The sequence below is a fragment of the Coloeus monedula genome, assembly GCF_965178545.1.
Source record: "Coloeus monedula genome assembly, chromosome: 23".
NCBI classification, from domain to species: domain Eukaryota; kingdom Metazoa; phylum Chordata; class Aves; order Passeriformes; family Corvidae; genus Coloeus; species Coloeus monedula.
This window is the reverse complement of record NC_138803.1, coordinates 1110921-1167306: the sequence shown is the minus strand read 5'-3', so window position 1 is coordinate 1167306 and position 56386 is coordinate 1110921. Positions and strand designations below refer to the sequence as shown.

General features: G+C 52.1%; 1 protein-coding gene across 1 annotated transcript; it reads right to left on the bottom strand.

Moving 5' to 3' along the window:
- Nucleotides 1-13703: 13703 nt before the first annotated feature.
- Nucleotides 13704-54434, bottom strand: IGFN1 (immunoglobulin like and fibronectin type III domain containing 1). Its single transcript, XM_082296084.1, has 25 exons — nt 54302-54434; nt 48200-48337; nt 43437-43505; nt 42862-42984; nt 40522-40661; nt 39873-39972; nt 39028-39075; nt 38448-38493; nt 37579-37753; nt 36912-37025; nt 35541-35712; nt 34663-34935; nt 26742-32942; nt 25414-25538; nt 24820-24961; nt 24073-24369; nt 23153-23452; nt 22104-22277; nt 21588-21716; nt 20509-20811; nt 19071-19159; nt 17800-17995; nt 16309-16608; nt 15524-15850; nt 13704-14778 (listed from the first exon to the last, which is right to left on the bottom strand). Exons 3-25 carry the CDS (start codon nt 43453-43455, stop codon nt 14765-14767), a joined length of 9807 nt encoding a protein of 3268 aa, XP_082152210.1. The 5' UTR covers nt 43456-43505; nt 48200-48337; nt 54302-54434; the 3' UTR covers nt 13704-14764.
- Between the last annotated feature and the right edge of the window lie 1952 nt (nt 54435-56386).

The window sequence follows — 56386 nt, the reverse complement described above, 5'->3', positions numbered from 1 at the left end:
GCAGGATAGGGTGGCTCTGGGTTGGAGAGCATCCTTAGAGCTCAGTGGTGAAAGGGCCTGACAGCAGCTCCAGACTCAGCACTGTCACAGCTGAGGACACAGATTGTCCCCTCTGCCCCTCCCTATGCCTGGACATCCCCTGACAAACAGGTCCCACCTCTGATGAGCAACAACATCACAACTCTGAACTGCTGAAAGCGCCAAGGGCTGTGCAGGCCTGACAGCAAGGAAAAAGGGATGTGGTCAGCAGGGAATAAAAAAGGATGTGGTCAGCAGGGAAAAAGGAACATGGTCAGCAGGTCACTCTGGAAACAGGCACCAGGAGTGGCCATGCAGCTGCCAGGGAAGGGCAGGCCCCAGGGAGGTGCCCTGGGAGGTGGGGATGGTGATGGAGCAGGAAGGATCTCTGCTTCCCCTCCAGGACAAGGCCAACCCACCCAGTTTTCATCTCCTTGTGTCCCCATCTCACTTGAGGAGCCTCTCCAGAACAGGCCAAGGAGCTGCTGCTCTCTCCCATCTCTTCCCAGTCCTCTCTGCCTGGGCTGTGCACAGGTCAGGGGCAGCTGCCCCTGCTCTGTCTCCTGTCCCAGCTCTGGGAAGGAGCTGCCCTGGGGGGAGATGCTGCACACCTAGACTGGCCTGGGGACCCTGCTGGCAAAGCCCCTCCTTGCTACAGACCTGGCCCAGCAGCCCAAGGGCAAAGCCTGAAGTGGAATTTGAGTCTGGGAACAAAGACCCAGATTGAGCCCCAGGACACTGCACAGAGAGCCCAGCCCAGGATCCCTGGAGCTGGCCTGTCCCAGGGACTTCCTTGGTGCCTGTGACACCTCCGTGGCAGGGTGTGACATCCTCAGAGAGGACATGTGGGAGGGCATGGGTGCAAGGAGGAACTCGGTGTGCTCGTGGCACAGCCGGGGGTGCAGCCTGTGCTTGGGGCTGGGATTGCTGCAAGAGCCTTCCCTTGACAGTGGGCCCTGCTGGGAGGCTGCTCTGAGCACCTGGCTCAGACACATGCCCTGTGCTGGCCCCCCTCAGGGCTGGGGTCTCGTGGCTGCCCCTGGGGACATGCCAGCCCCTCAGCAGGGTTGTGTCCCCACAACAGGCTGCCAAGTGACACTGCCATGTTTGTCCTGTCACGGGGAGGAGCAGAGCACTGGGATCACAGCTTTGCAGCGATGCCATCTCCAGGCCTGGTCTCCTGCCCTCCTGAATCCAGGAGGATTTTTCTGCCACTGCTGACACAGGTGAGTCCTTTCCAGATGAAAATGTTGGGCTGACCCCATGCCCACCGTGTCCTGGCATCAGCACTGCCCGGCACTGCTGCCCACTGGGACGTGCCATGGGAGACGAGTCACACTGAATCCATGGTCATCCCCTCCTCTGGAAAAGCAGCTGCTCCAGGATTTTGCCTCTCCATCCTCCTTGCTGTCTGCTCTGGGAATGCTCCGATTCCTGCACAGCACCTGTCCCTCCCTGGGGTGGGATGCACCAGGCTACGCTGATGGGGACCTTCCTCCCCCTGCGTGCATCCCACTGCAATCCTGTGGCATCCCACTGCAATCCCTGAGAGCCTCTGCTGCCATGAGGAGCCCTGGGAAAAGGAGCAGGAGAGAAGATGGTTGAGAAGAGAGCACAGATAGATTCCCAAGGTACTCCCAGGACCAACTGAGCAGCACCAGACTTCCACCAGGGAAGGCTCTGGATGCCAAGGGCTGTGGCAGCACCACTCTGGGGACACTCAGCGGGTGGGACACACAGAGCAGGGCTGACCCATGGGGCTCATTCTCCACCCCACTCCACTCCAGAGGCCCAGGGGTCCTGTGGTGCCAGGAGCAAACCCAAGGAGGGGGGGATGAAGACAGCACTGGATGCCAAGTGTGGGACAGAGCTGCTTCTCCCTGGTTGTATTTACTCCCTTGGCACTCACTGAGGGCTGCAGGGAAGGACTTTGGTGATAACAATCCCAGCAGGAAAGGATGAACAGGAAAACCTGAAAGCTCATTCTGTTTTCTAAATAACCATTGAAACCCTGTTAAATAAAAACTACTCTGAACCACTCCATAGGTTTATGCAAGTCATGCTACTGACACGATTTCTGAAGGGTATCTTTTATTTTAACACTGAAACCCAACACCAGGGATTAGAGATCACATTTGAGGCCAATCAGCATGGCCTGCAGAGGTTCTCTGTTTCCTTCCTGCTTTCCAGGAACAGTCCATCCTGGATTGGCTTTGCAAGGTGGACAAGTATCCACATGTTCACCTTCAGACTGAACAGGGAAACACAGATTTTCCAAGAGAATTTATGACCTGGCACCTAAACCATCATCAGGGAACAGTGCTAGAGATGAGCAAGGAGCTTGCCTGACATCCAAGGGGATCTTCAAGCATCCACGTCATTCCTGCACAGTTGGTGCTGATTGTCCAAGTCCCTTTTGCCAGGTCTGTCCTTGCAAAATCCCCTCTGGACTGGAAATGTGCTGAAGCACCAGGCTGAGCTCCTGCAGTCCTGTCTCTGGGTGTGAGGGGAGGTGGGGGTGCTGTGGGAAGTTGAGCATTGCCAGGGCAGCCCCTCTCCCTCTGGCTGCACATGCCAGGGAGTGAGCACGGACACCCCAGGCTGGGACAGCCTGACCAGGCTCCGACCCGCGGCCGGAGGGGCTCGGGGCAGGGCAGGTGTGACCTCCCCTTGGCCTCGCTTTAGGGATCAATTCCACCTCCCAGGTGCTTGGCTGAGCTCCTGCTCCACATCCCAGCAGCCCCAAGCACTGCAAAGGGAGCTGGTGGCACTCGCTGGCAAATCCAAAGTGGAGTCAGAAGCAGAAAAGGCATTTGCTCCTCAGGCAGGGTCTGATGTTTGACCATGGCACAAAACCAAGGAGAACAAGAGGAGGCTCACGCTCCAGGAGCACATCCCTGCCCTCCTGCCACAAATCTCTTGGAATGGAGAAGCCATTCCAAGTCATCTGTGCAGGAATGTCCCACCCAGCCTTGTCCTGGGGCAGGGAAAGCAGCTTCCAGGCAGCCAAAGCCAAGGAAGAATTGTCACTGCCAGGGGACATCTCCCTCTCTTGTGTCTCCTGCAGGATGCAAGAAGCTCCACATGTGGGAACTGCCAGTGCCCTTCAGGTCAGGGAAATCAGGAAAGGTCCTGGTCAGAAGGGCTCCAGGAGGTCCTGAGCCCCAGGCTGTGTTCAAAGCAGGGCTCAGTGCAAGGCCAGCTCAAGTCACTCCAGTCCTTGCCCCGGTGAGTTCTGAGAAGATCCCATCCCAAGGCTGCACAGCTCCCATGGGAAAGGCTTTTTCCTTATGGACAGATGGAATTGTCCCTCTTGCAGAGTCACTTGTCCTTTTCCAGAGCACCCTGAAAGGCTCTGGGCCTTCCATAGAGGGACGAGGAAACCTCTGGGGAGTCTCTGGGGAACTTTTGGGGAACCTCTGCATCTCCAGGCTGGCGTCACCTCCTCCCTCAGCCCTGGGTTTGGTTTCTCCTGGCACCAAAGGTCTCTCCTGAGAAGGGAAAAATGGAGGTTTAAGCAAATTAACCAACAACTCCATGGACTTAGAGAGAGTTTCTGTGCACAGACCAGGAGTGAACATTGTACAACCAAAATTGGCCAAGTAGAGCCATTTTAAACTCCAAACTCACAACATCCAGAGGACTGCAAACCTCCCTGTGAGAGGGGGGCATTGAGGGATCTGACAGCAAAACACAGCTGGTTCGGGGCTTATTGTGGTTTTTTTGCCATTTCTGAAAACTTGAGGCTCCTGCTGGGCAGTGGAAGCTGCCAAGGCTGCAGAGGAGCTTCACCCCCTCTGTGGCACCGAGGAGCAATTTCTCTGTGCTTTACAGACACTGCAGCTGCTGAGGGTGGAATACACAGGTAATTCCATTGAAATCACCTCCTTAGGGACTGCTCTGCTGCTTAGGGATGGCTGAAAAGGAAATCTTGCATTGCTTCTGTAGATCAAAGTGCCTCATGCTCCTCCTGTAGCCACACCAGGCTGACATTTGTCCAATGTTTGCTCTGGAGAACCAGGGAGGTTTCAGGAGTGACTGAGTAGCAGCTATTCTGAATGATTTAAGTTGATTTGACAAAATACAATAAAATTTAGAGTCTTTTGGGCAGAAAAGGGGTTTAACACAAGTTTTCCAGACACTTCTACTCCATATTCCACTTGAGGCCTCATGTCCTGGGAATTTCCTGCCCTTGTGGGGAACTGAACAGGAGAGGAAAGCAGCAGCTTTGGGAGGAGGGAACCTCCTTGGGAAGAGAAACTTCTTGTTCTTGGCACAGCACACGGCATCCAAAGCATTTGCCCCAGCTGTGGGAAGGCAAAGAGGACAAATTTTCAACTGGGACACTTTTTCAACATTGGCCAGGATGAGAAGTCCTGTCCCAGCGGCTGGGACAAGGAAACGCTGGCCGAAGGGACCTCCACCCACCCATGGGTGTGCTGAGGGTCTGCCCTGCTCAGCAACATTGGAAGAGCCATCTCATCAAGAGGCACAGAGACTGCTCTGGGGTCCTTGGGACATCCACCATCCATCCATGGATGGGCTCCCAGCCCCCCTGCTTTGGGCCATCCCTCCTCAGAGCAGGTTGTGTCCGTGCATCCTGCTCTCAGACCCTCGTGGTGGCCTGTGACATGATTATTGTTCTCAGAGGGGTTTTTCCTGTGTCAGAAATAACTGCAGGGAAGGTGAGGTGGGTTTTCACAGCACAAACCCCAGGCTTTGTCCTGGAGAGAGCTGGGTGGAACAGCTCAGAAAAAGCTGCAGAGGGAGCTGATGGTGGAGGAGCCTGGGCTGGGCTGGAGCTGCTCCCTGAACCCTCCCTGCAGCACAGGGACACCAGGACAGGGACGTCACACGCTCGAGGCACCTGCAGAGGATCCAGCGTGGGGCACTTTTCTCCAAGGCCCCCAGAAAGCCCGAAAGCCCAAGGCAGCTGCTGGAACGGCCTGGGCAGCACCACAGCACCTTCCCTCAGAGCCTGGCCCCACAGCACTGTCCCTCAGAGCCTGGCCCCACAGCACCTTCCCTCAGAGCCTGGCCCCACAGCACCTTCCCTCAGAGCCTGGCCCCACAGCACCATCCCTCAGTGCCTGGCCCCACAGCACTGTCCCTCAGAGCCTGGCCCCACAGCACCTTCCCTCAGTGCCTGGCCCCACAGCACTGTCCCTCAGAGCCTGGCCCCACAGCACTGTCCCTCAGTGCCTGGCCCCACAGCACCATCCCTCAGAGCCTGGCCCCACAGCACTGTCCCTCAGTGCCTGGCCCCACAGCACTGTCCCTCAGAGCCTGGCCCCACAGCACCTTCCCTCAGAGCCTGGCCCCACAGCACTGTCCCTCAGTGCCTGGCCCCACAGCACCATCCCTCAGAGCCTGGCCCCACAGCACTGTCCCTCAGTGCCTGGCCCCACAGCACTGTCCCTCAGAGCCTGGCCCCACAGCACCGTCCCTCAGAGCCTGGCCATTCCCACAGGGAACAGCGGTGTCCCACAGGCTCCCGGGGTTTCACAGCCTGTGTTGCCCTGTGGGCAGGAGGCTGCACCTGAACTCCCACCTGTCCTGGCTGCTGGGGGTGGTTCCTGGGGAGGACAATTCCTGGACTCTTCCTATCCCTGAAAAGGGGGGTCTGAAGGAGAAAAAAGGAGCCATTGATGATTTGAGGCAAGTGCCCCATGGAACTGCTGCACTGGAGCCTTCAAGGAGAAGACAGACCCCCCCCCCCTTTTGAGGGGTCACAGTATCCTGCACTGGGGCAGGGGAAGGACCCAGAGACCTTTTGTGCTTCCCTCCCACCCTGGACCATTCAAATCGTGCACTTCCTCAAGCACCAAGAGATTCCCTGCAGCACAGAGGGCCTGCAGCCAGGAGAGTGGCACCTCACAGCAGAGACAGGGGGCGACAGGGAAGCTCTGGGCGCTGCCCTGTGACCAGTTTGGATGTGGCCAGCTGTGCCCTGTGGTCTGTGGTCCCTGCTGGCTCCTCACACGTGTCCAGGGCTCTGGGCTCAGCTCTCAGGGCAGGGAGGAACAGTCAGGTCAGGCACTGCCAGGCACTGCCAGGCACTGCCCAGGCTGCCCAGGCAGCAGCAGGTCAGTGCTGGCCACAATTCCTGCTGCCCACAGGTCCCAGGGCCATCGGCGTGGGACTGACTCTCATTTGGGATTGTGCTAAAGGCAATGAGCTGCTCTCTGGGCACTTTTCCAGAAGGTGGCACAGGGAGGTGGTGCAGCCCTGCTGAGCCAGGTGCCCTCTCCTCAGCCTGGCTCCCTCTGGACAAGGCTCCAGCAGCTGGACTCCAGAGTTCCTGGCTGGACAAGTTCTAAAATCCAGCTCTCAGCTCCTTCTCCCAAACACGTGTCCCTGTAATAGAGGAGTTTATCCTCTGTTGGAATGAAGCAACTCAGCCCTCCCCTTGCATTGCTGAGCCTTTCAAGCATCCTTTGATAAGCAGTGGCAATCCCTGGGCATTGCCACATCTCCTGGCGTGCTCTGCCCTGCCAAAGCTGAGTTCCAAGCTGGTTATAAATTAGGCACCACGCTCGGCTTTCATCTGCTCCCCGAGCAGCGGGTGGGGGCAGAGGCCACGCCAGGGCAGAGGAGCAGGGTGTGGGCAGGGGAGAGGCAGGACCAGCCTGGGGGAGCAGAACCCCCTCAGCCCCTGCAGCAGACGGGGGGAAGTGGCTGCTGCAGCCAGCGAAGGGGCTGAGCTCTGGGGGACAACGACAGCAGAGAAATCTGGGGTTCCCTGAGCAGTGACAGCAGCAGGGGCAGCACCAGGCAAAGGGAGAGGAGAAGATGGGGAAGGGTCTGGAGGGGAAATCATGTGAGGAGTGACTGAGGGCACTTGGTTTGTTCAGCTGGAGAAAAAGAGCTGAGGTCAAACCTCAGCAGGGGCTGCAGCTCTGATCTCTGCTCTCTGTGAGCAGGGACAGGAGCCAGGGAAGGGCTGGAGCTGTGTCAGGGGAGGGTCAGGCTGGAGAGCAGGGAAAGGTTCTTCCCCCCGAGGGTGCTGGGCTCTGCCCAGGCTCCCCAGGGAATGAATGGGCACAGCCCCGAGGCTGCCAGAGCTCCAGGAGCGTTTGGCCAAGGCTCTCCAGGTGCACAGGGTGGGATTGTTGGGGTGTCAGTGCAGGGCCAGGGGTTGGACTGGATGATCCTTGTGGGCCCCTTCCAGGTCAGGAGATTCCAAGATTCTCTGAGGCACCATCCCATCACAAGGACCACACAGAGGGCAGGTGGCTGTACACAGACAAAGAGGGGAGAAAGGCAGAGCTGTGGGCATAGAAAACAAAAAGCTGCACAAGCCACCACATCTGGAACCTCCAGCTACTCCAAGGCCTTCCTGGAGGGAATGGAATTGCCCAGACTGGAGCTTTGGGCCAGGTCAGAGCGAGGCTTCCCTGCACAGGGGTGAGGAAATGAGAGGAAATGTCATGTGCAGGGTAACAGAATTCCCAGGTCAGAGCCTCTGGGTCTGTGATGCAAATCTGCATCTGCTGCAGAGGCTGAGCCTGCCCAGGGCGAGGAGGAGCCCGAGTCACTGGAAGGCTGAGGGAAACCAGTGTGAGCCACTGCAAGCAATGGCACTTTGCTGCTCACAGTGGTTTTGTTCAGGTTTCATTTCATAGAACCCCAGACTGGTTTGGGTGGGAAGGGACCTCAAAGCTCATCCCATTCTACCCTCTGCCATCTTTCATTAGCCCAGGGTGCTCCAGGCCCCATCCAACCTGGCCTTGGACATTTCCAGGGATCCAGGGGCAGCCCCAGCTTCTCTGGGCACCCTGTGCCAGGGCCTCCCCACCCTCACAGGGAACAATTCCTTCCCAAAATCCCATCTAACCCTGCCCTCTGGCAATGGGAACCCATTCCCTGTGTCCTGCCCCTCCATCCCTTGTTCCAAGGTCCTCTCCAGATCTCCTGGAGCCCCTTTAGGCACTGGCGGAGGCTCTGAGGTTCTCCCCGGAGCCTTCCCTTCTCCAGGCTGGACAGCTCCAATTTCAGCATGTTCCTTTCTCTGAGTTTTTGGATTCCTCTGCCCCCTCTGGGCAGACCCCCAGTCCTCCACCAGTGCCAGGGTTGGGCACAGACCAAGGAGAAACCTCAGAAGTCCATTTCTACAGCAAAAACGGCAGCTGAGCTGCCCAGATGTGGAGATGGTTTCCTTATCAAACAGCTCCTTGTGGTGTCACAGGACCTTTTCCATGGATCCCAAGGCTGCTGTCAGAGCAGCACACACAGCATCACCTTTCACTGAACTTGTGCTGCCCTGCTGCATCCTGGCTTCAAAGAGAACTCTCTGGACACCAGGGAGCTCCATCAGGCACAGCAGGGTTTGGTTTAATCCCACACTGTGGCCCCCAGGCCGTGTCCCGTGAGGATCCACGCATGGGGATCCAACCCCCTCTGCATTCCCCAGATGTGCCCTCAGCAGGGCAGGGTAGGGCTGGGCTGGGCTGGGCTGACACCATCCTGCTGCATGGCATTGGTTCACCTTGCACATCACCAGCCCCAGAATCAGGACTAGGCAGGAAATGGTGATCTGGTGGACACCTCCATCCAGCTCTGCTCGTGGCTGACACACAGGGCTGGAGAAGCTCCTGCATCCGGACACGCTCCCTGCAGGAAAAGTGCCTTGGGTGGGAAGTGCCCTGGGAGCTGCAGCTCTGCACCCACTGCCCAGATCTTGAGAGGTTCAGCTGAGCTGGGCCCTGCTGGGCTCCCATCACAGCTGAGCCACTGCTGGGACACTGCAGAGGGTTTGGGAACACCCCACACTTGTCCAGGTCTCCTTCCCTGCAGTGCCAATGGCAGCACTTCCAGCTGGGGCCTTTGGGGGACTCAGCCAGGGTATGTGAGCTGTCAGTGTCCCCCTCCAGCCTCCACGGAACCCCTGTCCTGTGCAGGAAAGAGATCCCAGCTCTGAGGGTTCACACCAGGACCCCCAGCCAGGGGGCACAGGGAACACCCCCATGGCATCCAAACCCACGGGAACAGAGGACAAGGTCTTGGAATCTGGTAACAGTAGAGCTTCTCCCCTTGGCAGCATCATCCCTGCACATGGAGGGCTCCAAGGAGGGACTGGCAGCCAGTGCAGACAGGGCCAAGGGGCAGAAACAGGCTCCATCGTGTCCCCATCTTGTCCCCTGCCCATCCTGTCCAGGTGTGCTGGAGAAGGAGACCCAGTTCCTGTCACTTCCCACGAACAAACCAAGCAGAGCTGACGCTGCGGAGGGGGTGCTCCAAGCCCTGCCTCCAGCAATCCATGCAGCAACCCAGGGCCCCACTGGGCTCCCATTCTTCCTCCCCAGGAGGGCCACATCCCAAAGCAGCCTCGTTCAGCACAGAGTGTCCCTCTCTGGCTGGACATTCCCAGCGTGGGTGTTGCAGGACACGGGGGCTGGGCTTGTCTCCCTCAGGAACAGAACGTGCTGTACAACCAGTGCCAGATTAGTGTCTCTCGTGCGGCCTGAGCAGCGGCCCCCGGACTGCTCAGGGTCCCTGCTGGCACCAAGGGTATTTAATGTCTTCACCAATGCCACAGGAAGGGATCCCTCAGCACGTTTGCAGCTGCCAGGGCACCCTCAAGTTTGCAGCTGCTCCTGTCCGAATCTCCTCAGCCAGGAAAGAAGAGCTCCAGGTGAGCGATGCCAATGGCAGCTCTTAAACGAGGCTCCCGGGGGCTCGAGTGTCTCCAGGCTCTGAAGGAGCTGGAATTGAGGAGCCTCCCGCACGAAAATCCCCCTCAGGGAGAGCCAGGGAGCTCCGTGGTCCTCCAGCACCACTCCCTGGAGAGGAAGGGATGGGACGGGCTGTGCAGCAGGAGCTGCTCCAAAGGCTGAGCTCCCTGCCGAGCTCCGCGAGCGCCAGAGGCCCCCGGTCCCTTCCCGCAGCCCCTGATCCAGGAGATGGGCACAAAACTCGGCTGCCACTGCTCCAAACGCTGCCCAGGCTCAATCCAGACCCATCTCACCCTGCAAGGAGCTTGGGCTGTGGACTCCTGCAGCCACAGAGGAGTTACCCTTCCCAAAGGGAAAGGGACCCAAATTCACCCTTAGGGGCTGCTCGGGGGCTGACACCAACACAGCCAGGCCCTACCAGGGAAGGACTCCACACTGCTGAATGCACCAAAGCTCTCCGGGACAAAAGGCTCCCCGAGGAGTCGAGCACAGCTCCCATCCCCACTCCTGCTGCCGGCAGAACCAGACCATCCGAACCCCTCCTGGATGCAGCAGCAGTTCCTTCCAGAGGGGCTCCACCAGGAGCTGAGCCCCACGGCCCTGAGCAGCTCTGTCCTGGAGGGAAGGGACTGGGACACACAACTGAGCAGGGCAAACACATGGACACGGACACTGCCAGCACTCAGGGACCAGGAACCTGCAGAGGAAGAGGAGGCAGGAGCCTTCTGCTTCTTAGAGCCTTGGTCACTGGGCTGAGTGGAGAAAAGCCTTTCCTAAGCAGGGCCTAAGAAGGGAAAATTGACAAGGAAAGAAGGTCCAGTGAGTTCCTGAGTGAGATACCAGCCTGGAAACCCTGCTGATTCATGGGCAGATGACCTTGCTCTCCAAGTCACCAAAGATCAGATGGAGTCCAAACAAAAGAATTCGGGGGGTGGAGGGAGGAGGACAGGGTGGGGGAGGAGGGTTGGTGCAAATCAGCCAAATACCCCCAGCAGCCTCCTGTGTGAGGAGCTGCTTCCTGCCCCAGCAGGATCCACCCTCACTACTCAGGGGCTGAGGGGGATTTTGCTGTAACGCTGCTGGAACCTGTTCCCCACCTTGTTCATCCCAGGCTGGCACAGCCACGGACCTCAGCAGTGACACCAAACTCAGCCCAGGAACACGGGGAAATATCCCAGCGGCGGCAGAGGCACAGCTCAGCACATCACAGCACACCCTGTGCTGGGTGGGAGTTCCCAGCACAGCTCATCCTCCCCTCCCAGCTCGGGAGCATTTCTCTCCTCGGTGTTCACAAACTCCACTAATGGGGCACTGCTGCTCTCACGGGATGGGAATTTTGGGGAGTGGCTCCGAGGGACTCCCGAGTGCCAGCAGAGGCTGCAGCAATGCCACACCCCAGCAGCACCACTGGGACCTTGGTGGCAGGGAGCCACACGTCAGGGTCCCTCTGGGACATCCTCTGGCCATTACAAATAGCTCCTGGAAGGAGGAGCAGCACCCCAGAGTCACTGAATCTTAAAAAGATTTGGACTGGAAATGATCTTAAAGACCAACCACTTCCACCCCCCTGCCATGAAGAGATAACTTCCACTAGACCAGGTGGGAAAGGATGAAAGAAACATTCCAATTACAAATGAAATGAATTTTTATTTATGTGTTGTTATTAATAAACGCTAAACTGAACTAAGAGTTGCTGAACTGGACCCAACACTGGGAAGGTTTTTCGGTTGTTTTGACAGCAAATAAAACAGGTGGACAAAGAGCAGCTGAGGAGATGCTGGCACTCAGGGAGAGAAACCAGAACCTAGCAGGCAGTGGGAGAAGGGTCCTGTCTACCCTGTCCCACCCTCAGCAGTGCCCAGGCCATGCTGGGTGGGCTCCGAGCTGTGCCCACGCCTCCCAATCCCTTCTCTGGGAAAGCAGGATGGCAGGACAGGTGCCACCTTCTGCAGCCAAGATGAAGGCCCTCAGCAGCTGCCAGGGCAGGATGTTCCTGTGCTCAGCCCAAACCCATCATCCCACCCCTGCCATGAAGCTGGGCACCACTGCTCGGGATGTGCTGCTAGAAGAGGAGCTGGTCCCAGCCGTGCCCCAGCTCTGCTCAAAGCAGGGGACACACAGACTGTTCCTGCCCGGCCATGGCAGTGCTGCAAGCGGCTCCTCTCTCACGGGACGCACAGCCCTGTTCCAGTGGGATGCACGTGGATGCTCCCAGGCCCTCACCCCATCACCCTGGGATGTGTGAACTGCCCTGCTGTGACCCCGCTGCCTCCTCCCCACACCTGACTCTGGTTTACAAACTCCAGGCTGGAAAATGAAGCTGCGGGTGTTGGAGGAGGACAGTGGAACCCTGGGAAAGGCGTGTGACTTCTCTGAGTGAGGAATGAACCCACCCGCGGGTGGGGAAAATCCTGCCTCTGTTCCCCTCTGCACCGGCCAAAAACTTCATCCCTTTCCCCCAGCAAAGGGGGAATTTCCGCTGTCCCCCAGGCTGGGCCCAATGCCTGGGACCGGGAGCATCCCCAAGATTTATCCACAAACGGGGTCCTGGACCATGGTGCTGGAACCGAAGCCAAGGAGCTGCGCCGCTGCCCCAGCCCGGGGGATGCTGTCGCCCGCCCTGTCCCAGTGTAGCACCCGCGGAACGGCCCCCGCTGCTCTCCCCCGGCAGGAATCCAGGAGATCTCGAGGCAGCGGAGCTCTGGGGCAGCTCGGACCGCTGCCGGAGCTGGGAGAGGCCGCGGCAGCCCCAGGAGAGCGCCCCGAGGAGCGGCCCCAGCCCCGGGGCACTGGGGGCGGCGGGGGAATGGCGAGGGCGGTACCCCCGCCCGGGGATCCCCGCTGCCCCGTGCCGGGCCCAGCCGTGCTCGGGCACTCCCGGGCCGCTCCCCCCGCGGTCACGGAGCTCCTCTCGCTGCCGCCCCACGCCCGGACCGCCACCTCTGTCCGTTTCTCCTTCTCTTTGCTGTTACTTTCCCGCCCTCTCACCCCGCCCCCGCGGCGCTCGGGCTCCCCCGGGCCGTCTCGTCCGGCGCTGCCGCCGCTCCCTCAGAGACCGGCCGGTGTGAGCAGCCTCGGGCAGAGCCGGGGGCGATCCGGAGGCACAAACGCGGCGCTCGGGGCCCGCCGCTCCCCGGCTCCGCGGGAGAGGAGCCCAGGAACCCCCCGCACCCGGCCCTGGGAGCCGCCATCTTGGCTGCGGGCGGGGCGGCGCCGCCATTGGCTGGCTCGGGGAGGGCGCTGCAGATCGACCAATCGCCGACGGCACTGGCGTGATGGACGTCCGGGGGCGGGACCTGCTGCGCTCGGGGGCGGGAGAAACCATCTGCGGGCGGTGCCGGGGGCGCTGGGGGGAAAAGCCCGCCCCGGGCCCGGGAGAGACCATTGCGCTGCGCGCGGGGGGGGGGGTGCGGGGCCGGTCCCGGTCCCGAGCGGAGGCTCCGGGCTTGGGCCTCCCTCGCAGCCTCAGAGGCACGGCCCGCACTGGGGGAAAGGACCCAAAATCCCATCTCGGGGCACCCCCTGCCATGGGCAGAGACACCGCCCGTACACCAGGGTGCTCCCAGCCCGGCCCAGCCCGGCCTGGGACACTCCCAGCAATGGGGAGTCACAGCACTGCCCTTCACTTCCCGGGAGGGGATCCGCCCTTGGCTGCGATCGAAGCTCACAGGGTGAAGCAGCAGCAGAGGATTTCCTGGAATTGGTGCTGACATCTCAGCAGGACCTGCAGGAGTCTCCTGCTCCTGCTGTGCCGGGCCTTCCCGAGGTCCCTCAGCTCCAATTGCAATTTCCATCAATCTTGGCTCTTGTGTTTATCAGCCAAGAAGCGAATCTGGCCTGCAGGGGAGATGCCCCTGCCTCCGGCCCGGCAGGAGGAGGAGGAGCTGCTGGAGCAATTGCATGAGGGATGACCGTGTGCAGCAATCAGAAGTGAAACTGCAGCAGACAGGGCTCCCAGGAACTGACTGGGATTCCTTCTCCAGAATAAACATGGACTCGGGATAGATTTTACTGAATTGTGATTTAATTTCATAATCTACTACTGCTGCTACATCTGTACAACATTGTACAAAATGTAATCAGAGGAACATTCCAGCCCCACAGCTGAGTTTGGCTCTGCTCTCTCCTGTCACAAAGTACCTTGGCTGTGACACCTTCGTACAGCCACCAGAACATTTTGCTGTCGAGGTGCAGTGAGGGGAACCCCTGGCCACGGCAGGAGGTCCCTCAGGGTACCTCGCATTTCTGGTCAGACAGGAAGGATTTTTCACCTCTTTCTGCAGGAGGCAAAAGCCTCCCAGCAGTGCCATGACCACGGGCAGTTGGGATGCACAGGTGATGCTGGGGGTGGTTCAGGACTGGCACAGCCTTTGTGCTGAGGGTTTTGAGAGTTGCTCTGCTCACACACTGGTTGTAGACTTCCAGTCCTTCCCACCAGTGCATTTGCACTGGGAGTTTCACCTACCCCATGCCAGGCTGGTCTGAGATTTCATCTCCTGCCCAGATAAAATGAGCAGGCAGATGCTCTTTTTAACTTAGAGATTAGGGAAGATAATCTACTTAGCTGCTACTGGTAGTAGAACAGATCCAGAACTGCTTCTGCCAGATTTGGGAAACCTGCTGAGAATCACATGGAATCCAAAGTGATTGTTTTGGCTTAAAAAAGCATGTGTGAAAGGACCAGAGATCCCTGGTGTCCAGAAATGTCCCTGTTGCAGGTGAGTGGTGTGGCAGGAGGGTCTCTCCCACCTGTGTTCTCCACGGAAAGTTTCATTTTGGCCAATTATTTTTCCTCTCATCTTCTGCATTCCTGAAGTTTCTAAGCTGTGTTTTAAAGGTCTCATGGGAAGCCTGATCATTAAAAAAAAAATACAGTGCTCTTAAAGCTTTTTTCCCCCAGTTTTGATGACAACGCAGCATCATGTTCAAAGTGCAATTACTGAATCTGAAAAATAACCCCCTCTGACTGCAATGAACATGTGACAATGAATGCACAGCCCTCATTTGGACCAGTCCTCACCACAACCTTCTCATCCTCGGAGCCGCACAGGGATGTTCTCAGCAGGGCCACGCTACAGGGAGGAGTCTGAAAGTGAGAGCAAGAGAGAAGCAGCTCAGGGTTGTAGTGAGGGAGATGAGAAATAGTCTGAAAGGCTCCCTGGGCAGGGAAGCTGAAATGTTACAGGGCCTAAAAGTCTGCAAGAGGGTTACAGGGGTTTAACTGACCCATTTTGCCACTCCTGTAATCCCAGCGAGGTATTTTGCATTTAAACAAAAATATTTGACCCCAGGTAAAGGATATTTCACTGGGTACAGTCACCAGCAATATTTATCCATAAGTATACCCATGAGTCTATCCCCAGCCAATCCCACTGCGCTTCCATCCACATCAGGACCCCAATGCCTCTGACCACGTCCCTCTCTTTCCTCCCTTTGTGTTGGCTTTGGCCACTGAACACCAGCTGTTCTCTCACTGCTCCCCTCACCTGGCACACTTGCCAGGGTCTTTATTCTGCACCTCCTGCACTGGAGAGAAATCTAAGCTTGGTATTATCCTACCTAATGAAGATGGGATTGTTCTTTCTAAAAAATTTGCTCAAGGTCAGCCAAAACCTTTGGCTCGTGTAGAAATCAAGTGGTTTTTTCCCATCTGCCTTTTTATTTCTGGTTCTGTTTGGTACTTGATCATGAGTACCATAATTAGGAATTTGGTAAAGCAGCCCAGCCGTGCCATTGCTTTGCCAGCAGGTAGAGCTGGCTGAGGCATTTGTGAGGCACTGGGCAGCAGTGACACCCCGGGGTCCGCCAGGGAAGCAGCACTGCAGAGGTACCTTTGATGGCGAGGAAGGCTTTGCTGAAGGCATGGCCCGCTTCATTGCTGGCTTCCACCATGTACTCGCCCTCATCCTGCTTGGTGACCCCCAGCAGCACCAGGGAGCACACTCCGAAGTCGTTCGTGCAGAAGTAGTTGGGATCTCCGGAGAGGTCTCTGCTGTCCTTGTACCATGTGATTTTGGGCGGGGGGTGGCCTCCAACGGCGCAGCTCATGTGGCATTCGCTGCCCGTCACCACCACGTGCGGCTTCAGCGGCACCAGGAACCTCGGGGGCTGGTTCTGGTTAACTCTCCTGTATTTCGGTGCTTTCACTCGAAATTCAGCTGTGAAAAATAAACAGCACCAAGCACACACTCGGATACTGCTCCCAGCACTGCAGGGTTTGCAGGGGTTTGCTTGTGCAGTGTCTGGAACTCTGCAAATTGCCCGAGATCCCATGCACCCACGGATTGTAACCTCTGCTGCTCCGCAGAATTACCCAGCATTTAACTTTGACATCAGAAACTTTGGTTTCTACATTACTTAAGCTTTAGATTTTGCTGGGAATTCATTTTGGGGCAAATAGCATGTCCTAATGGCTGGGAATGAAGGGTCTGTCTGCACAATGTCCCTGCAGTAAGGACAAACCTTCCCTGCCCAGCTGGAATTCCTCAGGGCATCTCTGTGCATTCCTGTTCTGGGCAACTGAATGTTCCCAGGAGGAGAGACCCATTTGGGGATGGCATGTTAGAAGCAATGAAAGAAACAGAACACAACACAGAAATATTTGAAAATGTTTTACCCTTTGTTTTCCAGATCCTCCAGGGCTTCAGAGTCTCTGATGGATCACTGGCTCCCAGGTCGTTTTTTGCCACGACCCTGAAGTAATAATCCCTGCCTGGGACCACTGTGGTGAAGGTGAACTTGTTGTTGTAGATCAGGTCCCCCAGCACATGCCACAGACCCTTCTGGGATTCCCGTTTCAGGACAGTGTAATACAGGTTCTTCTCCCACTTCTCAGATGCTGAGGGGTCCCAGGTCACTGTCACTGTATTGGGCACATTCTCCTCCAGCCGGATGGCTCCAGGGGGCTGAGGGATGTCTGCCAGGGGAGGGCACACAATGTCACAGCTGTAGGGACAGTGGCACAGAACCCTAAAAACCTGGAGTTTGTTGCATGTCTGGGGCTCAGTGACCATCCTGGTCATTGCAAGGGACACAATTCCATTCCTTCTCCAGGCACACAGATGCGTTTGCTAAGAACTGAGCTGCTGCTGCACAACATCTGCACTGCTGAGCGGGGAGAGCAGGGTGGTACAGCTGAGCTGCTTCCCCTCCTGGGGTCACAGCTGGGAGAGCTGTGCTCCGTGTCCCACAGCCTGTGCTGACCTCCCCCAGTCACTCTGAAGGACAGTTTTAGTCAGAGGATTGCTCTGTCCTGCAGACAAGTGAGATCACAACATGCCCAGACAATCTCATAGAAAATTGTACTCTGGTTCTCCCTGTGCCTGCACGGCCAAACTGCATCAGAGCTCACCCTGCCAAACTCAGTTTGTGGCCTTCTGCCTATTCACAGTAAATAATGGAATCCCAGACTTTAGGTGGGAAAGGACGTTAAAACCCATCCAGTCCCACCTCCTGCCACGGCAGGGACACCTTCCACTGTCCCCGGCTGCTCCAAGCCCCGTCCAACCTGGCCTCGGACACTTCCAGGGATCCAGGGGCAGCCACAGCTTCTCTGGGCACCCTGTGCCACAGCCTCACCACCCTCAGCCAAAAATTCCTTCCCAAAATCCCATCTATCCCTGCCCTCCAGCAGTGGGAAGCCATTCCCCCTTGTCCTGTCACTCCAGGCCATTGTCCCCAGTCCCTCTCCAGCTCTCCTGGAGCCCCTTTAGGCCCTGGAAGGGGCTCTGAGGTTCTCCCTCTGGTCTCATCTTCTCCAGGTGAACACCCCCAGCTCTCCCAGCCTGGCTCCAGAGCAGAGGGGGTCCCGCCCTCGGAGCAGCTCCGTGGCCTCCCCTGGACTCGCTGCAGCAGCTCCAGGTCCTTCCCGTGCTGGAACCCAGGGCTGGAGGCAGCTCTGCAGGTGGGGGCTCAGCTGAGGGGGCACAGGGGCAGAATCCCCCCCTGCCCTGCTGCCCACGCTGCCCACACTCAGCCCAGGGCATGTCCAGCACTCACCCACCAGCACCCCCAGGTCCTTCTCCCAGGGCTGCTCTCAGTCCGTTCATGCCCCAGCCTGGACTGAGTGGGAGTTGCTGGTACATTTGTATGGATGGCAGTGAGTTACCTGTAATTTGAACCTGGAAGCTGAAGGTTTCCCTTTTTCCCAGCCCATTCCCAAGCTCCACAGTGTAGGTGCCACTATCACTGAGCTCAGCTGCCCTGAGCAGCAGCTGGGTGCTTCCATCCTCCGTGTTCACAGCAGCCCGGCTGGGAAGGGGGAGTCCATCCTTTAACCAGGTCACCACTGGCTCTGGAGATCCCTGGAAACAACAAGTCACAGCCACTTGTTTCACCTCCAGACTGTGTCTTATATCTTTAGTTTCATTATCTTACCCCAAATATGCACCTCCATGACATGGTAATGTTTAGAAATATGGATCCATGATGGATCAGAGAGCCCTGATCTGCTCTACAGTTTCTTTACAACTTTTTCCTTTTTGTCCATTAAGGATGTTATTGCAGTAAAGTGTTCAGAACTGTGTCAACCAAGCTATGCCAGATCAAGGACAGATAACTTCAGGAGTTAGTATTTTCTGCTTCTAAAAAAACATCCTCTAAGTCTTTATTTCCATTGTGCCATCTTTGGTCTCTTCTCCCAGAGATTAGAAGAAAGGCCAGCAAATAAACACACTTCATCACCCTCCTCTAGTATCCCAGACTTCACAGGATCATGGAATCATGAAGGCTGGAAAAGACCTCCAAGGCCATCGAGTCCAACCTGTGCCCAATCCCCACTTTAAAAGCACTGAGTGCCACGTACAGGCTTTCCTTGGACACCTCCAAGGATGGGGACTCCAAACCTCCCTGGGCAGCCCCTTCCAAAGCCTGACCACCCTTTCCATGGGGAAAAGCCTGTGTTGTTCCAAGCTTACACCAAAGCACTGCAATTTCTGTCAGTGCCTGTCAAGTTCTCAACTCACAGAGCTCAAGTGCTGCTGCTTGGTGAGACAAGCACAGTGAAGGTGTGCTGGAAATGGTGCCCCAAGGCCTTCTGAGGGAGTCACAGGAAATCACTGATTTGGAAAGTCTGACAGAGCAATGTTACCAGGATGATGATAACATTGATAAGGCTAGGTGGACAGCACTGAGCCTTGTTTGTAGAAGTTAACGAATGACCACCACGTCATAAAACACCAATGCCAAGACTGACAGCTCAGTTCTGGCTTGTGTTTTCCTCACTCACAAAGTCTACACAGCACAAGCAGGCCAAATTATATGCCCAGTGACTTGTAGACAAAACTCCATGACATAAAAATAGTAGCTTGGTTTTTCTGTCTGCTATTGAGAGCATCACAAAACCAGGCAGGGAATTCCTCCAAAGCCTTGAACACCCACCTCAAAGGGAATCTTCACCTGGATGGGATTCCCTGCTTTTATAACCAGGAACCTTTTCACTGTGTCATCTATCAATAACCTGGGAGAGACTGGAAAAGACAAGGATTACTCCCAAAAGGTGGATGTTAGTGCAGTCACTGATAACAATCACATGTGTTCCACCCCCTGGTGCCTCTCCCAGCTGGGTGAGGCTGGTGAGGAATTCACTGTGGGAAAAATCTCCCTGATTCAGTCCCAGACTTTACACCTTTCAAATTTCATTACTATTTATTTATCACTATGACTGAACAAGGGAAAATGATGTAAAAACACATTCACAACAATCTCTGTATTCATGTGATGTCTCAGTCACAGAGAAATTGGCTCTTTGCCACACTTATCCCATCACAGGGATCATCTTTTGTGTTTAAATGGTGTCTGGAAAAAGGAAATTCCAATGGACACTTATAAAATATACATGCAGTACAGAGCACAGAACATCCACAGGAAAGCTCCCAGAGTTTATCTAAAATAGTATTTTTTAGTATTTAAAATATTCTCTTTTCTCTTTTCATCAGTATACTATAGCATTTAGTATTTCTCTAAGAATACCGAATACAGTAGTGCTAAATTGTATTTAGTGTTGCCAGTATAGAACTTAAAACCCACTTTCCAGATGGATTTATTTTATCTATCTATTGATAAACGGGGTCTCCAGGCATAGGCCAAAGCAGACATTTTCACTTAGGACCCCAGTTAAGGAAGATGAACCCCTCACAGAATTATTATGTAATTCTGCAATGTTCCTAAAGAGCAGTAAAAAAACAGAGCTGCAGATTGTAAATAAAGATGGAAAAGTGAAAATGGTGAAAACTTTCAAACTAAACAATTAAAAAGTAAAATAAAGTATCAAAAACAGCATAAAGATTTGTGATTTAAGAGAATGAAGTAAAATGTTTTGTTCCAGAAGATTGTCTAGAAATTGACTGAAAACTCTGTATTTCCTGTGGAAGAGCACAGGCAGGGGTAAGGTACATGCAGGTTCTGTCTGGTGACTGTGGTGTGGCTCTGCACAGAGGGCAAAATGTAAGTCTGAGGAGAAAATGGAGTTCTCAGGGTTGTTTTATCAAAATGAGTCTCTAAATGAGCTGAGCACTGTGCACTGCATATCTAATATCAGTTAATACTGAGCCTGTCCTGCTGAAGTGAGCAGATAACCCCGGCGTGAGGAGGAGCAGTGCTGTCCCTGAGTTAGTCTGGGCCTGGGAGCAGCTCATCCCAGTATCCTACAGCCCTGGCTGCTCCTGCCCCCTGAGGTGCCCCATTCCCCGGGACACAGCCCCTGGCTCACCCTCTGCCCCCTGAGGTGCCCCATTCCCTGGGACACAGCCCCCGGCTCACCCTCTGCCCCCTGAGGTGCCCCATTCCCCGGGACACAGCCCCAGAGCCCCCGACTCACCCGCAGGAGCAGCAGCTCCAGCACAAGCCTCGAGCTCGGAGGCCTCCCCGGGGCCGCTGTCGCTGAGGGCCCTCACGCGCAGGAACAGCTTCTCCCCGGCCCGCAGCCCCTGAACCCTGCACGAGGTGCTCTCTGCAGGGAGGGTGAAGCATTTGGTCCAGCTGAGGCTGTTACAGGGCCTCTTCTCCACCTCGTAGCCTTTCACATCACTCCCATCTTGTACTTCAGGTTTGTTCCATGTCAAGGTGACACTGGTGCTGTCACTGCTGCTCACTTTAAGGTCCCGTACTTGGCCTGGAGATTCTGGAGGGAGAAATTTTATATAAACTATTTTTCTAGGATTTCTCTTCCCTCTATTCAGTCACCGCCTGAGATTTCCCAATGTTCTTGCAGTGCACTGGATTTCCACCCTGCTCTCTTGCCCCACCTTGTCCCAGTTCTTCAGAGCTGGATCCGGGTCCTTGCTCCTACCAGCCCTGCAGTAAATCCACAACACTCCAAAACACTCTGCAGCCCATCCCGAGTGTTTCTCCACACTGTGCATTCCCCCACACCAGGGTCTGCCAGATCTTGACTTGGATGTTGTCGCTGTTGTACCAAGAACAACGCAGTCCAGGATCAGGTTCAAAGGCCAGAAGTGGCTATATTTAATGATATAAATCAGCTTATAAAGCTTTGTTCACAAGAGTGGCATAACACCATTGGGGGCTTGACCATCTGCCTCCCAGAGCGATTGGCTGAATGGCAGAACACCCATTTCCAAAATATTTTTCCCAGTGTGGAAAACAAAACACAAACAGCTTGTGCACCTGTGAGATAGTTTACAAACCTTCCCAGCTAGTTTGCCTGAGAAAGGAGACTTTCACAAGCAGCTGTAAAAAATAGGAAAATCTCTCTGCCAGCTCTTTTAGCATCTACAGGACACCCTACAGGAAATCCTTGCATTTCTTCCTCCAGCTGATTCTCAGCCATGAAACATTCCCCAGTTACTGATCCTTGTCTCCACACTCTTTTACAGAGGATTTAAGAACATCTCCCCACGAACACCCCCAAAGCAGAGCACAGGGCAGGGCACTTACTGGTGGGGTCCTGGGCAAAGGAGGGCTCGGAGGGGTCACTGGGCTGTCCTGTGCCAGCAGCATTGACAGCTGCCACCCGGAACTCGTACTGCACACCCTCCTTGAGGCCAGTCACCTTCAGCTTCTTGTCTGCAGAGAGGAGTGCATTGGCTCAGGGGAGCTGTTCCCCATCAGGAAAGGTGACATAACAATGCTGTGCCTTACTCCAGGCAGAATTATGGACTGAAAAATTCTCAGAAGCCATAAATCTGTCACTGATTCCCCTGCCATTCCCTAGATAAGTGCATGTAAACTTCTGGGATGTGTTCATTGTATTCCTTTCAAAATCAAACAGCCCTTGAATCACAGAATCCCAGAATCATTTAGTTGGAAAAGACCTCCAAGGTCGTCCAGTCCAACCTGTGACCCATCACCACCTTGATGTGAAAGGTGTAAGATCCCAAGCAGCTCCTAAACCCAGCTGAGGTTTTTGCCTTTTCAAATCCACCAGGCTGTGCCAGGAGTCAGAATACCCACCTTTGACAGGCACGCTGGTAACTGGCAGCCAGGTCACAGTGCCCTTCTTGCGTTTCTGAACAATGTATCCCATAATTTGGGAAGTGCCAGTTTTGCGAGGAGCTTTCCAGGATATAGTGATGGTGTCTCTGCTGGCACTGATGATCTTGGGGGGATCTGGGGCACCAGGGGAAGCTACAAAGAGATGAGGTCTTCATTATTAGCAGGTATGCTTTTATTGCAAGATAAAATGGTGGTGTGTGTAATTTCATCTTCCAGATTCCCCAAGGTATTCCTATGGATGTGCTTTGAAAACCTGGCTGAGACCTGAAGCTGTGGATCCTGTTCTCCACAAGAACTGGATCCAGCATGGACTCTGTTCCTGAGTCTGGATTTCACAAAAGACCTGCTGTCATCAGGACTGACAATTCCTCTGTCAGTGGGGTGTGTCATTCCTACATGATATGAACAGTCAGCATCATTCTTGCTTTCAGCAACAGGAACTGGTAACAAAATGGATTTTCTTTGCCCTCTGCTAAAGTGTTCAAGATACAGAATCATGGGAATGAAAATGGAGAAAGAAGAGAATTAGAATTGAACATTGGTCTCTTTAGTACTGCATTTGTGCTCATGGCAAACCTGATCGAGTATTTAAACTCCTTGAAGGACAAAGACAATATTCAGTTGTCTGGAGATCAGGGGAATGGAGTGGTCATGCTGAGAACTGCTGCACATACAGAGACACTCCTTTGCCTGTGGAGTTAAGAAAAGGCCTCACATGTTCCCTTTGCAGCCACAGTGGGAAAAATTTCCTTTGATCTTGATGCATTTTGCATTTCCCCCATGAAACTTCCTTTCCAATTCAGAATGAAGGAAGGAATAATTAAATCTCACTCAGTAGCCAGAGCCTACAGCAAACAGCTGCTCTTGCTGGGCAACCTCCACAGCTTTGTGTGAAGACTGAAGTTGAGATCTGTAGCAACATCCACAATGCAGTGAGTTTCCTTTGCTGTCAGCTTTGATAATGAATATCCCAATTTGAATTATGAATTATGAGAAGCTCTCCTCACCTTTACCAGCAGCCTTCACTTCCCCCGACTCCAGCGCGTCGCTCACTCCCTCGGCATTCATGGCCCTCACCCTGAAGTAGTAGCTCATCTCTTCCTCCACTTTGCTTGTGGTGAAGCTGGTGCAGCTCCTGGGGGTTTCTCCCAAAGTCTCCCAGTTGTTCCTGCCCACCTGCTGCCTCTCCACGAGGTACCTTTGCACTGGTTTGCCCCCATCATCCTTTGGGGGCTTCCACTGGATCGTGATGTTGCTGGCAGAGCTTTCTACAATTTTGATGGGTCCTCCTGGGGGCTGTGGCTTGTCTGAGAAGATGAACAGAGACACAGCTGGCTCCAGACCCAGACCTGCTCCTGGGTTTGGAGCAGACACTGTCCCTTGCTCACCAACTGGGAGACTGTTCCTGATGAAATGCAGGGACAGTTGTAGGATGAGGGCTGGGCACATGAATTGCCTCTTCCAAACTTGCACTCTTCTAACTTTTGGTGGGGAAGATGGAAAGCCAGGCCCTTGCTCTCCCTGGGTCAACTGTTCTCATAAGCACTGCACCAGTTCAGCTTACTAATACAGGCAGAACATCCTTTCTGGTCTCTCAAAGGAGCCCAGGCATTTATGGGATGGCTGAATTGGACCTTGATATCCTATTGCAGATTTGCATGTTGTGTACAGTCACATCTCCTACAGTGTCTGATTCAAAACTCAGCTGCTGAGGCCATGAAAAACCAAATTAGGTTTGTGTTCCCTTGTACTAAAGGGCAAGAAGCATGTTCAGCAATCTTCCCTTGTATCCTGATTTTGGGGCAATATACAGAGTCTTGTTCCTCTCAGAATATCCAGTCACTCCAAATAAGGTTCTCACTAATGTCAATGGATTCCCTGCCTAAGCTTTACAGTGAAAGCCACAGTGGATGTTACAGGATCTTACCTATCACCACGAGCTTTAGGTTGATCTCCAGGACGCCACTGTCGTTCTTGAGTCTGACTTTGTAATCCCCACAGTCCCTCCTGTCACAGCTGGAGATGGACAGTGTGGTGCAGGTGTCTGTCTTGTCCACACGGATCCTGGTGTCATCCCCCAGCTCCATCCTGTCCTTCAGCCATGTGGCCCTGATGGGCCCCCGGCCCTCAAATGGGATCCGCAGCTTCAGCCCCTCCCCGGCCTTGGCTACCATGGGGACACTGGTCAAGTTCTTGAGGAGAACTTTGTCCACCTGGGGAGGATCTAAGCAGGTGATACAAGGTCATTAAAAACCACAATTCAAGGAAGATAAGGCTCATCCTGGAGGGATACTGCCAGCAATGCTCAGAACTCACAACACTCGGACCTTCACCTTTAGTTGTACTTTGCTGCAGGATAATTCTCACAAGGTTTTGTAGTATCACACTGTCCTTTCACTAGAGAAAATTTCTCCTAGGCAACACACTAAACACAAGAATGAAGAATCTGCTCTGATAAAGTGTTTTGTGCACCCAGAAATCTTTGAGTTGCTAACAGAAGGCTCTCTAGTTAAACTTGCAAATGAAAAATGAACCAACCTGTACAAAAACATTTCCCATTTATCTTGTAATTCTTTATAATAAAGTTATCTCAATAGCCAATGACACGTCTCTGAGTAAATATATTACGTTTAAAGCCCATCTCATGTAGCGTTGGTGGTTTGAGTAGACTCACCTTCAACAAAAATTGAAGCTTCAGTTTTTACATCTCCACCTTCAAACCTGTACTTCCCAGCATGAATATCTTCAGCTTTGTTAATTATTAGTTTGTGGACAAGACCTTTCTTTTCAAAGATGACTCCATCCATGCTTGTTAACTACAAAGTAAAGGACAGAGACACATCCTTTCAAAAGGGATAAAATGCAATCTAAACTGAAACTGGACAGACTACAATTTGAAATGCAGTTGAAAATACTTAGGAACATCTGCATGTTTAATGACAATATTCTGGTATTCTGTTGTCCAGAGAAGCTGTGGCTGCCCCATCCCTGGAAGTGTCCAAGGCCGGGTTGGATGGGGTCAGGTTGGATGGGGCTTGGGTCCAGTGGAAGTTGTCCCTGCCCAGGGCAGGGGGTGGGACTGGATGGTCTTTAAGGTCCCTTCCAACCCAAACCACTCTGGAATTCTGGGATTCTCTGAACCCTTCCCGGGCCCCACTCGGCTGCAGGTGACTGTCAGGGGAAGGACACCTTGACCCCACCCTTAGGAAGTAGAGCCAGAGAGCAGAGCATTGCTACTCCAAGCCAACAGCAAGCTCAAGGAACCCACCTTTAGGCCATCCTTAAACCAGGTTCCTGTCACATTGTCCCTGCTGACAGTGCAGGACAGCTCAGCCGGGTCCCCCTTCAGCACTCGCATGGTTGCCAGCTGCTTGTTGAGGTAACAGCGTGGGACTGAACAAGCACAAAGGAAGGGAAAGAAGCTAAGTCTGTGTTACAGAGAGACATCCAGAGCTGAAAATGCACATGTGGGGAAAAGAGCTTTTAAAAAAACACGTCCTGTGGCCAGGAGAGGCTTTTGTGCCACCTCACTGTGGGCCAGCTGGGTACACTCAGTGCCCACAGGGTACCCGTGAGGGACGTGCAGCCATCCCACCATCAATTACATCCCAACATCCACTTCATGGGCAGTGGATTCATCACAAAGCATATTATCCAGCTGCAGATTTGCTGGTTTATGTCTATGCTAATTGTCTTGGCTCCCTCTACAGCCAGTGGGAAAAACCTGGTTGCTCCAGGGTGTGGATACACTGCTTCATCCTCCTCTTCCTGTGCACTGACCACACACGGGGCTGCCCAACACATCCCCCTAAACAGCCCCAGGCACACTGTTCTCCACCCCTGTATTCCTCTTTCCCTTCCCCAGTTCTTCTCCATTAACATCCTCATCTCCTCTCTAATAAATACCCCACTCCTTCCCCTCGAGCCCCAATTTCGATGGGTTTACTTCCTTATTTGTATTTATGGGTTAGAAATGATAATTCCTAACTTGTGAGCAATCCTATTAAGTGAATATTCCTCTCTGATTATACACCTGAAATTTCTCATTCCTACAATTTACACATAATCATCATCATCTTGCTGGTGGAGCTGCAAACACATTACTCCCCTCTTACTCTATGCAACACCTTATTATTCCTGATGTTACAAGAGAAAAGAGCTCTTTACATTATATAAGCCCATATAAGCAGGCACAGAATTGTTCCCAGAACTTGGACAGTTATTTGTAGTAGGTGTTTGAAAAATAAAGTGAAACTTCAGTTTTGAATTGGAACAATATCAAAGAAACATGTTATTCCTTGAAACTATGTTTGTGAACTGGTCTATTCCACGAGATGTGAAACACAAATGAACAGAGGAGACCTGGTTTAGATCATTTAGACAAAGAAAATAATTTAGACCTTTAAGGCAGTTTGATCAGAGCAAACTGTGTAAGATTGAACAGCCAATCAGTGGGAGAATTAGGAACAGATCATGGGACAACCAAGTTTCTACGTAGAGCTGTGTTTATCTAAACCGTAACATCCCATTTCTTTGCAGGATTAGGAATGTGAGTATCAAAATGTAAATACCGGGAGTCACCAGTTAACCACGTACCTTTGAGATCATCCAGGGCACTCCGTTTCCTTTGGCCTGTGCTTTCTGTGTTGTTCAGGGAATCATTTGCTTTAAGATCCAGGTCAGGTTCCTGCTTTCTCTGGTTTGCTGAAGGAGGTCCACCAAAAGGACCTGACATCTGACCATAACTCAGTGGACCTTGACCAAACCCACCTGAACTACTCCCGTCAACAGATCTGTCATGGGATTTACTCCCTGCCCCTCCAAAGGCAGAATTTGTGCCATCAAGGGAGCCCAACTGTCCAAAATCTCTGCCCTCTCCCCTGGCTCCTCCTGGACCTGACAGGGACCCTCTGTCACCAGCTGAACCTTTGTTCCCTGGCCCTCTGACATCACTGGCAGTGCCCTTTCCAGTTTCACCTCCCAAAGATCTGCCAAGATGTGCATCCAGCCCATATCCACCATCTGGTCCACCAGCACCTCCCACACCTCCTTTACCACGGACTGAATCCTGTTCATCCCCTCCCAACCTCCCAACGCCACTTGCACCAGCCCTGGCTACAGCTGACCCTCTGTCCTTGCCATAGAGAGACCCTGCACCCCACAGTGCTGAGCCTTCCCCAGAAAAGCCCTCTCCTCCTCCTGCACCTGCATATCCCAGAGCTCTGCTCAGCATGGCATCCCTGCCACGGCCAGATCCCATCGCTTCCTCACCTCCAGGAGGAAAATGAGCAGCTCCTGCCACAGCCCCAGCTGGGAAACCATCTTTTCCATAGAGAACTCCAACTCCCCCCGCACCACCACCACCAGCCCCAGCTGGGAGGCCATCCTTTCCATAGGGAGATCCAAGTCCCCCTACACCAGCTGCACCAGCACCACCAGCACCTGCTCCAGATGGCCGACCATCTGGACCATACAAAGGCTCTCCAAATCCTCCTGCACCACCAGCCCCAACTGGGAGACCATCCTTTCCATAGGGAGCTCCAAGTCCCCCTGCACCACCAGCCCCACCAGTGCCTGCTCCAACTGGGAGACCATCCTTTCCATAGGGAGATCCAAGTCCTCCTGCACCACCAGCCCCACCAGCACTTGCTCCAACTGGGAGACCATCCTTTCCATAGGGAGCTCCAAGTCCTCCTGCAACACCAGCCCCACCAGAACCTGCTCCAACTGGGAGACCATCCTTTCCATAGGGAGCTCCAAGTCCCCCTGCACCACCAGCCCCACCAGTGCCTGCTCCAACTGGGAGACCATCCTTTCCATAGGGAGCTCCAAGTCCTCCTGCACCACCAGCCCCACCAGCACGTGCTCCAACTGGGAGGCCATCCTTTCCATAGGGAGATCCAAGTCCTCCTGCACCACCAGCCCCACCAGTGCCTGCTCCAACTGGGAGACCATCCTTTCCATAGGGAGATCCAAGTCCCCCTGCACCACCAGCCCCACCAGAACCTGCTCCAACTGGGAGACCATCCTTTCCATAGGGAGCTCCAAGTCCCCCTGCACCACCAGCCCCACCAGCACCTGCTCCAACTGGGAGGCCATCCTTTCCATATGGAGATCCAAGTCCTCCTGCACCACCAGCCCCACCAGCACCTGCTCCAACTGGGAGGCCATCCTTTCCATAGGGAGATCCAAGTCCTCCTGCAACACCAGCCCCACCAGTGCCTGCTCCAGCTGGGAGGCCATCCTTTCCATAGGGAAATCCGAATACCCCTACACCAGCACCAGCAGTACCACCAACACCTCCTCCAAGTGGCCGACTATCTGAACCATACAAAGCCTCCCCAAATCCCCCTGCACCAGCAGCATCTGCTCCAGCTGGGAGACCATCCTTTCCATATGGAGCTCCAAGTCCTCCTGCACCACCAGCCCCACCAGTGCCTGCTCCAGCTGGGAGACCATCCTTTCCATAGGGAGCTCCAAGTCCCCCTGCACCAGCCCCACCAGCCCCTTCTCCAACTGGGAGACCATCCTTTCCATAGGGAGATCCAAGTCCCCCTGCACCACCAGCCCCACCAGCACCTGCTCCAACTGGGAGGCCATCCTTTCCATAGGGAGATCCAAGTCCCCCTGCACCACCAGCCCCACCAGTGCCTGCTCCAACTGGGAGGCCATCCTTTCCATAGGGAGATCCAAATCCCCCTACACCAGCACCAGCAGTACTACCAACATCTGCTCCAAGTGGCCGACCATCTGGACCATACAAAGCGTCCCCAAATCCCCCTGCACCAGCAATGCCTGTTCCAACTGGGAGGCCATCCTTTCCATAGGGAGCTCCAAGTCCCCCTGCATCCGCCCCTCCAGCTGGGAAACCATCCATTCCATAAGGAGATGCAGCCCTTCCAAAACCACCACCTGCAGCTCCGCCAACTCCTAATCCAGCAGTGAGACCATCTTTTCCACATGGATACCCAAGTGCTCCTGTAGTAGCCCCACCAAGACCAGGCCCAGTGGGGAGACCATCCTTTCCATATGGAGCTCCAAGTCCTCCTGCACCACCAGCCCCACCAGCACCTGCTCCCACTGGGAGGCCATCCTTTCCATAGGGAGATCCAAGTCCCCCTACACCAGCTGCACCAGCACCACCAACACCTGCTCCAAGCTGCTTACCATCTGGACCATACAAAGGCTCTCCAAATCCTGCACCACCAGCACCACCAGCCCCAACTGGGAGACCATCCTTTCCATAGGGAGATCCAAGTCCTCCTGCACCACCAGCCCCACCAATGCCTGCTCCAACTGGGAGGCCATCCTTTCCATATGGAGCTCCAAGTCCTCCTGCACCAGCTGCACCAGTGCCTACTCCAACTGGGAGACCATCCTTTCCATAGGGAGCTCCAAGTCCCCCTGCACCACCAGCCCCACCAGCACCTGCTCCACCTGGGAGGCCATCCTTTCCATAGGGAGATCCAAGTCCTCCTGCACCACCAGCCCCACCAGCCCCAACTGGGAGACCATCCTTTCCATAGGGAGATCCAAGTCCTCCTGCAACACCAGCCCCACCAGTGCCTGCTCCAACTGGGAGAGCATCCTTTCCATAGGGAGATCCAAGTCCTCCTGCACCACCAGCCCCACCAGCACGTGCTCCAACTGGGAGACCATCCTTTCCATAGGGAGCTCCAAGTCCCCCTGCAACACCAGCCCCACCAGTGCCTGCTCCAACTGGGAGGCCATCCTTTCCATAGGGAGATCCAAGTCCCCCTGCACCACCAGCCCCACCAGTGCCTGCTCCAACTGGGAGGCCATCCTTTCCATAGGGAGATCCAAGTCCCCCTGCACTCGCAGCACCAGCTGCACCAACACCTGCTCCAAGCTGCTTACCATCTGGACCATACAAAGGCTCTCCAAATCCCCCTTCAGCGGCCCCACCAGCCCCAACTAGGAGACCATCCTTTCCATAGGGAGCTCCAAGTCCTCCTGCACCACCAGCCCCACCAGCCCCAACTGGGAGACCATCCTTTCCATAGGGAGATCCAAGTCCCCCTGCACCACCAGCCCCACCAGTGCCTACTCCAACTGGGAGGCCATCCTTTCCATATGGAGCTCCAAGTCCTCCTGCAACACCAGGCCCACCAGCCCCAACTGGGAGACCATCCTTTCCATATGGAGCTCCAAGTCCTCCTGCACCAGCTGCACCAGTGCCTACTCCAACTGGGAGACCATCCTTTCCATATGGAGCTCCAAGTCCTCCTGCACCACCAGCCCCATCAGCACCACCAGCCCCAAATTGGAGACCATCCTTTCCATAGGGAGCTCCAAGTCCCCCTGCACCACCAGCCCCACCAGTGCCTGCTCCAGCTGGCAGACCATCCTTTCCATAGGGAGATCCAAGTCCTCCTGCACCAGCTGCACCAGTGCCTACTCCAACTGGGAGACCATCCTTTCCATAGGGAGCTCCAAGTCCCCCTGCACCACCAGCCCCACCAGCACCTGCTCCACCTGGGAGGCCATCCTTTCCATAGGGAGCTCCAAGTCCTCCTGCACCACCAGCCCCACCAGCCCCAACTGGGAGACCATCCTTTCCATAGGGAGATCCAAGTCCCCCTGCACCACCAGCCCCACCAGCACCTGCTCCAACTGGGAGGCCATCCTTTCCATATGGAGCTCCAAGTCCTCCTGCAACACCAGGCCCACCAGCCCCAACTGGGAGACCATCCTTTCCATATGGAGCTCCAAGTCCTCCTGCACCACCAGCCCCATCAGCACCACCAGCCCCAAATTGGAGACCATCCTTTCCATAGGGAGCTCCAAGTCCCCCTGCACCACCAGCCCCACCAGTGCCTGCTCCAGCTGGCAGACCATCCTTTCCATAGGGAGATCCAAGTCCTCCTGCACCAGCTGCACCAGTGCCTACTCCAACTGGGAGACCATCCTTTCCATAGGGAGCTCCAAGTCCCCCTGCACCACCAGCCCCACCAGCACCTGCTCCACCTGGGAGGCCATCCTTTCCATAGGGAGATCCAAGTCCTCCTGCACCACCAGCCCCACCAGCCCCAACTGGGAGACCATCCTTTCCATAGGGAGATCCAAGTCCTCCTGCAACACCAGCCCCACCAGTGCCTGTTCCAACTGGGAGAGCATCCTTTCCATAGGGAGATCCAAGTCCTCCTGCACCACCAGCCCCACCAGCACGTGCTCCAACTGGGAGACCATCCTTTCCATAGGGAGCTCCAAGTCCTCCTGCACCACCAGCCCCACCAATGCCTGTTCCAACTGGGAGACCATCCTTTCCGTATGGAGCTCCAAGTCCTCCTGCACCACCAGCCCCACCAGTGCCTGCTCCAACTGGGAGGCCATCCTTTCCATAGGGAGATCCAAGTCCCCCTGCCCCAGCGCCAGCAGTGACTACTCCAACTGGGAGACCATCCTTTCCATAGGGAGCTCCAAGTCCCCCTGCACCACCAGCCCCACCAGCACCTGCTCCAGCTGGGAGACCATCCTTTCCATAGGGAGATCCAAATCCCCCTACACCAGCACCAGCAGTACCACCAACACCTGCTCCAAGTGGCCGACCATCTGGACCATACAAAGCCTCCCCAAATCCCCCTGCACCAGCAGCATCTGCTCCAGCTGGGAGGCCATCCTTTCCATAGGGAGCTCCAAATCCACCTGTACCAGCCCCACCAGCACCTGCTCCAACTGGGAGACCATCCTTTCCATAGGGAGCTCCAAATCCCCCTACACCAGCCCCACCAGCACCACCAGCAGCTGCTCCCAGTGCCTGACCATGTGGACCATATAAAGCTTCCATTTCTCCTGTGAAATTTCCCCCTGCACCAGCAATAGCCCTATCTCCACCTGGAAGGCCTCCTGGCACATACAGAGAGCCAGACCTTTCTGCCTGCCCTAACTGACCACTGGCATGAGGTGTCAGGCCATCCTTGCCATAGGGAGCCCCTGTTTGTCCCTCTCTGTTTATACCTGCTCTGTTCTTATCACCCACAGTGGGATGCCCATCCTTGCCATGGTGGGACCTCATTCTTCCTGCCATTCCAGCACCTGCAGCATCTCCCCCAGCTCCAGTTCCTGGACGAGTCCTGCTGAACAGATCACCCACACTGGCTCCCACTCCAGTTGAATCAGGATCAAGCCCATCTGGCACAGAACTTCCACCACCCAACCTCCCAGCACCCCCAAAACCAGCTCTGTAACTGGCATCACCTAAATTCCCATCCTTGTCATGCTGAGAGCCCAAACCTTCTCCATCATCCATGTCAATGTTAACAGCACCCAGCACACCCTCACCTCTGCCATCCACAGAATTCCATTCGCCTGCCCCTCCTACTGCACCACCAGGACCTGCTCTGCCTGAGACAGCGTCCATACCATGGACAGCCCTTAACCCACTTCTGCCTCCTAAGCCTTTTAGTCCAAAGGTGCTGCCATCATTGGCCCCTGAGCCTCCATCTAGACCTGCTCCAGAAAACTGCCCAGACCCCATCTCTCCATTTATGTGGGTTTTGCGTAGCCCCTCTTTTCCCAAAAATCTTTGGCTTCCATCATCAGGATCAATGGAGTGTCCTTGGCCCCTGCCTTGGCTGCTGCCTTGACCAGTTCTGTACCAGCCAGTTTTCTCCACACCAGGGGATGTAGAAAAGGAAGGATGATCTTCATCACCAGCTTGTTCTTGGCGCCGAAGCTTCCTTGCCCTTTCATTGTCTGCCATTGTTTCTTTCAGCCACTCAGATGTCTCCCTTTCAATCTTTTCTCCTTCATCCTGTCTCCTCTTTGCTTTGGCATCTGAAGTTGCATTGTTTGATGGGAGCAGATTTACAATTTACAGAAAAAGAGGGGAACAAAATAACAGAAAATCAGTAGGTCACTGCACTGCATCAACAACCAAAGAAAATGTGTTAGCACTTTTTGAATTTCATTTTAGGACACACACAATATATTTAAATAAATTTAAAATAATTTCAAATCCTGAATTTTTCAATGCCACATTCAGACAACAAAATTAACTAAAGACAATTATTTTTAGTTAAAATGCATTGGTTTTTAGTGGAAATATGCTCATTATAACAAACAAACCAGCTAAAAATAACAGAAAAAGACACTTCCAGCATGATAGGTCTGATTTAGAGGGGCTTAGATTGTATCTGGGATTCATTAATTCCATCTGCCTACTCCCTCCAGCTATGGAGAAGGAGCAGAATATTCCATGCCCAGAGGAGCCATCAGTTCCCACCCTGGAACTAGGATTTTGCTGCTCTGGAGGCAGCCTGCACATCTGGATAATGGCTGGTTTAGGGATGGCCAACCTGAGGATTAAAGCTTCCAGATCTGTGAATAGCTTTGAATTAATCCACAGTTCAGGCTGTTCTGAGAGCGGGTCACTCACTGCTTTGGTTTCCAGGTTGGATATAATTTATCAGAGCTCACAGCTCACTGAAATCCACGGGCAGTTTCTCTTTTCAGAAACCTACATTGGTTTGGAGAAGCCTTTGTGAGACACCCATCCTGCTGCTGTGTGAGGATCCCAAAAGAAACCAAAGGCAATGGGAACCAAAGGAACCACCTCTCAGAAGCAAACAAATATGAGCCAGGTGACTGTCAATGTGCCTGCACTGGGTGTTCCCACCTTCCCAGCTTCCTCTGAGCTCCTTCCAGCATGTTTAACCTCTAATTGGGAATGAAAAATATTATCTAGCAAGAAGAATGGCATTGATAGTGTAGAACTGAGAGTATCAAAAGCTCCCTGAGCCCCTTCCTGCTGCACTGTGATCACTGGGACAGCTTCCTCAAAAACATGTGGGGAGATAAGGAGAGTTTTTTGATAACTGGTGGAGAATGTGCTACTTCATTATAGCTGTAGAGCAATCAAGCCAATAGGATTTGTCAGGACTAATTAAAAGGGGTAAAGTTGGTCTCATTTGAAGAGGAAAGAGGGTCTAACCAGACATTCATTTTCCCAAAGAGAATTTAGAATCATGGAATCACAAAATGGTTTGGATTGGAAGGGACCTCAAAGCTCATCCTGTTCCACCCCCTGCCATGGGCAGGGACGCCTTCCACTATCCCAGGTTGCTCCAAGCTCTGTCCAGCCTGGCCTTGGACACTGCCAGGGATCCAGGGGCAGCCCCAGCTTCTCTGGGCACCCTGTGCCAGGGCCTCCCCACCCTCTCAGGGAAGAATTTCTTCCCAATATCCCATCTAACCCTGCCCCTCTGGCAGTGGAAAGCCATTACCCCTTGGGAGTGGTCCTGTCCCTCCAGGCCCTTGTCCAAAGTCCCTCTCCAGCTCTCCTGGAGCCCCTTTAGGCACTGAAAAGGTCTCCAAGGTCTCCCTGTAGTCTCATCTTATCCACGCTAAACACCCCCAGTTCTCTCAGCCATAGTTTAGGAATTAGAGGCTCAGCAATTCATTTCCCAGCAGAGCAACATCTCCCTGAACCATCAGGCAGTGAGAGGAATGTTTTGTGCCAACACACCATGGGAACAACCCACTGCCAACCACTCACACTCCACGAGGAGCCAGGCACTGGAGGAGCCCTGTCCCGCGTCGAGCGTGTACAGGCCGCTGTCCGAGGGCACCACGTTCCTGACAATCAGCTTGTGGGTCAGGCCATCAGGTGTCACAGAGATCTGGTGCTTGTCACTGGCCTGGAGGAGGTGGCTTTTGTGCAGCCACAGGGGCTCGTGGCAGGGCGTGCACAGCACACACTGGAACTCAGCGTCCCCAGCCTCGGCACAGCGCACGTCGGAGAGCGGCTGCCGGAACCGCACCGGGATGGCTGCAGGGGAAACCAAGAGCTGTGGGAAGGAAACGGCTGGTTCTGGGCTCCAAGTAAAACTGTTACAGCTGAGGGAGGAAAGAACAGGAAGTTGTGGTGCCTCTGAGCATTGGGTTAATGAGAAAAAGGAAAAACTGAGATGTGGTTCTGTGCCAAATTCTGCAGAAAAGCAGAAAAGTAGATTTTTGTCTTTATTATCTTCTGAGACATTGTACCCCATAGCACTGATGTGCGGGCAGTTTTTAGTCATTGATGTGTTCCTGCAGCACAATACTTGGATTGAGTTTGTTGTTATTATTCTGAGCTTACAGAAGCAAACTGTAATATGGGGTAGGTTAAGGAGTGTGCTCACTGTCACCCACAGCCAGACCCGTTCTCGAGCCTAGGCCTGTTCCCCTGGACTGCAAATGCAGCACCTAAAGCACAAAATCACCCTCCTGCTCCTTTTCACCTGTGCCAGACAAGGAATCCTTACTGGGCAACACAAAACCAGTCCTCTGTGGTGGTCAGGAGTAACTGAGCTTCACACTTGCTCCTAGACACAATTTTCCTAGACAAAATTTTGTCACAGTTGCACATCACATCCCTCAAACTGAACTCCTTACCTTGAGCATCCAGTTCAGTTGAGAAGATGGGGATGTCCTCCACCCTGACCTGGTACACCCCTGCATCCTCTGGCTGCACATCATTGATAGTGAAGCGGTACCTTCTCCCAACTCTCCTCAGGCAGTGCTTCCTGTACTCGTCCCCTGTCCCGTACCGGAGCCGCTCGCCGTCCTGGGGAGGGGAGGGGAGGGGAGGAGAGGGGAGGGGAGGAGTGTCCTCACAAAGGCTCAACCAGTGCCAGGCATTTTGAACAAATCAGGACAGGTTGGTGCTACAATCCCCTTGTTGATATAAATGAGTAACCTCACAGTGCCCAGGGCTCTTTGCAGCACACAGGCGCTGTCTGGGCAGTGAATCCTGCACAGAGCAGGGTACCAGGCTCTGAAACTCAGCAAAACAGCAGCCCTTGGCTACCCACATAAGGGTCTGAATCTTAGCTAATACACAGTTATTGCAGCTACAAAGACAAAGCACTTTCTTGGCTTAGAGTTCAGCATCCTCCTAGCTGGATGAGCAGGAGACTTCACCACTTTCTGTAGCACACTTGGGTTACGTTCTCCAAATTGTGGTTCATAGAATTCATGTCCTACATTTATCCAGAAGATTCATAGTTAGTCTGTCCTTCCCTTCAGGGAATTCTGATTTCCCCTGCGTTGAAGCCTCTAACCACAGTTTGACTAAAAAGTGTCTTTCAGAAAAACACGCCCAGCGCTGAGCACTTGCAGATCCCATCTAGAGGGGATGTTTTACATCTCTGAGATCTTCTTTCATAGAGGGAGTTATAGGCCAATAACACACTTGAGAAAGTGAGTAAAATTTCTATGAAACTGCAGGATTTCTGCAGCCTGAAAGACACTGTTGGGATGATGGTCTTAAACTGAAGAAGGGTCAGGTTAGATATAAGAAAATAGCTTTTTCCCATGAGGGTGGGGAAGCCCTGGCACAAGGTGCCCAGAGAAGCTGGGGCTGCCCCTGGATCCCTGGAAGTGTCCAAGGTCAGGCTGGATGGGGCTTGGAACAGCCTGGAATAGTGGAAGGTGTCCCTGCCCATGGCAGGAGGTGGGAATGAGATGAGTTTTAAGGTCCCTTGACCTTTAAAAGGTCCCTTCCAACTCAAACTGTTCTATGAATTTCCTGAAGTCACAAGGATATCAGTAACTGACTGCATCCCCTGTACTTGGATCTATAAATCCCCAGGGATATTCACCACCAAGGATCACCCCACACTGCTCCCTAACCAAGCAGGGATCTGCAAAGGACAGACTTTAAGGCATTTATTTGCTCTCAGCCACTGCCTAGCAGATGAAGCCTTTTCTGTAGAACACTTGAGGGGTGCTCTGAGCTGCTGCTGCCCAACACATCCCTCTCACCTTGAGCAGGTAAACCTTGCTGTTTCTGCTTTTCAGCTCCATCTCCAGGCTGAACGTAGCATTTCCTTCCTTGTTGACTTTGATGTGTTCAAAGTTTTTGAGACTGTGAATGAACTGCAAAGAAATATTGAAGAACCTAGTAAATTATAAAGCTGCCATGACAGAAGTTCTTAAGCTGTTGAATTAATGTGAAATCTACTTTAAAGAGCTACCTCTAATGTTATGCAGGAGAAGTATCTGTAAGTCACAGCTCTGGTGCAGTAAGCTGCAGTATCTGTAAGTTGCCATGGTTTCCTCCTGTATATAAATCACTTTTTATGTGTTGCCTCCTGGTCACTCCCACACTGCCCATCCAGGTCTCTACGTGCCCCTCTATGTGAAGGCCAATCTTTACTCTTGGACATACAATTTTTAATTTGGGGTCCAAATTCTTATCAGAGACAACTGAATACCCCTTTGGTCAGTATCTCCTAAAATATGTGAACTGAGCTTCAAAAAATTCATCAGCATTTTCACCTGCATGAGTAAAGAAGTGGAACTTCTTTAAAATAATGTCATAAATCATTGTCATACAACAAAATTTTCATCTCCAAAGCAATTTAGGAAGCTTTAGCCTGTTTTCAGAAGCTGTAGTTTGTTAAAAATTAGTGGTTTCAGTTTATTTTACCTTGTCTTGTTCACTCTCTGTGTCCTTCCTTATCTCCTGCAGCTTCCTCAGCATCCCACGGAAGTCAACAATTCCATATTTCATACATATTTTCTCATAATCTCTCTTATCTGCATGCAGCAACAGCTGCCACACAGCTTCTTTGTCCAGGGGCTTTGGTTTTGGTGCTACGACCCTGAGAAGCAGGGGTGGAAACATTCAGACATTTTGACAAACAACAAGATGTCCTGCTTTTCTATCCTTAATTCTCTTCCATCTCTCTCCCTCCTTCCCGTAGTTCACTTGGCCCCGTAGGTACAGGCAGGAAAGACTGTGACTCTTCCAGAGCAGGTTTTCTGCATCTATACTACAAATTAAATGGTGCCAGGGAACAGCTTCCACACTGCTGTGTGGCTCTGGCACAGTTTGGCCCAGGCCAGGTAATCCTAGGTCAGGATTCTGCACAGAGATCATTCTCAGCAGGCAATCCTTAGTTTCCCACCTGGGATGGGGAGGGTTGTGCCCTGTGCACCTGGCAGTGCAGCTGGGCTGGGAGCCAGGGCTCAGCCCCAGGGCAGGCAGCAGAGCAGGGCATGGAGAGGTGTCCTTTAGACAGGAAGCTACTCGTGAGCTAAACACAGGGAGGCAGAGAAACACAGCTGCCCAGTGGGAACCTGAGGGTGCAGAGGAAGTACCCTGAAAATGAGGCTGGAACCTTGTGTTTATCTCAGTCCCACAGGCAGTGCCAAGCTGTTCTGGCCTGTCTCTCCACAGGGAGTCTCACCACAACTTTGGACACAAGAAGTGTTGCCCTGAAGGTCTCTGGAGCTGTCCCCTGCCACCAAGAAACACCCAGAAGTGGGAGCATGGCCCTCACTCCAGAGCCTTACCTCTTCCTCAGCAGCTTCTTGGACTCCAGGAGTGTCTTCCTGAGCTCTGTTACCAGAGTGGGGAAAACAACAAACAGTCACATACCCAGCACTGTCAAATACATCCCCCCAAAGAAGATAATGCAGAATAGCCACAGATAAGAGGTTATTCTGCTGAGCTCTTTTCCTCTGGTGATTTTTTCACACTTTACCAAAAAACTGTCATGAAACTTAGTCAGTTCTCACTGCCATGCTCATCCTTTGAGTGCCAGTGAAGTTCTCTCCCTAAGGGGCTTCCCTCTAGAGACCCACTGTTTTCAGCCATGTTAACATGTTTGATCCAGCTGTGTTTGACATCCCCAAATCCCTTTTTCCTTTTCTAATGATTCCACAATCATTAATTAAAACAGCTCAAAGCTGTGTCTAAAATCATCACTTTAATGAAAGGTAAAGAGCAAGCAGAGATGACAGAACATTAGAGGCTCATTAATCCTTCTCTTACTCCAGTCTTTACAAGTTTGGGGTAATAATACTGTGGCAGACAGAGTATTATTAACTCTGCCCCCCAATAATATAATACACATATAGATCTTTAACTTACCATCAGCAGCATGAACAGGAACGTATTTTGCCTTCCTCTTAAAGCCAACTGATCATTTATAAGAGAAAACAGAAGGAAAACAAGCCATAGGATGAACAAGATGAGACTAACAGCAGTGAACCAATGAGTCATGAAACCACTGTATCTGTAACCAGTGCAAGAGGGAATCCCAGTTTGGATTTCCTTGTCAATCTGACATTTGCTCCCAGTAGCCTCCATCTATAAAGATGATATTTCTATTGCCATTGACTCAGTGCTTGCTGGAGACTCCACACAGAGGAGGAGAGCATTTCTGCCCTACCAATTCTATGGTCTAAACAATGGGAGAAAATATCAACATCTTGTTTTAGAGATGGGGAGCCAAGGTGGAAATGGCAACTGCAGATAGGTGCCTTCTAAACTTACTTGAAAGGCACAGAGGTGACATGGACACTTCCAATATAATCCATCTTCTGCTCGAGTGGAGTCCAAGAATATCAGTTATATCTGACCCACAAAGTGCCCATTTCTCTGCACTGACTATAAAGGCAAGAAGGAATGAGGTCCAGAGACAGGTGCAGAGGGATGGATCCCTCCCAAAGGACTGATTTGTTCAACAACATAAATAAAGGTTTGAGGCAGTTCAGCGCTAAATCCAGGCTGTCTGATTATGGAGCAGTGCAGTGAGCACAATTCCACTTTCTTCCCTCTTGCCTTAAAGCTCACAATGCCAGGGAGCCACCAAAGTCCTCAGCGAGGGGAATACCAGACCTTCACACCAAGAACACCCAAAGTCCTGGACACCCAACCCAGAAACAGCAAAACCACTACCTGGGACCACAGGAGCCCAGAGCTGCCAGGCCTACCTTGGATGATCCTGAGGCCAGCAGAGCACGAGGCCTCTCCGTAGGCATTGACAGCATAGCAGCGATACAAATCACTGTCATCCAGAACCAGGCTCTTGATCTTCAAATGGAAAGCACAGAAAGTGCTCACAGAAAGGGCTGGGGTTCAGTTCACCTTCAGCTTCTCATAAAGCAGCTACTCAGTGGCACCTCAGAGCTGCCTTCTGCTCCCAGAAGGGCCCTAAAAAAGCTTTGTTTGCTTGTCTTTGTGTTATCTCAGAGCTGGGGATTGTAGAATCATGGAATACCCTGAGTTTGAAGGTTCCCACAGGATCATCCAGTCCAGTTCCTGGATAGGACACCCCAGCAATCCCAGTCTGTCCCTGGCAGCGCTGTCCAAACGCTCCTGGAGCTCTGGCAGCCTCGGGGCTGTGCCCATTCATTCCCTGGGGAGCCTGGGCAGTGCCCAGCACCCTCGGGGGGAAGAACCTTTCCCTGATCTCCAGCCTGACCCTGCCCTGGCACAGCTCCAGCCCTTCCCTGACTCCTGTCCCTGCTCACAGAGAGCAGAGGTTGGAGCTGCCCCTCTGCTTCCCCCCATTCCACTGCAGGTTTTTCCTATCCATTTCTCTCAGTTCCACAAGTCCTTTCTGAAATATTTGGTCTTTACCTGCAGAATGAATTCATTTGTAGCACTGTTGAAGGACATTTCATATTTGGCAGGATCATCCATTCCTTTCCGTGTACGCGACCATTTCACCTCAGGGGCTGGGACACCTTTGACCACAGCTCTGAAAATGGCATTTTTACCTTTGAAAAGAGGCAAGAATTTAGTTATTTCAGACAGGCTTGAATATGAGGACTCTCAGGCCTGGCCCCTTATTTTATCAAGAGTGATCCCCAGAGTGAGTAATTTCCGTTATTTTATGCAGAAACATTCTTCAAAAATAACGATACCTTCTTCTTTTGCACATCAATAATTCAGGTTTTGTCTGTATTCCATCATAAAGGGCCTTTAAAACGTTGTGTTGACCTGCCAGACATGGCTGCTGACATCTCTGACCATCAGTGAAATCAGCAGCCCGACAGCAAGTTCAACCCAGACTTGCTTTTGACCCATGAAATGTCCAAACCCCTCCTCATCACACATATTCTCCATCAAATCCCACTGCTTCTCCAGTCTTTAACTGGCACCACCTTGCACTCTAAACCCACCAGGCTCTGCTGTTTGAAGAGACAAGGGAGGGAGAAGAGAAGGGGGTTCATCTCCTTCATCCCTGCTCCCCAGGAATCTAAGTCCCCTGCAGCCCACCACAGAAATCTCCAACAGCTTTCCCAGTGCCCAGTACAAACCTCTTCTCCAAAAGGCTCCAAACCCCAGGGTACACTGGGAAACAAGTCAGAGAAGTGATTCGTGTGGGTGAGTTATCCATGGACACAGCTCAGGCTGGAAATGATCCCTCTCTATTTTTTTTAATACTCTTGGTGTGCAGGTGACCAACGCTGTTAAAGATTCTCCCTGGAAAGTCTGGCAATATTTCCCACACATTTCTGCAGTCACCACCACCAAACTTATTTGATGGAACAAGTTCCTGCCAACAGATCCTTATCAAAAGGCCTTCCAGCAGTACCATCTCTTATTAAAAAGTCTCATTCCAGTTGATTATCCCTGTGTTACATTTTAGCCACTTTGGCTGCACTTTCCCACGCTTGCCATCTGTCACAGGAGAATCAGCTCAGCCATGCACTGAACACACTTGGGGTGATGATGATAGAACTAAAGGCCCTCACAGTGCCTCTGCACAGACACAGAATTACAGTGACCAACCTGAATGCACAAACAATTTGTATGGAAACTGCGAAGAACCTGCTGGAAGTGAAATAACTTGGAAAATATACACAGGTGAAAATTTAGATAGGTGAAAACTTTGCCGGGGGCCTTGATGAATGCCTGAAACGTGCAGGTGGAGGAGCAGGAAGAGGGACAGGTTCCACTAGAGGCCACTGTGCCCCTTCATAAAACCTCAGTGGATCCTGGAAATCCACAGGTGAGTGTGGAACACCAAAATCCAGGCTGCTGGTTCAGTCCCAGCAGGGAAGAGGAGCTACACGATGTTCTCAGGCTACTCCACACCAACAAAAAAAAAAGAAACAAAAGGACTCTTTGCAGGTGCAGAGAGACCCCTGGGAGGCTCTTCACTGATTCCAGTTCTTGGCTCATCAGCTGCCTGCTCTGTGCAAGATCCTTATGTTGTTCCTTATAGAATCATCACAGAACCATGGAATGTCCTGGGTAGGAGGGACCTCAAAGTCCATCCAGTTCCACCCCCTGCCATGGGCAGGAACACCTTCCACTAGCCCAGGCTGCTCCAAGCCCTGTCCAGCCTGGCCTTGGACACTTCCAGGGATCCAGGGGCAGCCACAGCTTCCCTGGGTAACCTGTGCCAGGGCCTCACCACCCTCACAGGGAAGAATTTCTCCCCAATATCCCATCTAACCCTGCCCTCTGGCAGTGGGAAGCCATTCCCCTTGTCCTGGCACTTCAGGCCCTTGTCCATCTCTCCTGGAGCCCCTTTAGGCACTGGAAGGCTGCTATAGCCTAAACAGCACCTGCAGTCAGTGTATCCTACTTTAAAAAGCAGCTGATTTTTGTGCTGAGCACAAGTTATTTCAACAGGAGAACAAAAAACCAACAACTTTTTCAATGTGCTGAATCTTTTGCTGCAAAATCCTTACTGTGAGAGTTTCCTGTAGAATTCACAGGATTTGCTGTACACATAAGAACCAGATTTTGGTCTCGCACACGCATAGTGACAACTCAGGAGACCTTTGTGAGTACTGATGGAATTTTCATCAGTGTAACAAAGACTTTGGCCACACAACACTTTTTTTCTGGTCATGTCAAATCACTTTAGAAACTCTCTTGATTTAATCATAATTTTTTCATGTAGGTGGGACATGGAGTCAAACCTCCACGTCTGTGGCTTTGCCTGTTTGTCAAGAGTCTCACCTTCCTGCAGCGTCAGAGTGAGTGGTTTCTTCTCAAAATCAGGTGTACTGCATCCTTCTGGAACATCATTCACAAACTGGGTGATAACAACTCCTGGGATAGAAGATTTCTTGAAGATTTTTACTAGAAAGGCAAGAAAAAATGGATTCAATTAACATGTTTGTCCTTCAGAAAGAATCTCTCAGTTTGCATTGCCTCCTGCAGAGCAGTAACTGCTCTTGCTCAGCTCCTCTTTGACCACAAAGGTCCCACCCATTCCAGTGCCACAGGCTGTAAATGTGTCCCAAGGCTTGGGCATTAAGGCGTGGGATTTTGTGGTGGCTTTGCCAAAGTTGTGTCCAAGTGGGAAATTCTGCAACCAAAGTCCTAATCCAGGACCACCTCGGCTCACAGCTCCAGCAATGGTTTGGACAGGGAAAGCTTTGCATCAGTTCTTGTTTCAAATACAAAATCTGCCATGAGAAAGGCCCCACTGCCAATTCATGACCTGGTGTGTCAGTCCCTGGTATCCCCAAGCTAGAGAAGCAAGCTGGGGTTATCACACGGGTTCCCCAGAGCTGTGTCTGTTCTCTCACCTGTCTGATGGCTGCTCATGATGCTTTGCTCAGTTTTCTGGGGTCAGCACAAACAGATTACAAGTTCTCCTTTGAAAAAGACAAATAATTTCATTATTTACAGTTCACAAGGGAAAGGACAGACCTTACCACTGCGCCCTTTAGTGCCGCAGTTTGCCCTTCCTCACTTGCCACAGCCTTGCAGCCAAGTAGAGACAGACCTGCCAATCAGCCTGTCATGCCCAACACAACCTGGGTATGAGGATGATTAGCAGGGCTGAATGGAAAATGTACACATCCAGCAGCATCCCTCTGTGTCACCTGGCTTTCCTCTAAAGACCTCCTCTCATGTTTCAAGCAAACATTCACCACATGGCACTCACGTGGTGGGTTCTGATGGATGGCAAGAGCAGTTGCTGAGAAGAAAACCACAGAGATGGATGTCTAAACTGGGGCATGGAGCAGAGGTACATCCTGATCTCAATTGGCTTGGTTAAATTAGCAACAGACCTGAGAGCAGACAAGAAGCCTTTAGAAGGGAATGGTGAAGTGTGAGCTTGGCATTAAGGAGTTATTGTTATGGATCACTCAGGGGACCTTTGCCAAAGGAGTCTCTTTCCCTGTATTTTAAATTGGACAGTGTGTAATGTAACACATCCCTGCCTCGCAGAAAGCTGGGAAGGCAGATTCCCTGTCATATGAGAGATGCTCAGGAACTATAGAGTTACTGCAGCTCTGAAAGAGCAATTAGATTGGATTGCCTGTGGCATTAGTGCTGGGTCTCTGTTTACCCTCTGCACTCCTTCCGTCAACAGAGGGACACAGGAACATGCAACTTCCCTCCGTTTTGAAAGGCACAGGGACTTTGGGAGCACACCTACACCAGGCATTCATCCAGCTGAGCTCTGGCACCTGATGAAAACACGGGGGATGACCCCAGCACCTCCTTGTCACACATTCAACTCCAAGCCGCATTGTCTGGGTGAGGATTGGTTTCAGCTAAAGGTAAGAGATAACTCAGTGAACAAAACCAATTTGTGCTGGATATCCCACAGCCAGGCCAAAGAGAGTGTCACTCACAGTACCTCTGCATCAGCTTCTGAACAAAAATGTGTTTTGCCATAACTCAGCAGCTGCAAAGAGCCACAGACACCTCCCTACAACAAACTCCACTTTGTCCTTACCACAAACCCTGTTTTGGGGCTCTGCACACTCTACCAATCTCTGCAATAATTGACATCTCTGTGAGCCTCCCTGGCCTCAGTGGAAACACTGCGACAACAGCACTGGGAAATGGAACAGGGCGGTGTGAGCAGCAGCCAAGCCCTCTCTCCTGTCCCCTCCTGGCCTGATCTGGGTGACCTCTGCTGCTCCCACCACAACAAGGGGTTTGCATTTCATCTGGGTGCTGCTAGTCTGGCACATCACACAGTCACTTCTGTAAACCCTTGGGAGATGTCTTAAAACTTGGGAATGAAGGGAATGAAGAGCTTGTGGGAAGAAAAAACCACAAAACTGAACTGAAAAGAAGCTGACTCGAGGGCACCCTGTCCTGCCCCGGGCAGGGCATTGCACAGTGAATGGTTGAGATTTTGAGAAGCTCTTGATCACCCTCTTATGGATTTAATTTGTCCTCCAAAGTACTGAACCGTATTAACAACAAACATAATCCCCTATTGCCTCTTGTCTCTTCCTAAACATGTCACCACTCCTGGAGCTGGAATGCCTGATGCTTACAACACTCACCAAACAAGATCACCTGACACCAGCTTGCAGCAGCTTTCCCCTAAGCTCTGTTTACGTTACACTTGCATTTATTCTTTGCTACTCCTGATTCCTTTCCTCCACGCTGGGCAGTGGTGAGGAGCAGCTACCCTGAAACAGGAATGCGGTCCAAATTCAGCTCCAAAGCCTTTCCTTACATCTCCAAATGTTTCATGTCAGAATGGTTCATTCTCAGCCTCGTGTGACAGTGGACATGTATTACCATAACTAGAAAGTGCTGAGAGAGGGCTAAATTCAAATCTAGTTTGGTAAAACCCCCAAATAGTGACAATATTTGTACAGGCAGTAACAGGCCCCATCTCTCAGTGCACAACATGCACTCTGTTCACTAGGTATAAACTGCTGAGTTTACAGAGTCTTAAAGATTTCAGAAATTCACTGGGATTAAAAATAAGCTCCTGTGAGTCCTTAAACTCCTGTGAATTCCTGACTTCTGGAGAATGAGAAGGAAGCATGTTAATGCCACACATTGATTGCAGGGTTAAAATAACAGTGCTGGATATGAAGGGAACATTCCTTCAGTGTAATGAATCCAGTCATGTTGCATTTTCCAGTGTCTTGTGTATTAAATAAGGACCAGAAAATAACACCCTGGTTGGCACAGTCATCAAACCCTACCACTGCTTACTTTTAAAATTCCTACTCCCTTGTTACATGAATGACCATGGTTTTGTTCTGACTCCAGTTCAATCTAGAAAAAGAAATCACAGAATTTTTAAAATGAGACAGCAAAAGTCTTCCAAAAATTGTCTTAGTGTAATTCATATCTTCACTCACAGGTGTTTGAAACATTGGTGTCCTCATGAGGAGGATTTATTCAATGGAATAAATGCTTCCAAGAGGGAGTCACCCCTCCCCAGGTAAATGCTGCTGACCAACAGCCCCAGCACAACTGGGTGACACTGGAAGCAGCTCAACACTCTCACTTTCCTGCAAAACACATCCCTGTCATGCATTAGCCTTGTTCAGGTATCCAGTTGGCCATTCCTCATTCCAGGCAGAAATCTGTCTGCTTTGCAGCTGCAGGGACATCCCCACTGGGGACAGAGGCAAAGCCTCCATGGCTTTGAGCACAGAGCTAGAGCAAGCCCTTGGCTACTGACAACATTTTTAATGTCCCAAAATAAAGCAGCAAGCCTGGCAGGGTGGGAGGGTGCCCTTCGTCCTGTGTGTCCATCAATCTGTCTGGATGAGACACAGCAAGAGCCCATTCCCTGTGAGCATGGCTAGACACCATTGCTGGGGCCATAAATCAGCTGAGTGAATAAGCAAAACATTTGGGAGTCAGAGGATCTGTAGGTATTGGGGGTATCACAAGGACTTATTTATGGGCTTCAGACAGTGCAATACACAGACAAGATGTGACATAATTGCTGGCAGACTGGTGAGCAAAATTAGCCAAACCTTTAGGGAAGTGACAGGCAGTGAGTGGCTCATGGGGAGGGTATGGGTGCAGAGGCTTGGGATGTGCCACGGGCATTGCACAAGCACAGACACGGTGGGGACAAAGCCATTAGCACAGACCTAAACCAGTAATAATAAAATAATCAGCAACAGAGGCAGCATTCCGTTTCATAGGAGCATCTAATCATGGAATATGCTGAGCTGGGAGGGACCCACAAGGTCATTCAGTCCAGCCCCCAGCCCTGCACAGACACCCCAACAATCCCACCCTGGGCATCCCGGAGAGCCTTGGCCAAACGCTCCTGGAGCTCTGGCAGCCTCGGGGCTGTGCCCATTCATTCCCTGGGGAGCCTGGGCAGTGCCCAGCATCCCCCAGAGGGGGAAGAACCTTTCCCTGATCTCCAGCCTGACCCTGCCCTAATGCAGCTTTTCTCTTTGTAATTCTCTTTTAATTTCTCTTTGTAAATCATGAAAATCAGGGCAGTCCTGACACAGAAAATGTTCTAAACAAAATACCAAATTGTTGTGTGCTCAGTCAAATTCTAGCTGTGCTCTACCCCAGAGATCCAGATACTCAGTGAGTATATTTCACCTAAAATTCCTCTTTCAGCTTTGCGTTGGCTTTCTGTGGTTTTTTTGTTAATTTGAAGTAATCTTTTGAGCTTGAGTCTTCCCATTTCAGATGAATTTTAAAGGAAAATTTCAAATGCTTTGGTTAGAACCACAGAACTGAAGGCCAGTGAACTGCAGAAGGGAAATTTCATGAAAACTTCTGAGCAGGTCACAGAGGGGGAACGTCACAAGCTCTCCAGTGATGAATGGAGGTCTTGTGCAGAGTGGGGAGGAATGCCCAAGGATCAGATTTTGTGTGACTTATCCCTTTGGTAAATCTATACCTGACCTGATCTTCTCCTCTGCCCCAGGGATTATGAACACGACCTAAGTGCTTGCTCAGGATCCACAGACACACAAACCAGATACCCTGTACCCATTTATGTATGAAAGTGGCACTGATACCAAAGGCCAAGAGGAGACACCACCCCTATTTTTTAAGGGAGCAAAAGCCATTAAGCCCCACCAGTGAGCAGGACAGTGAATCCATGTCCCTTTGGAGAAGCAGGGAACCGGTCAGTCTGTGCCTTTCCATGGCCACAACGCTCCCACAGATTTTTCATAACAGAAACTGACTTTGATACAGGCAATAGATTTACAGCAAGTATCACAGCAAACACAACAGAGTCTCACTGCCAGGAAGGAAAGATAACGTATCTCTACTCACTGTTCCAAGAAAGGATGAGTCCAGGATAAAAACCCTTAGGAACCCCAGTGTATGTGTGCCACGAGTCCCCTGCCAGGTCCAAGGGACAATGACAGCAGATCTTCAACAGCCTGGCATCTTCCCAGGGAAATGCAGGGAATCAGTGTACCCTACAGGAGCCAAACACTACAGGAGCCCACCACTCCCAGAATGTGTTCAACCACTTCCTGACCTACTGCAACACAAAGCCACATTCAGTGTGACAGCAAAGGTGTCACTTCCCATCCCAGCTCTGCATCACCCCCACACAAATCAGTGGTGGCGTGGCCAAACTCACCACCCTACAGGCTGAGCTTCTGAGATGATCCTCTGGAAGTCACTTCTGCGTCTCCAGGCCCACGGTGGCTTTGTTCACTCAGAGCACAGAGCTCTTCACAGCCGTCCAGCGGGTCCCCTGGTCCCAGATATCAATGACCTGTGAGAAGGAAGATAAGCCCCTTATCAGTCTGGCATAAATGTCACTAAATGGCAAAAGCAACAGCAAACTGTTGTCCCCCTCACACCTCTCCACTCTCACAGAAGGTGAGGCTGTGCTCAGGAGCTGCCAGGTATCTCCACACTGAGCTGGAGCAGCCCTGGGGGCTCATTATAGCCCCACACTCCCCCAGCCCAGGGGAGGTGCCCTGGAGCCTTTGGCAAGGCTGGCCACGGCTGGGGCCAGCCTGGCCAGATGCGACCATCAGTCAAGGCCACGCTGCATCCCCAATGCAAGACCTTGTGCCTCAAAGAAGGACAAACACTCGTGCAGATCCAAGGAAAGGACAGGGTGTACACCAGGTTGTGTAGGACACACCAGCAGATGGGTTCTCAGAGGCCACGAGTCCTCAGGAGATTTCACAGTTCGTTAGCAGAGAAGTAAAACCAGTGAATTACTGCATTTGTGCATGGGTCAACCATGCCTGGGCTTGGGCCTCAGCAGAAGAGTCCCTCAGTCTGTGCTATTCCAAGAGGCCTGAAAGAAATCCAGTTGCTCTATAAGAGCTTCACTGCTACAGCCAAGAGACACACCTCAGTTTGCTCCTTTCCTTCCAACACAGCCACGGGCTGATCCCTTTCCCATGAGCAGCAACAAGGCCACTTATTCCACTAGTGGAAGGTTCCCTGCCCATGGCAGGGAGCTGGAATTAGATGATCTTGAAGTTCTCTTCCAACCCAAAGCACTCTGGGATCTGGGATTTCCATGAACAGCTTTACCCCAGAAGTAGAAGTGCAGTGCATTGTGACTCCAAATCTTTTGCTTCCGGTCTGCCCTCGCAACTTGTAAACCTTCCTTCCTCTGCTCAGAAAGCTCCCCTGAAGCAGAGGGACCTTTGCTTAGTTCCTGATGTTCCCAGAGATGGCCAGTCTGGGACTGCAGGTTCCCTTCTCCCAGCAGCTCGACCTTCAGGCAACAAAACCTGGTTGGCCTGAAGGCTGCTTTCACTCACTTTGGCCTGAGAGCCCCCAGTCATTGCTGTCCTTTGCATTGGGTGAATAAATTCATACTAAATCTCATGTTCAATTGGAGAGGAAGGGCTGGCTCCAGAAGGTGGCAAGAGAAGTGTTTTTACTGTGATGGCCATGGTTCACAGGCTGTCTGGGCTGGCAGAACCAGAACAAGGCTTTCCTCTGGTTTCCTATGAGAAGATGATAATTTTAAAATCTGAGGCTAATGGGAGCACACACAAAACTCTTGGTGTCACAGCTTAGACTCCTGTTAGATTGCATCAAGACCGAAGAACCACAAAGAGCACCATTTCCACTAGTCTGAGAAAGAAGATTCTCACCCAGCATCAAAAACTTCTCCCTTGCAGAGCTGGGAATCACCATTTCAACCAACAAATAAAAAGATAAATATGAAAATTAAATTCTGGAGTAATTTTCTTCATTCCTTCTTTCTTTTTGACCATTGTTGCCGGTGACAGTGTTTAAACTTTCCCAGTTCATGAGAAAACCATGTCAACAGAAGAAAATGGAATTGCTAAAACTGATGCCTGGGCTAAGATCCTTCAGTTCTACATCCCCTGTTACCTTTGCAGTGATATAAAAGTAAAAAGTAGAAGCAATTACAAAGTCATATATAAACCATTTGAAAGTTGACAAGCCAAGAAAATAAGACAACAAGGATCTGGGAAATCTGGACTGCTGCTGGGAAATCCTCTCAGTAGCAGCCACTGTTTTCTAGCAGTGTGGGACTCCCACAGCCTTTTCACCTGCTTTGGACAATGATCATCCCAAAGATGCTCCCTCAGACATCAGACATCAGTCCTGCTGGTCCAGGACAGCAGTTTGTGACTTTGCTGACTGGATGCTGCACCTTTAATAAACCCCATTGCCAGACAAGTCTCTAAAGACAGTAACACTTTGGGTAAGCCCTGGGAATGCTCCCACAGGAAGCATTTACCTGCTTCTACTGAAACCTGAATTCAGCTCTCCTCAGCTGCAGCAAGAGCAGAGTTATCTCAGAGGGCCTGAGCTATCCAGAGCCACAGCGATTTCTGCCATTCCTCTTCCCATGTGCTCTCCCTTTCCAGGCATTTGCTCCCCACAGAAAAGCACCAGTGATATTCAGTCTCCAATCACATTTAGCTGTTGGGTCTCAATAACTGAGGGATGCCCAATTAGACAGACAGTGGGGTCTAGCAAGTCCCAGGAGAGCCACAACTGCTCCTGTTTCACTGCCCCCACACACCTGATTGTGCTTTGCCTCATTTCCAGCCCTGGTTTTACAGTTTTCTTGGGGCCTCTCCTCCAGAGGGACTGATAATTTAAAATCGTCTGCAACAGAGCAACCTCCTCCAAGAGCCTGACCTTCTTCCATTTCACAGCTTGTTTTCCACCCGCCCACCCAAGGCTCTGTTAACCCCTGTGTGCCAGGGCTGAGCTGCCACGTGCCACTGGGAGCCTGCAGAATGTCACAGCAAGGCCGGGACGTTCAGTGGGCACTGCTTTCCCTGCAGAGGGGACGTTTTTCCCTGAAAGAAAGTCCATTTGCCTAAGGAAGGGCAGTGAAGAAATGTCAAGAGGCAACAGCTGAAGGACAGTTATTTCAGATTGAATTTAAAAGTCTGTTTTAACTGGAAACAAGACTCTTCCAATGTTCTGTTTTCCCTGTAATTCCCTTCTTGGAATACTGGTGTGAAGTCTTCCTGCTCTGACCAGTGACAATTGGCACAGCTCTTCCTACAGACTTTGGCACCCACATGGCTCAGAAAGGGCAAGAACTCAAGAAACCAAGACCTGGTAGGTTCAAAACCCTGTCTGGGTTTTCAGTCCATAAATAAATGACCAAGGTCAAAAACCAAGCCAAGACACCCCATTTCCCTGCAGCCTGGTGGCCAGTCCTGACTGCGCTGAGGGTGAAGGCAGTGGCAGGGAGGCTTCTTTGGGACAGAAATATTCACATATGAAATGGGTGAAGATGTGCAGAGTTCAGTGGTCGTGTTCCAAGTCCATCTTGACATTACAGTAATGAGAATTCCATAAACACTATACAAGGAAATGGGTATGGAATATGGAATAAAGGCCCAAATTCATGAAGATTACAGGTACCTGCAGCCCTCCAACCACCCAACACACTACACCAAATCAGGTGAGCCTGGCAGTGCTGGTCATGCTGGTCATGGTGGTCATGTGTGAGTACAGGGACAGTGTCTGTTCACATCAGGCCAGGGGCCAGCTGGGTGACAGAAGAGCATTTCGGTTTTCCCAGGAGAATGCCCTGCACCTGGAGGAGGAACAGTCACACCATGTGGGTGCCCCAGTGAGTCTTCCCTACCCACAACAATTGAATTTATGTAAATGTGATGTTCCAAGTACCGAGTACTTGCTGCTTCCTTCAGTGGGAGATGCCCATTCCCATTCCAGTCCCTTAACACCAGTTCATCCACGTTGTAGAGTCCAGAAGAAATTGAAGGGACTTGTTTCAGACTCGAACCTGTGGTTATTTTCCCTCCCCACCTGAGGTGCCAGTGTGTCCCTCTGTCACCTGCAAGCTGAGGGCTGCTGTCACTGTGCACACAGAGCCAGGGTCAGACCCACTGCAGTTCACTTGACTTTCACACAATATAAGGAGATCAGAACCAGAGGGGAGTGAGTGCAGGAGGCACCAGTGCTCTGCTTTCACAGTGCAGATCAGCTCCCTCATTCCCACAGTACAGAGAATTCCTTCTGTTCCCTTGTTCAGGACTGGTTTAGTGTTTGCATCCATGACTGACTGGAGGGGTTTGCTAGCACAGTCTAGGATTCTGTTGCAGCCTGGCTGCCTATAAACCCAACACGCCCACTTTTCCCAGTAATAGCTGCTCCCATGACTACCTTCCTTGCATGTTCCAATCCCAGGGCTGGGATTTACTTACCATTTTCCATCCACAAAAATAAAATACTGGGCAACAGACATTTAATAAAGACTCACCAAAGATGTGATTAAACATCTGCCTATTACCAGACATATCCTTCCACCAGGACTTTCCACCCGCCTTGAGACACTGAAGAGAACAAGGGTTTAAGTCCCTCTGGGCTTTAATGAATGCAGGGAACAAGGGGTGCCTGCACCACTTCTGTTTGGCCCTACATGGCCATCGGGCTTTGCTAAATGTCCCTCTCCAGCTAAAATTAACTGGGTGTGTTGGGAGCACTTCACAGACACCACCCCTCAGGCATGCAGAGGGTTAATAAAGCTCACTGCATGCAGCAAATTAAACAATAATATGCAATCAGAGACTGAAGGATTTATCTCAGTTCCCCTCTCTGCCTCAAACCAGAGGCACAGCAAACCCCCAGTTCTGAGTTCTTGATGTAGTTCTAGGATTTATTGTAACCTGCCAGTGGTGGCAGATGAAACAAGCCCCAGCCTGAGCAGCTGTTTTAATGTTTCATTCCCTGATGTGCTGGGAAGTTTGACACTGAAATAAATGGTAAGAAATTGTCTGTAGAATCCCAAGAGGCCACAGCATGTGCCACCTTCCCATTGTCTGTGTGGGACATTGGAATTAATCTCAACACTGTCCTGGTAGTGCCTGACCTGTGCCAGCACCAGTGAATGGCTGGCACCTACAGAGGTGCCAGGAGGCTCCCATTTCTGGGAATGCTGCCCCATTCCTTCTGAAGTTTGTTCACTGTCACACTCTCTCTTTATCCAGCACTAAAATACCAGAATAAAGTAAGTGTCATATTGAGCCAGAAGATTATGCCACCATCCAATGGAGAAATAATCTAAATCATAGAATTATAAAATCATAGAATGGTTTGGCTTGGAAGGGACCTTAAAGCTCAGCTCGTTCCACCCCCCCACCAAGGGGAGGAACATCAGATTGCTTAGACCCCCCTCCAGAAAATGGAAATAAAGAAAAAAACTGAAAATATAGAAAAAAAACCCCCAGAAATACAGAAAAACATGGAAATAGAGAAAAATAAAGAAAGAGAGGGCATCTCTCTCCTTTCACCCTCACTTGTTCCATGAATCCTGTAATTTCACAGAAGGGTCACTGAGCTCCCCTTTCTGCAGGAATGAAGCTCCCAGGGTCTGTCGCACCATGGGGTCTGTCCCTCCACGGCGTCTGGCCCTCAGTGGGGTCTGTCCCTCCGTGGGATCAGTCCCTCCGTGGGATCTGTCCCTCAGTGGGATCAGTCCCTCAGTGGGATCGGTCCCTCAGTGGGATCAGTCCCTCAGTGGGGTCTGTCCCTCCGTGGGATCTGTCCCTCAGTGGGGTCTGTCCCTCCGTGGGATCTGTCCCTCAGTGGGATCGGTCCCTCAGTGGGATCAGTCCCTCAGTGGGATCAGTCCCTCAGTGGGATCTGTCCCTCGGCGGGATCAGTCCCTCAGTGGGATCAGTCCCTCAGTGGGATCAGTCCCTGAGTGGAGTCTGTCCCTCAGTGGGGTCTGTCCCTCCGCAGGGTCTGTCCCTCAGTGGGATCGGTCCCCCCACTGTGTCTGTCCCTCCGTGGGATCTGTCCCTCAGTGGGATCAGTCCCTCAGTGGGATCGGTCCCTCAGTGGGATCAGTCCCTCAGTGGGATCAGTCCCTGAGTGGAGTCTGTCCCTCAGTGGGGTCTGTCCCTCCGCAGGGTCTGTCCCTCCGCAGGGTCTGTCCCTCAGTGGGATCAGTCCCTCAGTGGGATCTGTCCCTCAGTGGGATCGGTCCCTCAGTGGGATCAGTCCCTCAGTGGGATCTGTCCCTCAGTGGGGTCTGTCCCTCCGCAGGGTCTGTCCCTCAGTGGGGTCTGTCCCTCAGTGGGGTCTGTCCCTCCGCAGGGTCTGTCCCTCAGTGGGATCGGTCCCCCCACTGTGTCTGTCCCTCCGCGGGGTCTGTCCCCCCACCTCTCCTGCCTTGTGAAGGCGATCACACGGATCAAACACAGCAATTACGGCCGCAGGTCCGGAGCAGGGGCCCAGCACTCACCTGCGGTGTCACCCTGGGTGTCCTCTCTGGCCGAGTGCTGTGGCAGCCGCAGCTGCAGCCAGGGCTGGGCTGGGGGTCAGCGCTGGTCACACTGGGCCGGGCTGGAGCCTCCTCAGGCTGTCCCTCGGTGCCGCCTCCCTCCCGCCGCTGTCCCGGCGCGGTGCCGCCCGCGGGCGGGGCCGCCTGTCACAGGGCTGTTAGCCCGCGAGACATCCAGAGGATTGGGATTTTTATGGGCACCCGGGCACCTGCCTCCTATTCGTTATTATTTCAGTCCGTTCCAGTAATGGTGCTGAGCAAATTTGAGATGAACATAATTCTTCAGTGTTTCACAAGTCAGTGGCACGGTGCTTTGTCTGTGGATTGTGTTTCCTCTTCACAGCAACTTGTTACAAACTTTGACACAACTGAAGGGCTCTCGATGTTTTAAAGGAAACTGGAGTTCAGCTGGTTTGAAACCCATTCCAGGAAAAAGTAGGGTCTCTAACAGAACAGATGAATTGAACTTCAGATAAAAGTAAGTGGCCAAGCATGGTTAAAGATGAGGCTTCTTCACATACACTCATTTTTAAAAATAACTCCTTAAAAAGTCAGATTTGTAAGGCATGGACAGAGCCCTTCACAGCAGCAGCTCACAGTGTTAATGTGAATTTATCTCACAGTGTTAATGTGAATTTGCAGTGTACACTGAGCAGTCTGAGCCTGCACTCCTGTTACACAGCCAAGAGCAGCCGCTGTTACCTACAATCCTTTGTACACCTTTGGAATAAAACAGCTTTAAGAGGGAATTAGGAACAAAAAGGTCAGGGTGGAAATCAGACACCTCAGCAGACTTGTATTAGTAAGGGCTTCTTCTGCTGTGAGAATTTATCCAGAGTCACCTGGAGTGATGGAGGTAAGTCTTGAGAAAAACAAGACAGAGGTTCAAAGTAAAAGACAGGGGATGAAGAGGTTACAGACAGTTTCCTCAGCTTGCAGAGGGCAGCGGGCACCCATGGGGCACCCACGGGTCACCCAAAGGGCTGCAGGTTGCAGACATTTCAGGTGTTTTTTTGCCCATGTTGCCCATCTCAGGGACGGTCACATGTTGGGGGAATGCCAGTCAGTCATTTCAGAGGCAAATACTTCCAGGTAGACATGAGCACATCAGTGCTTCTAAAAAGCAGATTAGGATAAAGTTCAGCTTTCTCTGTCTTGCCCTCTTCAAGGAAGCCAGGGTGCCAGTGGGAGAGGCTGTACCTGGGGCTCTTCCAGCCTGGAAGGTGGGCAAACCCCATGCCCCGGGATGAGACCTGCCTGGAACCACGCCAGCCTCAGCCCATGAGAGGCAAGAACCTAAAGCAAACATAATTTCCAAAGGTTTTGCTCCTATCCAGTGAAAGGAATACCCCCCACCAGGCAATGGGCCTGTTGTGCCCTGAATAAAACTGTACCTCAGGTGCACCCCACCTTCAAAAGCTTTCACTGTACAAAGGAACAGCAAAGGCAGGAAGATGAACCAGCAGGAGGACAGCAGGTTTGCCTGTACTTTAATGTACTTTCCAAATGGGAATATCATTCCTTAATTTTTACTTTAGATTAACCAGATTTTTGAGTTCAGATTCTCAGTCCCTTGATACTGCATAAGCCAACTGAAATCTGCTCAGGGTTTCCTACCTTGCCCCTCCATAGCTAAACATCCTTCCTGTGGAGGAGAGAGCTGGGGCACAAGTTGCTGAGCTTGCACTGTAACAGATTTAAGCCAGAAAGTGCAGGTGACACATCCCAAAGCATCACATTTGCACACCTTTATGCACCTTTACAGGCAGCAAAACTCAGAAGGTCCCCATTTCATGTGGTAGAAGAGAAAAAACATCTTCTGCCTCAAAAAGCAGAGAAGTACTGACAACTCAGGAGATGCTGAAATCATTCTGATAGACTTGAAAATATGTCCCAGTTACTAGACCTCAGCACCTCAAAGGGCAGCCTTATGTAATGTGCTTTACTTAGCAATCCTCTGACATGGGCCTTCCCAATAAACCAGTGCAAGGATTTGTAAGCCTGGGTATTCCCTTGCCTCTGACAGCCTCATAAAGATTATTTCCT

Bases quoted from the DNA above. Each gene is read 5' to 3' on its own strand.
- IGFN1 (XM_082296084.1), bottom strand. The intron at 23,453-24,072 runs GTAAGATCCTGT...TCATCTTCTCAG, and splicing joins CCTAAAGCTCGTGGTGATAG to ACAAGCCACAGCCCCCAGGA. The intron at 19,160-20,508 runs GTGAGTCGGGGG...TGTCTTTTCCAG, and splicing joins TGGAGCTGCTGCTCCTGCGG to TCTCTCCCAGGTTATTGATA.